Below are 72,089 nucleotides of genomic sequence, written 5' to 3'. Positions count from 1 at the left end.
AACAGTAACAGACTACCTGAAATTAAGAAGTGTTGGGGAGGTTACTTTTAAAAAGTAATCTTACAGTTACTTGAACAAAAATGTAACTAGTTAGTGACAGTGTTATGGCAGGTGTTTCATGACAATATAATGTACCCAGGGCCAGTTTGAGGCATAGGCTAAACAAGCATTTGTCTAGATTATCCCCTCTCTCGCATGTCTATATTATCCCCTCTTACATGTCTAGATTATCCCCTATCTCACATGTCTAGATTATCTCCTCGCATGTCTAGATTATCCCCTCTCTCGCATGTCTAGATTATCTCCTCTCTCACATGTTAGATTATCCCCTCACATGTCTAGATTATACCCTCTCTCGCATGTCTAGATTATCCCCTCTCTTGCATATCTAGATTATCTCCTCTCTCATGTCTAGATTATCCTGTTTTGCAAATCTAGATTATCCCCTCTCTTACATGTCTAGATTATCCCCTCTCCTGCATGTCTAGATTATTCCCTGTCTCGCATGTCTAGATTATCTCCTCGCATGTCTAGATTATTCCCTATCTCACATGTCTAGATTATCCCCTCTCTCGCGTGTCTAGATTATCCCCTCTCACATGTCACTGTTTTAAAGGAAAGGGCACATTTACACAGATCTCAAATATAACCTGATTTTCTTTCATTCAAAATTGAAAGGGTTAATTTCCTACTGGTGTATGGTACCATAATAGAAAGTAATACAATCATAAAAGTATAATCAATTGATATATGGTTAATGTATTTGGGCTTCTAGGGTTCATAAAAGCATGAGTTAATTCCAGCCCCTAAATGTATCTGGTTACAGTCAGTGTGTGTTTTTGTGTTATTTCCAGTACTTGCAGTTCACAGGCAGATTCTCTGTCATCATGCCAAACAATATACTTGAAAAACAACAACTTCCACTAAGGTACCTTTATAATGCTAATGTATTCTCAGTGCCAGGAACTACTCAGCACCGGGTATGACAGAAGCACACGCAATCTCAAATGGGAATTAGAATGCATTTGTATCAGTGCTTCAGTTTTCTTCTTCCTTCATATCGCATGTTAAAGCATATATTCTTATAGAAAAGAATTAAAGCAATTATTATAATTACTATAGACATTTTGCAGTTTCCCCATGCTTTTCCCATGGTTATAATATGCATTTATCATGGTTTGCTATGTTTTTTTTTTTAAATATATATACTGTACCTGTATGGTGTTTATCTATGTTTTACCATGCTTTCACTGTGCTTTATTACACTTAGCTGTGTTTTCACTGTGCTTTATTACACTTTGCTAAGCTTTCACTGTGCTTTATTACACTTTGCTGTGCTTTATTACACTACGCTGTGCTTTCACTGTGCTTTATTACACTTTGCTAAGCTTTCACTGTGCTTTATTACACTCTGCTGTGCTTTCACTGTGCTTTATTACACTATGCTGTGCTTTCACTGTGCTTTATTACACTTTGCTGTGCTTTCATTGTGCTTTATTACACTTTGCTGTGCTTTCATTGTGCTTTATTACACTTTGATGTGCTTTCACTGTGCTTTATTACACTATGCTGTACTTTATTACACTTTGCTGTGCTTTCACTATGCTTTATTACACTTTGCTAAGTTGTCACTGTGCTTTATTACACATTGCTAAGCTGTCACTGTGATGACCTTTAATAAGGGGCTCATACGGAGTGCTGCACTATGACACTGGTCATGTAGACTGTGAAATACATGTTTTCCTGTCCCCTATCTTTTTAATCACAATCATTCAGAATGACTGGATTGCAGACACTCAAACTCTTTTTGTTAAGCCTGTGTTCAGGGTTCTCACCTCAGTGCTGCTGTTCAGTTCTACTTGACTGCCATAGACTGACCATAGATATAATATATATATATATATATATATATATATATATATATATATATATATATATATAATATATATATATTAGTATTGTACCTAAACACCTAATGCATGTAAGGTGCAGCTACAGTATTAACTCTTTATAGGGTAGAATAGATCTTTTGTTATTCATGTCTTAATATCTTTTAAGATGTAATAACCACAGCTTTCTCAACAGCCCTGGGTTGTTCTGCGGTTCTTCGTTCTGTTTTCCACACATCATTATTTATACTCCAGTGAAAACAGTTTCTTCTCTGTCGGAACACTACAGTGTAAACACTATAGTCATTCTAGCCGTTTGTCCAACAAACATTAACCGTAACACAAAAAGAAACGTAGCTTAGGTAAACAGAGCCTAGGCAAGAGGAAGCTCTACAAACACAGACTTCCTCCTCTCTTGAAACCTCCTTGCTCTTGGTTTTCTCCAATATCTGTTCTTATATCACTGCAAGCACAAGAACATTTAAAAAATACCTTGTTACACTGAAAACCTTTTAAACATGGAGCAAATATTTTTTTAACATTGGCTTATAAGGTAAAGCACTACTCTGGGAGGATTCTCAATATAAAGCCTGCTAAAACATGATGTAAAAGGAGATCTGAATCCAAACTGCCTCACAGCGAGAGCCAAAGCAGGTAGACTTCATTGTATATTGTCACAGTGGGGTTGCAATCTTGTGTTGTTACATTGGACCCTATCATACAGTTTTAAAAAGATTGTGTTTATAGTGGAAATAATTGAATGTCTGGATACTTCCAGGCAGACTAAACATTCTCTCTGCTGTCCTGAATGAGGTGATCTCCTCATTCATCTGGTACTGTGAGGATAGATGTCTGGATATTTCCAGGCAGACTAAGCATTCTCTCTGCTCTCCTGAATGAGGTGATCTCATTCACCTGGCACTGCGAGGATAGACGGCATAGAAATAATGGAGGTGGTGCCCCCTTGTGATGGACTGAAGGCTTGTTCTGTTTATTCATGTTAAATAAAATACATGAATACATAGTCTAACAGTAACCAATGTAGAATAAATACTAAAATAAATGTTGTAAAAGTCAATGGAAATTGCTCAATGTTGTCAGTACACTGAAATTATATGTGTGTGCTACTGCTACCCATCTTCACTTTTCTCCACACAATTAAAAGGTTCGTTGCCCCTTTAAAAACTGACCCGACACAAAATTGAGGTTTAAGCGCTGATGCGCTGTGTTTAATTTACAAAATAAACAAAACTGAAAACAGAAACCTAGCTCTCTCCGAGCACTAACTACACACTTCAGGATTCTAACTAATTAACTGGACAAGTAAGCTGCTTACCAGTTTGCAAAACAGTTTCACACAGTACCTTTTTAATAGGACTGAACACACTCTCAGCTGGGCTTCTTCCCACAGCAGAGCCCTGAGTAGACTGGATGCTGTTCTTATATACACTGCAGCTGGCTGCAATTTGCAATAATTGCCAGCTGACAGTAATTTACAAACAATTATCAATAATACAATATAATACAATTAATAAACACTTATGCACATTTTTATTATTTTCCACAGGGCCTTCTGCCCTGTCTCACTATATATATATGTGTTCTCATGGCTAAAATGTCCTTGATGTGTACAAACAAACAGGACTGTCAATAAGGTCTCCTTTTCTGATAAAACAGAGAAAGCTGAACTAAAGAACAGTGTGGTAGAATAATTATTTTACAGAAAGAACTAAAACTTTGGTCACAAGGGAAGTGAAATGTCTGTCATTTAGTTTGAAAGGAGAAACTACAGTATCTGTAGATTTTATATCTTTTCATTCTGAATTAGAAACGATTCTCTTTTAAACTACAGTACAGTTTTGTATAAGATTGCACTCTCCAGACCAGTATTTATTGTTAAAATGTACCCTTGGAATATATCTCTATATATATATATATATATGATATCTATATATAGATATATATATATATATATATGTGGTGGGGTTACGACTCTCAAAATTTCAATACCTACTGTTTGACGGAAATGATGTCAAACTGCCTATACTTAGGAGTTCAATACTAATGACCATGTTTTGATACAGATACCCTGGATGTCTTTTCCTTCAGAAAATCCATGGTCCATTATAACCAGTATAATAAGCATATTATTATTATTATTATAATAATAATATTATAATCATAATAATAGTTATCGCAAAATGAATTTCAATAAGCGTTTATTTTTTTCATTTCTTTTTTAAAAAAGTAAAGTTAATTTCTTATTTTCACCACCACTCCAGCAAGTACGTATATTTTATGTCGGAGACAATAGAGCCTCTGAGAGTCTCCTCTTTCTCTCATAACGTGTATATTTTAACATTTTAGCACTATTATTATTTATTATTATTATTATTATTATTAATAATAATAATAATAATAACAACCTCTTGCAGGTGCTCTATGCTATTTTTCTCTGGTGAAGCCCATTTATAACACTGTATAACCCCTCTATATATACCCCACTACTCGTAGTTTCTGAATCCTAGCAATACATTTATAGCAGGAGGTGAACTAGTTCCAATGTTGTAGCAAAGTGAAAATAACAGACAAACTAGTCTTCTCAGCCTGAGAGGTGGGGAACGTTTTAAAATATTTACATATTACTATCTTTGTTTTTCTTGTGAAGGAGAAGCAGCATATAGACATATCTGCTAGAAAGTGTCCTGAGGGCATTTGCCATTTACTCTCACCTTTCACTTTCAGGGCTCGGCAACTCCACGAAATCAACCCACCCTGACCCTGAACCAACCCAAAACCAAAACCAAACTCAACCTCAACCTCAACCCTAAGCAAACCCAGCCCTAAAACCTAACCCTAACCATTAAGAATCACCCGATGCCGTCTCGACGCTGTCCAGTAAGTATTCCTCCGTGCTGCGAAGGGGAACTCGGGAGAATTTTAAGTTCTTATGAGATCATTCCAAGCAGCACACACAACCTGTCGAATGTTTGCTGACTGGCTACTAAGCGACCTATCAGCTGAGGTGTTACTGCCCATGGACAGCAACCAACGTACACAGCGGAGCTCCAGGAAGTGATTCTGGAGTGTTGACTGAAACGAAACAATCTCGCGAATATCTTAATAGACGCAGAAAGCAGAGCTGTATACATGCAGGCAAAGTGCAGCAATGAACTTGGGGTAAGTACACGCATCGCTCATTTCCATTAGATCCAGGCTTCGTTTCTCTGTCCCGTCGTCTTCGATTTTGACAAGACGAGAATAACACCATTTGAGATTAGTAAATGGACAATGCAGTATCCATGCGCGTTTCTCCTGTCTAGTATAATGCATGTGACGGAAGTTTGTGTTTCCTTCCCAGTGAAAGTATACATTGGGTTAATTGTTGAAGTGTTATGTTTTAAACTAAAGTTTAAATCGAACTTTTATTCTATAATAATGTTCGTTAAGTCTGGCATGACGCTTTGTTTACATTGTGTTAACATTTGTATTTGTATTTGTGTTCATATCTCGACCCTTCACAACCAGTCGCCTTGTTTACCAGCAGCAGTGTTGTACACTATTATTAATTGTATTAATAAGCCGAACCTTAAATCCAGTCGTGATACCACATTTTTAAATCGAAAGAGGATAATGATGATGATTATACTAGTAATAACAATCATCTGTCAGTAAGTAGATTAGACCTACAGATCAAACCAGGTGCAAAATGTTGTTTGTCTTTTATCTAGTATCTGAAAGACGGATTATAATTTACTGATAGCTGTTGCTTTGCAGTATCTATTTTGTTTGTATTCTAAAGTTGCATTTTCATAGTTAAAATAATATGAATTTTTATATTTAAAGTTTTTCATTCATGGATAAATTGGAAAGCTGGAAATACACCAGCTTTAATGTTACACTTCTTTAATATCTGTATATAGAAATTAGAAAAACTATATATATATATATATATATATATATATATATATATATATATATATATATATATATATATATGTGTGTGTGTGTGTGTGTGTGTGTGTGTGTGTATATGTATATGTGTGTGTGTGTGTGTGTATATATATATATATATATATATATATATATATATATATAGAGAGAGAGAGAGAGAGAGAGAGAGAGAGAGAGAGAGAGAGAGAGAGAGAGCAAGCGAGAGAGGTCGCGCTCTTCGAAAATTTTAAACATAAAGAGATTTGGAATGAAGCGATTGGATATAAATGGATTGGGAGGTAAAGGTGTATGATGAACGATACACACAGTGGTCACATTGTGTAATGTAAACAACCAGCCAAAAACCATATTATGAACTAATTGTTAATGGAAGGTGTGTCAGCAAGAAATTATTTATTAATTAATTAATTTATCTTTTTTTTTTTTTTTTCACAGGGATGGTTTAAAGTTTGAACTTCAGAATGGAAAACCTACGCTTGTGTTGGCACATTATGGTATGTATCCAATATAAAAATCCTTCTCTAAACCCATTGCTTATAATCTTGAAATCTGTATAGGAACAGAGCTATACCTTAGTTTTACAAAGAAAAATATGTAAAACTAACCAAACCCTAGCTCGAAGACTGGTAAGGTACGCTTGCATTTTAATGCGTCTCTTAGGTAAATAAGCTCCACAAACACAGATAAGAAGGGGCGTTGCTTTTAAAATAGGAGGAGCTGGCTTCAGTCAGGCACAGAACCGCCATTCATACAGGCTGCTGCTAACAACACTGCAAGAGCTCCTCAATTCTGACCTGAACACTCCCTGCCTGTCAGTCAGCCAGGCTGCCCCTCACAACATTGCAAGAGCTCCTCAATCCTGACCTGAACACTCCCTTCCTGTCAGTCAGCCAGGCTGCCCATCACAACATTGCAAGAGCTCCTCAATCCTGACCTGAACACTCTCTGCCTGTCAGTCAGCCAGGCTGCCCCTCGCAACATTGCAAGAGCTCCTCAGTCCTGACCTGAACACTCCCTGCCTGTCAGTCAGCCAGGCTGCCCCTCGCAACATTGCAAGAGCTCCTCAGTCCTGACCTGAACACTCCCTGCCTGTCAGTCAGCCAGGCTGCCCCTCACAACATTGTAAGAGCTCCTCAATCCTGACCTGAACACTCCCTGCCTGTCAGTCAGCCAGGCTGCCCCTCGCAACACTGCAAGAGCTCCTCAATCCTGACCTGAACACTCCCTGCCTGTCAGTCAGTCAGGCTGCCCCTCACAACATTGTAAGAGCTCCTCAATCCTGACCTGAACACTCCCTGCCTGTCAGTCAGCCAGGCAACACTATGTTAAAGAAATCTCAGTCAGTGTTGCACTTGCTTGGTCATTTCACCTGGAGAATGCAATTGTCCCCACCCCTTCACTGGCTACATTAACCTGCTAGCTATTTCCACTATTGACTGACGTGCTGTCAGCCAGTAACCCTTTGATCCAAAAGACAGGGATGAAATGACCTTTGGAAGTGCAAGTGGAATAGATTTCCTGAGAGGAGGGTCTGGAAACTGAGAACTTCCATTAACCCAGTGTATCCTGAAACTTACAAAGCATTCTTTATTGGTTAAAAAAGAGAACAACTGCAGGTTCCAACAGGATGGTTGCATTTATTGGTTGCAGTTCAATATATTTGTTTTTGTTTTATTTCAGGGCTGGACCCAAAGGACACAAAGAAGGTATTTTTCAGTGTTAGTCCACATGATTTTTACTGTCTGCTGTTTTGTACCAGTAATACTTAAGTTGATTAATTACATGTGTATTAAATTTATCTAAACCTTAGTGCCACCATTTCATTTAAATTAGGACTAAACCTGTAATTTACTTACACTTATGAGACTGGTACACATTTTGTTAGAGGGATTGCTTTTGTCAAAGTCCACTTCTTTGAGTCATTTAACATCAGTATTTAGACTCCCCCATCGCTTAGATCAATTAGATATAAACTATTCAATGGTAACTATTTTTTTTGACAGGTGCCGTTCAAAAGCAAAATCCAGAAACAGCCACTGAAGTCCAAGCAAATGGATCTGGAAGCACCAGTAATTCAAAAACCACAATTCAACCAGGAGAGAATAGTTACACAGCACTCAAACCTGAAGAAAAATGCATCTGAAGTATCCAGGAGCGAACCAGAGAAAGGTATTCCAAAGCAAAAGACTGGAGGCACCCTGAAAGAGAACACCAACAAAGATCTCCTTGTTCAGGTCAGGTCACAGACTGGCCCAACCAAGACGCGCAGCGATTCTGATAAGAGAAACGGTGTTAAAAGGACAGACGTCTCCAGGCAGGAGAAGCCCAAACCACAGAAGCCCAAACCACAGAAGACAGTCTCTGCTGATCTTCTGCGGGAAAGCCTGGTTTGTTTAACCCAGGAGCAGCTTCAGCAGATCCTAGCTACTGTGGGCCAAGCAGCCAGGGAAAATGAGAAACAAGTTGAACCAGTATGCAGACAAGCAGGTAAAGCAGCAAAAGCAATAGCGATTGAATTTGCCATCAGTTAATCAGTTGGGTGCCCAGTGTGAAATGAGACAACACCATAAGAGACAGGGTCAACTGTACATTTTAACTTATTAGAAACCATTTTCTATTTAAAAGAAAATAACACAATACATAGTTAATGTCGTTTTCCATGTCTGTAGATTTTCTGTACTGGAATATTCTGAAATACGGCTTTCTTATGGGCTGAGAGCGGTTTCATGATTTAGAATGTATTTTTCAGGAGTTTTAAAATATATTTTCTTTTTGTTAAACATGAGCAGCCTTATCCCTGACCCTGTAAAAGTCCATACCAGGCTGTGTATTGTTCATTAACCTTAGCATCAATACAGCAGTGTGTTCACTGTTCTATTCTCATTCTTTTCTAATTGACACAGAAAGTGCTGAAACAAATAATGCTGCTGATGCTGAGACTACAGAGGAGAGTGTAACAGGCCTGCTTCAGAATATTGGCAGCCGACCCACCAGCGAGCAGAGAAACACACTGGAAGCTGACAAAGCTGAGAGGTGGGCTTGAGAGAATGCACTTCTAATGCAGATTGAGAAAGTTTGAGGTGATGTGTATGAAATGAGTGCTAACCCAGCCTTTATAGAGTCCCAGTTCCTTCTGTGTACAGTGTGATTGGAGGAACATCTTTATCTATTTTTAATACTAGAAAATAAAGTGATTAGTGTAGTCTGATCTGATGATTAGTGTGGATCTGTCTGATCTGATTGTGTACCCTCTGGTTCTGCTTTGCTCAGGAGTATCTCTTCTGGGCTCTTTAGTACTCTGGGGGAAAGAGAACGAGGGAGAGAGACGCTGCAAGAGAAGAAGGCTCAGTGGAAGAAGGGGCTTGGTAATTATGAATTAGCTTCTGTGTATTTATGTCTTTCACTCCCCTTTTTACTTTTTAAAATTAAAATATCCTTATTTATGTGCAAACTGTACAGCACAGTCAAGACCCTTTTAAAGTTCCATTTCACAGGCCAAGCTATGGCTATGTCCATTAGTGTGCTTGTAACAAACATATTTGCCACCACAGCATGCACAATTAGAGCTATGATTACCATGAAAAAGTTCAGCACAGGTAAGAAATACGCCTATATGTCACCTTAGATCTACATAGGTTCTGATACCCAGGTTTCATCACAATAGGATGTGTGTTTCTTGATGCCTGTGTGACCTACACACATGTTAGGTGCCTCAACTATATTCCGTAAAATTAAAATAATTTTCAAAGGAAATGGGTAAAAAATACCAGCTCCCGCTTCTTTTTATTTATCTGCAGAATAATCTAGTATTCATTCAAATAAATCAGTAAATCTTGAATACGTTATTTTCATGGAACTGGTGTGGAATGCTTCTTGATGGTATGGAATTGGTTACCTAGCTGAATGACTGGAATCATTTAAGACCAGAATTGACACATTTTTGACATCAAGCAGGTAATAGCAACCGGACGAGCGCTGATGGTTTGTAAGTGTTGACAGTGTGTTCTCGCTCTTGTGATTGTTGTGTTGCAGATGAACAGATGGCCATGAAGAAGCTGCAGAAAGGCTCCCCTGAGGGAGTGATGAAGGAGTATAACCCCTGGGGCAGACCTGGGGCTGGAGCTCCATGTAACACACTGACTCCGGTATGCAGAGACATTACCTGGACTTCACCAAACACAAGCATAGGGGCCTTGAGGAGACAAATGAGTGGGATCAATAGCCAGTGGCTGGATGTTTTCATTATTTTCTGGGGAATGTTTTAGTATTACAGTATGCCATTGTTTCATGGCCCTTCCATCCAGCAACTTATAAAGAGTCGCAAGTTTTCATATGAAAACAAGACACAAACTCAATAAATGTTCACGATAAATATGGGGGAGAGAAAATGGGTTTTAAATCATACCGCACTCATTTAGGAAAAAAATAATTGGGCTGTTAATGCTCTGAATGAGAAACTTTGATTACTTCTCTGAAATTAAGTAATCAGCTCTGGTCAGAATCAGAGATGATTAAACGTAGGTACCCTTCTAAAAGATGATTGTACAGTTTTCCTGTACTCGTCTCATGCTTATGCAGTGAATTTACTGTAGTTTACCATGGTTTGCCATGTGTTTTTTTTATTTTTATATGCTTTACCATATCTTTTGGCTTTACAGTGCTTTACACATACTTTACCATGTTTCACTATGAGAAACTTCTTTATAAGGGTAGAAAATAGCAAAGTTATAATCCCAATTCAAGAATCCAAGCAATGACAAGCAATGTCTTAATCTGGTCTGTATCCCCTCTGATTGCCACTAGTGATCTAGGTCCAGCCCCTCTTTCCCTGTTGCACTGCCGGAAGGCTTGCAGAACTCTGTGAATGCTTTTCCTGCTGCAGGTTCCCTTTGGAGGCAGCTCTGTTGAAGAGACGAGAGTGATAAAGACAGCCTCGGCCCTGGAGGACCCAGAGAAACAGGCTGCCACCCTAAGTGACCCCCCTGGCAAGACCAGCTTCAGCTCTCCAGATCTGCCTGCTGCCATCCGCACGGCCTTCGTCTTGGGGGTACTGTGCCGCTTTCAGAGCAAGAGCAATGTTTAGAAATACTGAAAGAAAATTGTCTTCAATGTTGAAATGAGTTTGAATTGACATACTTGTATCGCTGGGTGATGTGGACTCTACCTCCAATTGAAACAGTGTGAAGGGTCTCTTAATGGTCCCCCTAACGGGAATGTGCCTGTGCTGGTTTTGCACATGTAAGACATTACCCTAACAAAGTGAACCATGGAAATTAGGAAAATTGGTACCTGAAACATGGTACACTTTGCTACATGAACCAAAGTGGTAAATCTGATTTTCGTAGTATTTAATGTTGTACCTGTTTTAATATACAGGACTGTTATGTGTATTCTAGATTATTCTCAGCTGAAATTTCTGCTGCACGCTCCTAGTGGTCGTTTCTAAAACATGGCTAAAAAGGACATTTTTGCTGGAAGAGTTAAGCAGAAACAAACAATAGAGAACACTATTATGAACTTAAAGTCATGGACAAACACTTCAACCAGAGTTCTTTCTGAATATCTTCAAGTGTGCAAGACATTGGGAAAGACTTCTAGTTGAAACGTTTATCAAATAATTGTTTACGTTTCGTTTAGTATTTCTACTTGTACTACCATTGACCGTTCCCTTTATAGTTATGGAAGAGCTCAAATATTCAGAAAATGCAGATGGTATTAAAGATCCCTTTTGATGACTTTGCTAATGCTCGCCAACCCACCCGTAAACAAAAAAAAAAAAAATAATAATTTGCAACCATGCTTCTTTGTGGTGTACAATACAAACATGGGGTTTACCATGTTGATACACGTGTGTAGTATTATATTGTAAGGGATTGAATTCACTGCTTCGGCAGGAAGCAGCCCCGGCGGACCATGCCTTCAGTGCAAGGAAACGAGAACAGCAAGCACTGTGGCTGGCAGAGCTGGACAGACAGAGGGAGGGGGACAGGCTGCGCAAGAGGCAGGCTAGACTGCAGCAGACCCAGGTAAGAGGCAGGCTAGACTGCAGAAGACCCAGGTAAGAGGCAGGCTAGACTGCAGCAGACCCAGGTGTGAAATACGTCATCATACCAGCATTGTTAAAGATATTTGGGGTAAACTTTTCTTTAAATATGCTGATTTGGGGGTTCAATGGGCACCCCTTAATAAAAGCCCAGGGAGTAGACTGTGGGCTATACGGGTGCCCCCTGTAAAGGTCCCAGAGGTTGGGGTTTGACGAGCACCCCTTATAGCAGATTTTGTCCAGTAATGGCTGAGTTTTAAATGAGGCAGTTTACTCTAAGGAGGGAGGTATGTGATGGGGGCGGGGCAGTGTTAGGACAGTAGTTATGCACATGTAAATAGTGTATACTTTGGTATTTGTTTATTTGTGTAAAAACTGATTTTATTTTGTTTTCATTCACTCCCATATCCTACAGCACAGAATCCTAAATGTGTTTAGTTATTCTACCAAATTCATCTAATAACAGGGATAACTATTTTCCCATGTAAATGTAATTTGAGAGACTACTTATAAATGTGCATAGTGTTTGTTAGTTTTTATTATAAAATGTGTAAGTTACCTGGACCTCAAATGACCTGGTAGGTGCTGGGGATTTAGGCAACTGGGCCCTTTGCTAAATCGTCTCTGAAATGCTTGTTAAATATTTTGTGGTGCCACTGTGCACAGAAGTAGAACTGAAACCCTTAATACAGTGTATGCACCATTTGGCCCAGGATTGTAATTTCAGAGGCTATTTATGGCTAAATAAAAGAATGTTTCACATGGATTACAGCACAGAGTAATGGACCTAAATGAAGGTATGCAGTACAGAAAGCTTTGCATCTCCACAGGGATGATGCAGATTTCACTGTTTTCCAGGATCACGAAGATCACGAGCGGTGGGCTATGCACTTTGATTCTTTACAAAAAAAGCCTCTGGTCAGCACAGAGAGACCCGAACTAGAACCCGAGCCGCTGTCCCTTCACCCTGAGCGGCTGGAGTCCATCCCTCCCTCCGTCACTGCCTGTGTTTCCAGGGCCGACAGTCTGGGGAGAGCCAGTGTGGACAGCAGTGTTGGGGGCACACAGAAAGCCAGGTGAGTCCAGCTGAAACCAGAAGGAAGAGAGAACACATTATTGTTATTTATTATTATTTTTTATTTCTTAGCAGACGCCCTTATCGAGGGCAACTTACAGTCATTACAAAATATCACAATACAAAGTTTCACTTTACAAAATGTCACATTATAGACTATCACATTACAATGTTTGAAAGTTATCATACAAGTATTAAAGAACAATTGAACGAGAATCAGTTACTGCTTTTAGTCAGGCATACTAAGAACGCTTTGGTACCGTTTGATTAAAGTTTTTTATGTTCAGTTTTTCAGCTGTCTACCCACCTTTCATGATGTCACCACAACCCACCTGCTCAGGCAGTATGTGCTTACAATGTGTCTGCTAGCTGTCAAGCTTACCTAAATGTTTAAATTCATACTAAAAAATATTTAGCACGAAAAAATGAACATATTACGCTAAGTAAATATAATTATAAAGCATCTGAGCATATATAAATCATAAGCTTATCACATTTAATTCGTAAGTTTAGCGTTTTAAGTATACATCTTGACTTAACACCTTTACAAAAAATAGACTTCAGCCTATTTCCTCAAAAACCTGCTTCTAGCGAGCGATATTGCAAGACCAAACAACACCCTGACCTTTTGAATGATAAAAAAATAACACTGCTTAGATGGCCATTACGGGGTGTAAGTTGATTTTTCCGAGAAAATGGTTAGTTAGAAAAAGTCCCCAGCTCTTGCTTAATTTATAAAAATTCAAGGTGGAACAAACTCTCTTTTTGAAATGGGCCCTGTCTTAGCTGGCACTTGTCACAATTACAGTCTGGGTGTCTTGGAGATGCTCGTTCATTCCTGGAATTTATTACTCTCAAACCAAATCTTTTGGAATCCCCTGCAGGACAGTTATGGAAAGTCCCGTACTTGTCCATGTCAGTCTGCTCACATAAATCTGGGCACACCATGGGCCATTTTAATGTCTCTAACATAATATGGACTTGCCTTCATGTCTGCCACTTTCCCCTCCTCTGCTGTGTTCACAGTCAGCGGTTATTTGCAACAACAGATTAGACAAGGAGCCTACCTGAACACCAGTGTTTATTTTATGTATTCTCCACAGCTTGCCAGGCTCAAGGGTTTTGATCAACTCCGTGACAATATGGGTTGTCTAGATCAGTGATTTTCAGCCTTTTTTAAATTAGGGACTGGCGTAGTATCTTCCTAAAACCTGCTGGATTCATTTGTAAAGAGAGGACCACTGTACCATACAGGCTGTTTATTTGTTTGCTTTTTTTAAAAGTATTTTTATCCTAGTACATTTGTCAGTTAGACAATATGGTATGCTGCTTTTAAAAAAATAAATAAAGAAATACTCAGTGTTAATGTAAGTGCTGTGGTGAAGTCCCTCATGTCAAAATGGCCCGGGGCTCTATCACCACTTTTGCGTGAGTGCGTCAAGAAAGTCTTGCACTCACTGTTTTATACTGTAGTGCGGTTTGTGCGCTTCTAATAATAACAGATAAACATAGAAACAAATCAAAGATTTAAACAAAACTCTTCAAAATAAACAAACGCCAAAACACCCATGCTATAGCTATCTCTGTGTTTTTTTTCCTTTCTCTCGATTGCTCTCTTTCTCCACTCCACACTGACTCTCTCCTACACGTGCTCCAACAACACACATTTATTTGTTCCCTTTCATACCATGTGGCCAGGGGCTTGATTGATTCCATCAATCGTCTAGTCACCACCTGGCCACATTCCACACTTTCGATTCACTATCAATCAAACAATAAATCCTTCAATCCAACAATCGAATAATTGACAATTGGCTGTGCAAATGGAGCCATCTTGTTTGCAGGCTGTCCCTTCACCAAGATGGACACCATCCACACACACACACACACATCCTCTGCTCTACCACAGTGCATATAAGTTGTTTCTTATTAGTTTGTTATTTCCAGATTAATTTTTTTTTTTCAGAAAATATTAAAACACATTATAATATACATACCGTGGAATTTTCTTGAAATAAATAAACAAGTTTTCATCTCAGTTTAAAACATTTACAGATGGACTACCTCACCTAAGTGAACACTGGGTAGTCAAAGATTACCACTAACCTGTTCAGATTAAGGAATTAAAAAAAAAAAAAAAAAAAAAAAACATCATATTGTTTAACAAATTAATGTAGTACATGTTTGGATGTAATGGTGAAATCAGGTCAGTGCTGTGTCGAGCAATGGTTAGACTCTTCGACTCTTCAGCTTTCTCCGCAGTATGACGGCTCTCTTGGATCCAGTACAGATTGAGGAGCGAGAAAGGAAGAGACAGAAGCAGTTGGATCATCAGGTATTTTATAAATGATATCATGCAAGGAAATGATCATGCAAGGTCTGAAATAAATATCGCCCATTCTACCATACAAAATACAATTTCTCTCTTTTTTCTTAATAGAGAGAGGATACCGGGTTTATTGTACTCCAAATAGATTTTATTTTTCACTGTAAAAGGGTACATTTGTTTTCCAGCTGATTCAAAACTAAAGAATATTCCAACATAAAAAATCCATGTCAGTCCCAGCACTAATCTCTGACAGAAGGAAGCACCTGTTTTAAACCCTGTGCTTTTCTCTCCCCGTGCCGCCGTGCTGCAGCGCTCCATCGAGGCTCAGGTGGAGGAGCGGAGGAGGCAGAGGCAGCTAGAGGAGCAGCAGAGGCGTCAGGAGGAGCAGGAGGAGGAGAGGAGGCTGCAGAGAGAGAGGGAGAGCATCGAGAGACAGTGCCAGGACGAGGCCAAGAAACAGAGTTTATCCCCTCTCTCCTGGTCCCTGTATCTCCTCTTCCTCCTCAGCTCCTCCAACCCTTGTTACCGTGCCTCTGTGCCCTGGCCACACCAGCGAGGCTGCTTTTATACATACATAATTTAAACGAGGCTGACTGCAATACCGTTAAACGCTGCATAATTATTCATTAGTAAGGCCACTGTTTAATGAACTGTTTAGTCCGAAATGCTGCAAACTGTCAAAACTCTAAAAACCTGGATGTAAAAACTGTGAATTAGAACACTGTGCATGCAAATAAATAACAGTGTGAATTTTGACTGTACCTTGTATAGCTGGTATTTGCAGCCATGGTGAGAGGACATGTCTGTTTAATTAAAGCATCCCTGTTTTCAACATGTTTCTACTGACGTCTTTGCCCTGCTGTAGGAGCTGCAGACTCGGCAGACGAATGAGTTGTACCTGAGCATGCAGCGTGCCCAGGAGGAGGCGATGAAAGAGAAGCAGGAGCAGCGCATGAAGGACCTGCTGCGCAAGGGACACGACATCTCAAACCTGCAGAGGAACATGGAAGGTAGGGGGCAAAACATCTCGCACCTGCAGAAGAACATGAAGGGAAAACATCTCCTACCTACAGAAACACAGAGGGGCAAAACATCTCCTACCTACAGAAACACAGAGGGGCAAAACATCTCCTACCTATAGAAACACAGGGAGCATAGGGGACGTTTGAAATGGTTGTTAGTTTGCTGCTTGTCAAGCAAAATTCTAGTTTAACACTTGGGAAGCTTAATAGGTTTAGCCCTAGTGAATATTAACATCCTAATTCTAGTATTTAAAAATATATATATAGATATAATTACAGGCATTATGGTTATTTGTCCGAAAAGTATTGTGCACTCTAGCAGATGAGCATTATATCTGTTATAATTATATATCGTTTTTTCATTGCACGCCAAGGAAAGAAACCTTGAATCAAGAAATATTATGTTTCATGGTGTAAGCTTTTAAAACCCTTGCAACTGTGTGTCCGGTACAGCAGATTCAAAAACAGGAGGAATAGCTGTACCAACAGATGATAAAAAGCTGCTGCTGCAGCTCTTTACTACCACTAGGTGTCACACTCGGTCAGGAACTGCTGAAGCAGGGAGAGACCAGGAACTAATTGCCCATGTGAATCCGTGCTTTCCCAGTGAACAACAGCCACAGCAACCAGAGCATCGCCCCCAGCAGCCTGGCAGGCTGCCTGTGCGACAGCGGTGAGGCAGAGAGGCCTGCTAAGATGAGCCAGGACCTCCATTCCCCGAGAAAGGATACTGGCGTGCAGACAGGTACAGGAGTTAACACTAACCAATACTTTAAGAGCAGCACACTGAACCAGGACCAGAGGACACAGATGGAAATGAGGTGGAGATCAGCTTAGAACAGTGGCTAGGAGACATATCTTTGCAGAGTGGAGTTTTTATATATAAAGTGCTTTCAGGATTCACTACCCTCAGTGATCCCGAGAAGCACTGTTGAAATGGCATGTGTGTTTTAATTTCCATGCAAAGGCAGCAGCTGTGTGCTGGCTTGCTGAGCTGTGAGGGGGTTCTGTCTATGCTACACCCTTCACAAGCCTCAGCTGAAACAAGAACAGAAACCTGCAAATTTAATGAGAAACCGAACCCCCTATTGCAACTTTCAGGTGAATTTTTAGCAGCACTAGCTGCTTTTATGAGTTTCATTTTCAAGTACAAAAATATAAAAACGCTTTAATCAGTTAATACTGTACATTTTTAACGAAGTAAAACTAGTTGCACATTAATTTAATATATTTAGTGTTACTATGTAGTCACTTTGTTACACCTGTTTCTGTTGTAGAGTCCTGGATAAGCACAGCTGCACAAACAGGCAAGTTGTACAGTACAGTCCAATTCTTATATCTGATTCCAATAACTGTTGTAAAAAATATGTATGTGTATATAGTATATCTGAACAGACTGTTGCAGTTAAAACTGTCTAGAAAATATGTATGCATTCAAGCAGACTGATGACAGCTGAACTATGAATTACAGTCCCACATAATTACATGCTCCCTATTATTTACATAACATTTCCGATCTGAAGCCCCCTAATGTCGCTTCTTTTTTCTTGTAGAAGTTGGCATGATGAATCCGGTTCAGGAACATGCTGCAGCCGGTCTAGGCAGAGGGCTAACCACTCAGACACCAGACATCCCAGTGGAATACAAGCACCCACCGAACACCAAGAAAACCAAGAGAGATTCGAGACCCCCTGACAGGAGAAACGGGAAAGAGAATGTGTACAGACAGGACAATCCCTACGAACCCTTCTCCAGAACAGAGAGGAGGCCGGGAAAGCAGCTGGAGAGGAATGGGAAGAAGCCGGAGTGGAACACCAACAAGCCTGGGAAGCAGTTTGTGCCGGCGTCGGCGCGCTACCCCTCGGAGCTGCAGAGGGAGCGCGAGGAGAACAGGCAGAGGAGGCAGCAGGAGCTGCTTCAGCTGGCAGAGAGGAACCAGCCGCCCCAGGAGAGCTCCCCCAGCCCAGCCCCGCAGCCCTCACACAGGCAGGGTCAGCCTACAGGCACAAAGGTACTGGTAACCTGCTGACTGAAAACATGCTCTAACATCACCTTCAGCTCTGATGCTTACTGTACACAATAATATAGGAGGTTAGGGAGTTCGATTTTATTGATTTTATTTATTTGAGTTTGTATAATAGCTTTATTAATGCATTACATCAACATGTGCATTGAATTATTACAGAAGTAATGACATTTCAGACTTCTGAGCATCCCCCAATTCCTGATCAATTCATAGTTTGTTTTTTAGTTTTTCACTGTACTGTATATGTATGTGTTCTTTCAGCACCACAAACTCAAGCGTAGGGCAAACACGCTGTCTTATAATCCCTTGTTGGTCTCTGCTTTAAATTACTAAGCCAACGTTTAAAAAAATATACAGAAAATGATATGATCTAATATTTAAAGTTACAGACTTAGCTTTACTGGTAGCTGTGTTTTTAAACACCTAACAGTCATAAATGAACAATGTCACTTTGTAAGAGGAACGTACTCATAGAGAAAGAAGTTGCCATGCTTGAGAAGCATTGTACAAGTCCTGACTAATTGCAGGTTTAATAATTGCAGATTACGTTTTTTGGCTTAAAGTTTGAACACATGTTTGGATCAAGCAAGCTAACAAAGGCTTTTTCGATCTTACTATGTAGGTTGTTCAATCTGAGCTATCAAAAGCTAGTTTACTGGTTTATTTTGGCTCATTTTATGAAAGCCTTTGAAAATACTGATTTCAACCAAGAGAAATCCACAGCTTCTATTCAGTAGATACATTTGGAAATTTAATCTGTGTGACCCAAACTAGCCCAAGCAAACTGCCAGCTGGCCAAACAGAAACAGTCATCTCATGAGCTTTGATAATGTGACAGGGTAGCCGAGTGGCGACGTCAGGCCAGAGACATACAGACAGGATACTGCAGTTGTAAAGGCGCTGTGGTGCCGTTTTATTTTTAAATAACAAAAATATAAAATATTCAAACAAAAACACTTGCTCACAGAGCAAAATAAAGGTTTTAAATAAAACAAACCTCTAACCCTAAATGCACAGGTCAGGCTGGGCAGATTGCTTTCACTGATCCTAGGGTTATTTTAATCTCTGTTCTTTCTCCTCTCGTTCACTCCTCCAAACACCCACCCAGAGTGCAGAGAGCTGCAGGCTTATATACAGGTCACCATCTCCCAATAGCAACAAATGAAACAATTCATTCATAGGGAGATGGCCACCTTCTGCACAAGGTTTTTAATGTGGATGAGGCTTCCCATCGACGCTGTAAAACAATAACAAAGGACAGCTATGTCGTCGTATTTAAATACATAAATTATAATAAAACAGATACAAAATAACACACACTAAACACAGGGACGGAGGAGTATCCCATTCTATAAAATAAATAAATACATTTTTAAATCATGACACAAAACAAACAGGGGGGCGTTTTACAGCAGGGTTTTGCCCCGCCCCCTTTTCATGTGCAGGGCTTCTAGCCCTGTCACAGAACCATAAACTAAGGAACACAGCATCTCTGCAGAATGAAAGTGAGGAAGTAAGCATGAAGGAGATCTGCCAGGATAGAACTGCTCTGTACAGACCTTGTCAGGATGCTGTTTAATGCTTCAAGTGCTTTTAAGTGCAAAATCGCAACATTACTGCAATCCAAGTGAAATTAACAGTTCTCAGTAGGGTCAGTCCCACACAAAAGCGTAATCAAGTCTCAATGGACATGCACACTAATTGCTTGATATTTTATTGCTGAAACTTAAACATGTGTTGACAGATAGACTGGACAGGATAAGGTTGTTTAGCTTTACTCCCATTTACTGATTGACTGCTGATGCAATTGGGATCATTTAGAAACTGCTGCCTGAACCCTTTTTTGGTTATGAGCTTGATTGGAAGTGTACAATATGTAGAATGAACATTTCAAACTGTGGAAATGTTTGGTTGCAATTTGCTTTATATCCTTTTGTCAGTTCAGACGGCAATGCAATCTTGACGCTGGTACTGATAATAACTGTCTCTCAGAACCAGTGGCTCACTGTCATTGAGCCTGCAGTACCGTGGACCAGCACAGGCTTGTGATCAATTACAACAAGGTTATCAGATTCAAACATGTTCACAATTCTGTGTGGCTCACTACTGTGCTAAAGGATGAAACTGAACTCTGCAGAGATCAGCTGCTGAATTCATTCAGCTTGGTGTTTGTTTGCTTTGTCGTTACTTGAACAGTTGGAGTTTGTTGTGCATTGCTTCTGAAACAGGGAGCTCTGTTTTAGCATTGTTCTTTGTGAATGTGTTACAGTCAGTGGGTGTCAGGGGAAAACACCCAGTTTAGTGCCTCATGGAAGCCCTGTGCCACAGTATATGAAGAAGTTGAATACTGTGCTGTATTGGTCCAAGCTTTCTGTTACATTAGTTGACAGTAAAAGGGTTAGAAACATATCATGTTAGTTATACATTCTAGAATCACACTTTGAAATACAAATTGCAGGTGATGCTACCTCCATACAGGTTAGTGTATCCTAATCCTCAGCATGCAGAACAGCAACGTTGCACCAAATCACCACTCTTGCAGATTTTAAAGGCTAGAAGTGACAGTCCTGAGGGGACTGTAGTCTAATTGGTTGCCATCTATTTTATACATGTCAAGTCTATTACTCCTGGCAGGGGAACACTTCAGAAATGTGCTGCTTTCAAAATACATCTGAACTCAAAATGCACATTCAACGAGTTCTTCATGGACTGAGAACAGGACTGAATCAGGAGGCGAATTTCTTAATGATTTGATTTTAGTACTGTTATTGAAACAGCCTTCCCTGTTGGAGGTTTAACACTTTAGATTTAGCACGGAGCATTCTGTAAGTCTAATTGCACTGTGTTTCTCCCTTATGCAGAAACAGCATACCCAAAGAAATCCTGCACAGAAAGAACACAGGTAATCCAAACCCTTCATATTCGTTTGAGTTGGCGTGCATGCTGTGTGAATGGACAGGCTGAACCAAACACACTTGCTTTAGGTTTCCTATATAGGGGCTGCTGAAGTGGATGCTAGGGTTTACTGTCCCTGGAGAAGAATGCAGTTTGCGTAATGCACTTAGACCTGCTCGTACCCAGGAGAGCCCATCTCAATACCCAGGGGCCGGTTTTTCAAAACTTTGGTCATCGGATTTCTACCTTTTGACCTTTGAATTGGGTTTTTCAAAACATCAAAATGCGATCAGGATTACTGTGATCCGGATTTCGTTTTGGTAATCCCATCGCAATTTTAATCACGATTGAATGTTGCAATTGTTTTTTTCAGAATTTAAAAATAGGAGATCAGGATTACTTTGATCCAAAATACCAGCATCATTGTGCTCCTACTTTGGAGGTAGACTTAGCTTTTAAATGATCATAGAACAGCGATATTTTGTTTTAATTGTCATAGCAAACACATTATATGCCCAAATAGAGTGTTGGAATATAATATTTACATATTTGTTTAAGTTTTATATCCATGCAAGCAAAAAGGAAAAAATGTATTTAGTGGTATAACTTTAACAGAAAACAGCGTCCGCATATGCCTTCACTTACTCCTCCTTAAAGCTCGTCTGAGAGATGCTGGACTCCCAGCTGAAGAGGAAGATGTCTAAAAATACATATCCTTTTTTCAAGTTTTATTTTTATTTAGTTATTTAATTTCTGCTAAGTAGGCATAAATAAAATAACCATAATTTGCAGGCGTTATGTGCACTAACATTAAAATTGATTTAGATTTTGTTAAAAACAAATAAATAAATAATGACATATAAAATAAATAAAGTTGTGTGTTAATCATTGTTACCACAATCTTATTTATTTTGTTGAATGAGGTATATCATAAATAAGGCCTCCAAAAAAAAAAATGTAATGTAATCCAGCAGTGACATTTCTGAAAAAAATGATCCAGATAAAAGTAATCTCAGTCACAAAATCTAGATTACAAAATCCAGATCACTTTGATCCAGATTAAAAGTTTTGAAAACCCAGGTGATTTTCTGTATTCTAGGACTCTGCACTAGAGGCAGATACAGTGGCTCTCAAAAGTATTCACCCCCTTGGACTTTTCCACATTTTATTGTGTTACAACATGGAATCAAAATGAATTGGGAGTTTTTGCCACTGATCAACACAAAAAAAGTCCATAATGTCAAAGTGAAAAATAAAATCTACAAAGTGTTCTAAATTAATTACAAATATAAAACAGAAAATAATTGATTGCATAAGTATTCACTCCCTTGAGTCAATATTTGGTAGAGGCACCTTTGGCAGCAATTAAAGCCATGAGTCTTTTTGGATAAGTCTCTACCAGCTTTGCACATCTGGCCACTGCAATTTTTGCCCATTCTTCTTTGCAAAATTGCTCAAACTCCGTCAAGTTGGATGGGGACCTTTGGTGAACAGCAATTTTCAACTCTTTCCACATATTCTCAATTGGATTGAGGTCCGGGCGTTGACTGGGCCACACCAGGACATTTTGACCTTTTTGTTTTTAAACCACTCCAGTGTGGCTTTGGCTGTATGTTTGGGGTCATTGTCCTGCTGGAAGATGAATCTTCTTCCAAGTCCTAGGTCTCTTGCAGACTTTAGCAGCTTTTCCTCCAGGATTTCTCTATACTTTTTTGCATCCATTTTGCCCTGTATCTTCACGAGCTTTCCAGGCCCTGACGCAGAGAAGCATCCCCATAGCATGATTTTGCCACCACCATGCTTCACGGTAGGGATGGTGTTCTCAGGGTGATGTGCGGTTTTAGGCTTGCGCCAAACATAGCGCTTAGCATTGAGGCCAAAAAGTTCTATTTTGGTCTCCTCAGACCATAAAATCTTCTTCCACTTGTTCTCAGAGCCTCTCACATGCCTTCCGGCAAACTCTAGCCAAGATTTGATGTGAGTTTTTTTCAACAATGGCTTTCTTTTTGCCACTCTCCCATAAAGGCCAGTTTTGTGAAGCACCCGGGCTATTGTTGCCGTATGCACAGTGTCTCCCAGCTCAGCCGCGGAAGACTGTAACTCCTTTAGAGTTGCCATAGGCCTCTTGGTGGCCTCTCTGACTAGTGCCTTTCTCACCCGGATACTCAGTTTTTGAGGATGGCCTGTTCTAGACAGATTCACAGTTGTGCCGTATTCTCTCCATTTCTTAATAATGGACTTTACTGTGCCCGGGGGATATTCAGTGCCTTGGAAATGTTCTTATATCTTATCCCTGATTGGTGCTTTTGAAGAAACTTATTCCGGATTTGCTTTGAATGTTCCTTCGTCTTCATGATGTAGTTTTTGTTAGGAAATGTACTAACCAACTGTGGGACCTCCCAGAGACAGGTGTATTTAACCTGAAATCATGTGAAACACCTTAATTGCACACAGGTGGACTCCATTCAACTAATTGTGACTTCTAAAGACAACTGGTTGTACCAGAGCTTATTTAGGTGTGTCATAGCAAAGGGGGTGAATACTTATGCAATCAATTATTTTCTGTTTTATATTTGTAATTAATTTTTTGATCAACATGTTGATCAGTGGCAAAAACTCCTGATTCAATCCATTTTGATTCCATGTTGTAACACAATGAAATGTGGAAAAGTCCAAGGGAGGGTGAATACTTTTGAGAGCCACTGTATGGGTTTACTATAATATATAATATATATATATTATATATATAATATATATATATATAATGTATGTGTATGTATGTATGTATGTGTATGTGTATATATATATATATATATATATATATATATATATATATATATATATATATAGTGTATGTATGTATGTGTGTGTATATGTATACATCTATATATATTATATATAACTATATTTTAATTGGACATAAATACACTTTCAAAGGGAAGAGTTTTAATGATCTAAACTGGGGCCATTCTGTGTAAATGGCTAGTTTGTTGAACTGATGGGTCTATCCTAATACATGGAAGTTTGACCATTAAAGACTGATATATTGATGTCTTGTACAATATAACAGCCAGTACAGTTTCTTGGGAGGGGCCAGTGGCTGTATTTAAACATGTAAGAACCTGTGTCGAGCTGGGCCTGCCATCTTCCTGGTTTGTACACTCAGGTCTCCGTCTCCCCCGGTCCCAGCGCTGAAACACCGACTGCACCCCCTGCAGCACAACCCCAGTAAACCCCCCGCTCAGACCCAGCCCTTCGGAACCCCCAAGGAGCTGCAGCAGGATGCATCCAGCTCGGAGAGGCCGCCCTCCGCACACTTCATCCCCTACGTGCGCACAGACGAGGTTTACAGACTCGATCCGGACGCCCCAGTGTCCACACCGTCCACACACGACCCCCAGTACAGACGGCACAACGGTGAGCCAGAGAGGGCCTATAGCAGAGACCTCAACATGACTTTCAGCTCTGGGTGACTGGGCTTGAATTTGGGTCACTCTGCCCTTTGGGAAACTACGTTAGCTGCAAATGCAAGATCAGTCATTGCGTGTCACATTCTCACTGCCCAATAAAATGAGATCTTTTACAGGGATCGATTTTCCTAGCTCTATTTTCCCAAATGAAACAGTACTGTGGATCAGGATCATTTTAGTTTGTTTTTTTTTTTTCTACGTTTACCTTCTTATCTCATCCCGTTTCAGTTTCTGACCATGCAAGACCAATTCACAGTTCTGGTCAGATGAGGGACCCTTTACTGAACCCTGAGCTGGTAAAGAACAAAGACAGACAGCAAGCCATTCTTAAAGGATTGTCCGCGCTACGCCAGGTGAGTCAAACAAAGTCATCTTGGAGCTCAACGCGCACGAGTAGAAATAATTGAAATTTAAGTTTCTTTTTAAGTCCTTTGGCTCTACCTGCTCAATAATTCTTTACTATAGACATGCATCATGAGGGCTGGACTGGTCACTGAAGTCTAGTTTCTGTATATTTGCCAACAAACCTTTGGGCTTCTAATTAACTAACACCAAAATAAGTGGGTTTTCAAAAAATCTACTTTCAAATACAGATTTAAAGGTGGAAACACAACTGTACTTTTGAGGGGGTGGTGCAGTTCCATGGCACAGAGTGGGGGCGGGTCCTTTCCATGTAGTACAGTATAACCCAAGCAGCTGAAATCCATGTATAACCCCCCACTGGGGATGCAATGGCGGTGCCTGGGCTCTGGATGCCATAATTGTTATTTAGCACAATATTGAGTTTGTGGTACTATGCATAAGCATATTAAAATACTGTAGATTACGAGAAATCAATTATTTTTATATCATAGCAACCCTAGTACATACTGTACACCAGTCACACTTTTCAGTATGTAGAACTGCTTATCTCAAGGACCATTTTTCTTGAATGTTTCATAATAAAGACTACATAATGCCTTGTCCTGTATTTAATAATGCACATGTTTGATCATTCCAGGGACTGCTTCAAAAGCAGAGGGAGTTGGAGGTGGGGTTAAGCCCCCTTCTGATGAACCAGGATGGAAGCCTGTCTCCTCCTTTTCAACCAATATGACGGACGACGTGTCACGTCCTTTGAACTGCATGGGAGCCTCTTCACTAATGTTTCATCAGCACTTATCCTGTACAGCGACTGCGAAATAACTACTCTCGCTCTTTGCACATTTTACAGGCGCGCCCAACAGTGTATGTCACTTAACTGAAGTACTGAAACCTCAATCTGTTGAAAATATGAAATTCTACTTGAGTTGAATGTAGATGTATGTCATTGTGTTTTCATGTGAAGATCATATTGTAAACTAGTTGTACTGTAAATTAGAGATGCCATAACACTATTTATTAAAAGCATATATTTTGCCTAACCTTTGAGATGTTAGTATTATTAAACTTGCACAAAGATTTTGAGTCTAATATAATTTGTTTTTGTTGTGTAACATACAGAAATGAAGTGTGCAGAAATCCAGTAATGTAATTTTCAGATCAGGAGAATGATGGTCATGCACATGAACAGTAATAATAAAAATCAGTGTTTTTAAAATATGCTGTTTCTCTCATGTACAGTGCTTCTGTTATTTTAAAATGTGTCACTGTAGAATTGGGACTCCGCGATACAAGTTACTTTTGTTATTAGCACAGTTGAAATAGAAAAGAACATGGTGCCCTGCCCTCTCCAGTTTAATTTCAAATGGCTTTCTGTTGCTTTTTCTCCCAAACCAGGAATTAGGATCTGTTGCCATGGAAATGGATGGACATTGAAGGGTCATTGGTCTCACCCCATAATTAAAATTGATGCAGTCTTCAATGTGATACAGAGACAACAGGTGATCAAGTCGTTGTTAGTGCTCTATGCAGTAAAGGATTAAACAATTTTAAACACCTTTCACATATTGTACTTTATAGAGCTCGTATTTGTCTTAGTGTCAAAACAGGACCCTCTTGGATGTTAACAAAACATGTTTCCCAGGGGTTGTTTAATTAGCAGTGTTTGTAAGGGTTGTTTTATTAGCAGTGTTTCCAATGTGTTTCCTAGGGCTTATTTTAAACATTGCTAATAAAACATGTTTCCTAGGGCTTGTTTTATTAGCAGTGTTTCCAATGTGTTTCCTAGGGCTTATTTTAAACATTGCTATTAAAACATGTTTCCTAGGGCTTGTTTTATTAGCAGTGTTTACAATGCGTTTCCTAGGGTTTGATTTATTAGCAGTGTTTAAAACGTCTTTCCTTGATCTTGTTTTATTAGCAATGTTTAAAACGTGTTTCCTAGGGCTTATTTTAAACATTGCTATTAAAACGTGTTTCCTAGGGCTTGTTTTATTAGCAATGTTTACAACATGTTTCCTAGGGCTTGTTTTATTAGCAATGTTTAAAATTGCAGCTTGGATTAGACCTGCCGTTAAGAAAAAGTCACGGTTGTAGGTTTTAAGCAGAATTGCTATATAAATTAGGATCTATCAGGGGCTTAGTGTTGGACAATGCAACGTGAATCAGAGAACAATTCTGATAAATCTCATTTCTCAAAATCCTATCAAATGTGATCTTTTGAAACTTCGCAACTGCAAGAATTTGACATTTATTATCAATTTTGTTAAAATCCAAGACAATGAAGAAAGAATTCATGTTTTGTTTTATCCGAAAATGTGTTTGTGAAAAGGCCTGTGAACTTCGACTGAACAGCTCGCTGTGCTGAACCCTACTGATTGAACAGGGAGCTCTACTGAACCTTGTTGATTCACTCCTTCAGTTATGTGTATTGAATAATGAAATGAATCAGTTTTCAGTGGGCAGGGAGATCATTACAAGGGTGAGGACTGTGGAACCCATTACCATCGGAGAAACTGGGTTCAATAATAATAATAAAACGCCATGTGTCATAGCACATCCAGCCATTGAAATGTGCACTAAAGACCCATTGTCAATACCGTCTGTTCCAGGTATCTCCATTTTCCCATAAGCATTTAGAAACCAACCACGTTTCTAAAATTAGCAATCTATTCTCTTCAGCTGGCAGAGAATGTTTTACATTTCTAGTTTCCAGTTAAATACCAGTGTATTAGTGCCCCAGTGCTTCCTTGACTCGAGGTATTAGAAAAAGTCTGACAAACACGTGTAGTCGTAGAAAGAAAGCACAAAATACCTTGTTTAAGTTTGTCAAGTTACTGCATCTTATCATAGTGTGAAATAAATGTAGAATAAAAAACAAGGTTGATATCGAACACACTAAACCACTTATTTGAAGCAAAAAAGTAGTATCTGCTGGACCATCAAAACATAGGTTTGGCTGAAATCAATGGGACTGCACTGCAGTGCTTGTTTGGAATGGCTGGTAAGAGTAGGAACACGCTAGACAGTCAGCACAATACCTGCAACAATACACGCAATGGTCCCGATACAAACAAGGGCAAAGGGTTTAGAACAGGCACAATATGCATCTATATAAACTATAAAAACACAGCTACTACTCAAAAACAATGTGGTCAGCCTGCAATAGTTATGTATTCCGATTCAAATCAACACACAGGTTTGACTGTATTCTTCAAAATCAGTAAAATTAATAGATGAGAGCAATAAAATCAGGGGTTGGATTAAATCAAAATTATGACCGTGTGTGGCAATGTTCCCCTGCCCCTGCCTGTATTTTGTGTTGTATGTTACGTGTTGTGTGTTACTGTTGGGGTATAGCCATTGGTACACGGGATATAAATGGGTCTGTGGAACACGAGTTGTTTAAAATGTATATTTCTATTTAGGCACAAGGATTGCACAGCACTTCATGTGCAGGTAAAATGTAATAATATGCGAGCACGGGGAATTGCACTTTATTAGTTCACGTGCAGTTGTACCGAGACTCCAATTCAATGATTGATTAGCAGTCGAGTCTCGGTACAGCTGCATAAAAGCAGCATGTTTTCACTCATTGGGGGTTGTGTGTTCAGTGAATGGAGAACAGGATTGAAGACGGAGGTAATAATAACAGTTAATAGTTCAAATATAAACTCACCACGTTTTGTCTGTGTAGTCCGTTTTGTTTGTTTGTTTTGGCTACGAGTGCCGCGTCCTGTGTCTTGTTTGTCCTTCAACCTTTTATTTTCTGTGTTTATTAAATATTGAGCGAGAACAATCGCTCAGCTGCACCAAACCCCACCTCTCTATTGTTCATTTCCAGGATCTGGTCTGACGTCACTGCCTGCAGCCATCTTTGTGACACCGTGCCATAGCGATTAGAATATAAAAGTATAGCTGGCAGTACCACAAAGAGACCCATTGACTGCGTTCAAACAATACATTAAAACTTTTAAAAGAATAACACTTAGGAGCTGTAGTCTAAATCACGGTAACGGGCAAGACTGCCACTGCATGGCAACCTGCATGCAGCCGGTGCCACTGTGCCTACACTTTCACGAGTGCTAAATAAAAAAAAATAAGCTGCATTAAAATAACTTGATATTGCTGTAAAACATGTATGCTTTATTTAACATATTCAATAAAAACCTGTAAATCACCAAAAAAAAAAAAAAAAAAAAAACCCAAACACAACTAAGGTAGATTCTTCTTAATAGCATTAGTTTGTTGACCAGTATATTTTAGGCATTTCAGGCATGTCCATCAATTAAGAAAAAAAAAAAGCCAAGGGATTAATGTTCCAACACACTACATGTTTAGATAAATATTTTCAAATCTTTCATTAAAAAAAAAAAAAACCTCTTCCTTTAAAAAATGTATACACCAATACAGACAACGGGCAATGCAGCCGTGGACATTCTAGTCACTGAAAGGAGTTTCAGAAGCCTTCCTGGTGACACAGCGTTGATATAAAATGTGTGAACGCAACTCACGAGATTCTCCAGAGCCAGCCAAATGTAATGATTCAATGAAACCGGCAATGGGCCAGAACACAGTCCAAAGGACATAGGAATACCCTGCATACCCTTGGATACATACTGGCCCAGCAAGTGATGTATGCTTCATGGACTGTAGGGTCATCTGAATGAAATCAGAACCTGCAGTTACCAGCCGGCAAAACCGTGAAGGGATTTTGTCTTCAATACAAATGAACGAGGGTCCCTTGAATGGAGCAGCCCTCAATGTCCTGTCACTGGTGACCAGTTCACTTAGCTTTCATTGTACTGCACAGTCGAGTTCCTTCAGCTGAGGATGTCGATTTTTCTGAATGAGACGATACCACATTAATTGTCACATGGATTCACAGTTTTTATCGTGCACAGGGACTCGAACCATTAAAATAAAAAACAAATCTCACTGCATTTGTGTTGTATTTTTGTAAAATAAAATGTCCTGCATTTTGATACAAATGGATGTCACAGAAAAGTCTGCCATTTTCAACGACCTAATAAAAAGATTTATTTTTTATTACTTAAAAATCAGCAGCAAACAATGCCACCTGGAAAGAGGATTATATATGTCAGCTGTAGTAAATTTCCCTTCCCTATACATTTTCAACATCAGGAAAAAAAAAAAAAAAAATTCACAAATGAATTTGGGTAACAAAGTTCTTGACCAATACAAATATAGTGGCTTCTGTCTAGCGTTTCTATACATAGCAACCAACATAGTTCCCACAGTGTAGAGAAACCGAACTACCCAGTGCCAAGAATTTACATATATGTATATACACATACAGTATACATAGGTTTAAAGAAATGTTGGTTTATTTAAAGCGCTTCATGTACGACTTTGAAGATTTACTAGGTACATTTTAATGGTCAGTAAGGTTTGAACATGGTGCCGAAATCATCGCTGTAGAAGTTCTCCCTTTCGTTCCCCCAGTAACAGCCTCCGCCGTGCCTGTGAGGGGCACCATTCCCTTGGTACCCATCATAATGCCCCCGTCCGCGGTATAAAGAATGCCCTCCACCCCCCCTGCGGTTCCCTCGCCTGCGGCTGGCAGAGTTTCCGCCTCCTCTGTGGTGAAAGTTTCCCCGGCCGTGGCCCTGGTTAGGAGCCCCTGAGCCTGCAGAGGCCCCTGAGCCTCTGTTAGAAGAGGTACCCCTCCCCCGGCTGGTACCAGTCCTGGATGTAGCACTGCCTGTCCCTCTGCCGCGACTGGGAGTCGTTGCTGTCTGAGTGCTGGCACCCCTGCCAGATGAATTCCCACTACCCTGACTTGCAGTTCCAGTCCCCCTGCCAGCTGAACGCTCACTAACCTGAGTAGTACTCCCTGATGTAGCACTGCTGCAGCTACCTCTGTTAACAGGAATCCTGCTCCTGCCTAGATTACTGGGGCAGTCAGGGGCTTTGTGACTACCACTGCCCTGATTAGTCACAGATGCTGGACTACTACCACCCCCTCTATTAGGAGCAGGATTACATGTGACCTGAATGTTAGGGGTGCTGAAAGCAGGTTTACTGCTGGCTTGGTTAGAAGAGTGAGTAGGCAGGCTGGTGGGGTTCCTGGGTGCAGGGGCAGCGCTGGCTTGGCTACCAGTACTGCCCAGGGCTGGTTCAGCTCTCTGCTGGTCACCTGGAGTGTTGGAGGCAGTGAGGAGGGTCTCAGATCCCGTGCCGAGAAAACTCTGGTAAGTGTTCACATTGAACATGCTGTACGCCATTGTGGTGGGAGAAGCGACTGGCGACAGTGGCTTGGGGTCCTTGGCAGTGGAAGATGTAAAGACGGAGATGGCGGATCGGAGTGCCTCCAGGTCCAGTCCTGAAGCCCTGTGCAGCAAGGGAGCAGCTTGGCTCTCAGCAGGCATGGCTGAGATAGACACTTCTGGATCCAGGCTTTCTGCTTTAATGGTTCCACCGCCGAGCTCGATTTTTGAAGTTTCTTCTTCAGAGTCTATCGACATATCCTCCTCCTCCTTCAGCTCTCCCACTGCTAACATCCCTGCATCTGCTACAAAGAAAAGAACACAGGCAGATTGATTTATATTTTGTTGCATTGCAGCAACAAGTATTCTGGACATTAAATTAGAACAAGTGTAAAAGGTGTTCCTTGAATTGTTTCGATTTCATCATCTTACTAGGAGTTTTTCTTTCAATATTTAATAACTGATGCTGTTCTAATACTACATTACAGTTGGAAAAAAGCAGCCATACAATTTAAGTCCCTTTGGTTAATCCACATAATAAATTTCCACTTGAGCCATTTACACGCAGAAGTGAAATAGTTTTTTTTTTTTTTTTTTAAAAGTGCTTGTACATCAAGACTGTAACACTTGTTTTGATATCTGAGAATTGAATGTATTTTAATAAAAACATGCAATAAAGACAAACTTGCTAAGCATTGCAACTACTTTATAGACACCAGTCAAATGCATGTGTCTTGCCTGTTCAGACATTATGTAAATAGTGTAAACACAACCTGTAAACTCATTGGCTTCATGCAATTCCAACTCCGCAGGGCTGCAGAAGTTCAGACCCACAACGTGATGTGAACAGTTTGGTTAGGTGCCGAAGATTATACCCCCCCCATCCCCACCCAGCATAAAGTTTTCAACGTGCCCTGGCATCCAACAGATTGTCACTAATTTTTTGTAAACAAATTCTTCTGTTATTTTGTTTCTGTGTGCTGCTGCAAAATGTCTCTGCCCTTTAAAAATTCAAAACCCTGTACTGCAAAGTATGGTGGCCCAGTAAGTTAAGAAATCAAGTGTGATCAAATGGTTTTTATTGAGGCAATCACAAAACAATACAGAATATTACATGAACAAATCCCTTTTTTTAAATCCCCCCCCCCTCGATCGATATCTATCTCCCCTACACCCCCCCCACAGACCCCGGATATCTAAAATTAGACCGGATTTAACAGCTTGATGATGCCAGCCATACCTTTTCCAGGCTTGGATCATCTGTTCCCTGGCACCATGGATTTGAGCGGTGGAGAGCTCCAAGTAAATAATATCAAGGAACGTTAGGATCCATTGGCGCCAGGGAAGGAAGTGCAGCGGTTGCCAACGCAAAGCAACCATCTTTTTCGCTGTAGTAAGGCCAGCCAACCAGATGTGTTATCGTTTAGCAACAGAACCAGAGGCGAGCAACGGATTACTTTATCAAAATTTAGGTGGAGAAAGTAGAGGATACCCACTCCCAAAAAAGAAGCTGTAACAGGGCATTCCCAGACAATACACAGAAAGGTGCCAAGGGCTCCCTGGGGAAAAGCAGGCAGTCAGGGGTAGGGGCAAGCTTCATGTGAAAGCATCTACAAGGGGTTAAGTATGTTCTATGAAGAAAAATGAAAGTGATCATCTGATGGTTAGGGTTCTTAGAACTAAGCCTCAATTAAATTATTCCAGAGAGCGTCCCAGTTAACCTTGATATCTAAGGAAGCTAGGTCTCTATTCCAAATTGTACTAGCTGCTACGAGTTTGTATGAAGCTGTTAAAAGATAGACATACAATGAAGAAACCAGCCCCTTTTTTGCCCCCTGCATTTAGCAGATCATGGAGTGGATGCACTGGTAAATTAAGTCAGTTTATCATGTTAACACCATCACAGGCCCAGGACATTCCAATGCGATTGTGTTTATACAATCCTTAAAGGGTTAAGTGAACTACCTCCCAGCACACACACGCATGTGCTACAGCACCCAATCCCACCGTGTGTGGGGGTGTATTCTACATGTCAGTACTAATGCTAAGTAAGATGTAATGAAATAATGCACCTTCCCTAAATTAGTATAAATATTTAACCCTTTGCGGTCCAATGTTGGACCTGGTCCGATATTACAATTTTCCCTTTCCAGTCCAAAGTCGGACCCTGTCCGACATCATCGAAAAGACGTAAAGCACAGGTCTCTAGCTTTTGGAGATGTTAGTAATAAAAGGAGTGATCAGGAAAGGATTGAGTATGCACGTCTATAAAGAGGTATATGAAATACAGCGAACACAGGGTGGGGCTTGGCTGGAGATGCAGTACTGATGTCATTTTGCATTGCAATGCCCTTTAAACCTGTTTTGCTCAGGGGAGGGGGGGGGATTTTAAACTTTGAAAATAAATTGGACCTGACACATGCTGAATAAAAACGGACTCCAAACGGTTAAAGAAGACCACCACCACTACTAAAACACGAGGAGGTACATTTTACATTTTTCCAACAAGCAAACAAAAGACACTTGTTTTAAAACAGTGCAACCAGCAAGAACGCCCACACAGGCTTTCTTTCACCCCCCCAACTGCCAATCAGTTTCTGAGACAAAAGGGACAGTTGGCATTGAACTGTGTGTAATATTAACAGCATTAACTCTAGAACCTGGGGTCTACAGCACTGCTAGTATTCCAAACTCACCTGGACACTAGTTTACTTCACTTAAACTAAATGTTCCCTTTTTTATTTTATGGTAATAAGCACATTCAGGTCTACTGCAATGGATACCAATTGGTCAGCGAACCGGGTGCTAATCATGCCATGGCCCTTTGAAGAACGACAAAGCAAACTCCAAATGTCTCCCTAGTATTTGAACTCTTTCTCAATAAGGAGTATTCCCATGCAGGGCTCACCTGGCTGCACTTCTTGAGTGCTTGTCCCTGGTACACACTTGTCTTCTGTGCTGGAGCTGTTGAAGCCAATAAGGCTCTGAAAATTCTGCATGAAATCCTCTATAGTGGCGACTACAACCCCATTGTTACAGTGCTTGGGAAACATCTCAAAACGTTTCTCTGGAAACAGAACACAACAATAATAATTCATACGATGTTAAGCAGGCTTTGACAGATTAAAGACCATGATCAGTTCTTTAAGCATTTCAAGTTCCAATTCAGTCTTTATAGCTAAATATAATAATTGGAAAATAAATCAGCAATGCTTTAATAAAGTAGTACAAAAAAAATGCATTTCTTTACCATTTTAATTCCAACATCTCTATTCCAATAGCAGCTTTTAAAAATGTCCAAATAACAAAAACTGTGACAGGTAACTCATGTTTTAGCTATTTCAGAATAAAGGGATTGCACACAGTTTGCTATATGAGGTATTCGAAGTGGCTGCAAGAATGAAATAGAGCCCTAGCGTCAGGGTCAAAATGCATGTCTGAATGGGTAGCACGTTTCTTTAGTACAGTAGCCTCGGCATATGTGAACACCTCCGAAGAAAATACGTCGGTTGGAAACACCCCTGTGGGGAAATGGAATCTTCTTCATTGTAAATGCTCAGCCTAACGGAACAGGAACTTTGCTTAACATAACACTTTTTTGGTACCAACTGTGATTTGTTGCTAAACGATTCAAAACGGATAACTCATTATAAAACTTACTTAAATGGTTTATTCAATCTTTTAAAAAATGCATTGAAACGTGTCTTCAAATTAATATCTCATTCATAATTACTGTTCAAGCCACTGCTACTTTTACCTTATGTACGGCTGCTGTGTTCATTTACGTTGTCAGTTAGTTTATTAACGTACACCTGCCTATTGCTTTTCTCATACTTATTCTGTTAATTTCATATGTTGATGCACGTGCGATCATGACAAGTAAATACATTTTTATTGATTCATATGGTGATTGGCCATTGCAAATAGTGTGATACTCTATTAGGAGTGTGTTGCTGAAGGTACCTGTGTGACATTCTATTAGGAGCTGCTTGCTGAAGGTAACTGTGTGGCATTCTATTAGAAGCTGCTTGCTGAAGGTACCTGTGAGGAAGACCACGTGTCTGCGCTGGATGTTCTGGGCCTGCAGCTTGATGAGGCAGTCCAGCTCCGGAGCCTGGCGGCTTTGTGAGTCGCACTCATGATAGGACAGGAACTCTACCAGATGCTTCTTCTGGTAGGAGTTTAGCAGGGTCAGGAGGCTCAGCACTTTGGAGTTCATCCTGAGAAAGTGAGAGAATGCATGCAGTTCCTTTCGTTAATCCATGTTAACCACACAAGCATCTCCGTTTGGATATCAAGGTCACCCACCACTTAACCATAGACCGCTGGTTCAAAGACCCCGGTTAGACTATCTAGTTTTACTTTAGGTAAGGTAATCCAAGATTAGCACTAATCAAGGCCTGTGAAACCAGCCATTTTATACAGGTGTTCTAAAGTGCACTTAATAGTTCTACCTTTACAAGGTCAACTGATTGATAAATCTGAGCTTAAAATGATAGATGGCTGTTTTTAATGCTTGTTCACTCACCTTCCCATTTCCTTCAGCTTCTTCTGTGTTTTGCAGTGGATTTTCCACTGCCAGTTACTTTGAGTGTTCCGTTCCTCCAAAAAATTAAGGAAACACTGCAGTTTTTCTGAAAAGACAGACAAATAAAATGTTGACACATCTTAACCAGTCACTGCCTGCCACTGAAAAATCTAAAACATAAGGAATGATGATATTTCACCACACTGCCCACCTCCTACCTTCAATCCCTTGTCTCTCCCTATACCACACCCCCCCCCCACTCCTCCTCACAATGAGAAATAAGAAATAAATAATTTAGCAATGTTTCGCAGATGGTTTAAAAACAAAACAAAAAAAAAGGACTTGCAAATGACTCGAATAAGATTGTCAAATTTTCCTACATGTTTTTATGATGTTAGGTGTTAAATTGCCTGGATCGATTTGTAGTGGCTTCTGGTTGCACCCGAGTTCCTAACAGAACTTTGTCAAAAGAATTTAACTGTAAACACTTGAGACATCCACTTCACACCAGAAATGCATTCAATCAAGGCTGACAAAACTTCCCTTTTTAAAATAGTATTTTCATCCTCCACCCCCACTGTATCTGACCCCAAAGTACTCCAGTTTCCTGACCAGGTTCAACATTAATACTGTGTCTCTGTCAAACAAAGCACCTTAAAATTTCACTGTAGATTATAATTTTGTTTTTATTCTTTACTGAAACGTGGCACAGTAAGGATGATACCTTCCTGACTGAGGCTTTTTCCTTGAATTATATGTTTTCCCAGAAAGCACGCTTAACAGGGCGGTGGGGGACGGACAGACTTGCTAATTTATTTCATAAAGATTATAACTGTAAATAAAACTGAGGAGGAGTACTCTTCATTTGAATCTATTTTTATTAGTTAATAGCCAACTTCCAGTTATTGTAATTTTCTATCACCCTCCAAATCCCAATTAATCATTTCTGTCTTAATTTATAGAACTCCTGTCTATATTATCTGCTAATTGACAGGATTTTACTGCTTGGGGATTTCAATCTGCATACTGATAATGAATCTGACACAACGGCCATGGAATTAAGGCTTTTGAATGGCCTCGACTGTATTCAGCATGTTACAGGTCCTACTCATAATCATGGTCAATATTTAGATTTGGTCATCTCTCAAGGGCTAGATGTTCATATATTTAGTCCATTACAGATCTTACTGTTTCAGATAGTTTTTGCATTTTATTTGAGGCTCTTTTGCCCTTACCGAGAAAGGGTGTGCTGTTAAGAAATGCGCTCTTCTCCTCAACTGTTAAAGTTAAATCTGAAATAGTAGGTTTATCACCACTCATTTCTAATACCTCATCTATTGCCGAGTTAGCTGATAGATACAACTGCCATTTAGCAACTACTCTTGAGATTGAGGTCCCAGTTAGAACTAGAATGGTTTTTTCAAAGCGTATTGCCCCTTGGATTAACAATGCCATCTGTCAAATGAAAAGATATTTGATATCTGACATCTGAAACGACTTTTATTGAAGTACAACGAAGCTTTAAGGTCAGCAAGATACACTTATTTTGCTTATCTTATTGGAGGTGAATAAGAACTCAACAAAATCAATAGGCTAGTTAAACCCTCACTCTCACTGAAGCCTCAGTTACTAAGTGTGAAGATTTTCAAACAAAAATAGTGAATATTAGGGATCAAATTTCATGGAATAACTGATTCAAACATGCCAGCTAGACTGGTTGAATCAGCAATGGACTTGTTTTCTTTGATCAATGTATAACAGCTCATTCTGATAGTAATGCTGATGGAATCTGCTGCTTGCTCTTTGGATCCAATGCCAGATAGCTTTCTGCAGGACATGTTCAGTGACTTGTGCAATGATGCTCTAACTAGAATTGAGTTCTCAGCCAAAAGGGACATTTCCAGCTGCTATTAAAACTGCCCTATTGAAACCCCTGCTTAGAAAAAATCTAATCTAGATAGGTCTAATTACTCAGACTTGAACTATTTCAAACCTTCCTTTTTTAGCTAAGGTTCTTGAAAAGGTGGTATTTAAACAAATGAATAGTTTCCTTGACAGTAATTCTATTTTGGACAAGTTTCAGTCAGGGTTTCGTTCAAATAATGGCACAGAGACTGCTCTGGTTAGGGCTGCAAATGCTTGTGTGTAGATTCAAATGCTATATCTATTTTAGTACTTTTAGATCAGAGTTTTGCATTCGATACTGTGGATCATGCAATTTTAAATTAATAGTCTTAAAGAATGGGGGGGCCTCTCTGGAACTGTTCTGAACTGGTTTAGATCATATCTATAAAAATCGACAGAACGTACTTTGTTTTCTTGGGGAAGTCCGTGTCAGGACTGGCTAGTATTATATGTGGTGTCCCTCAGGGCTCCATTCTTGGTCCTCTGGTTATTTTCCTTATGTATGTTACCACTAAGGTGAGTATTCGTAAACATGGGGTGAATTTTCACTGTTAAGCTGATGATCTGCAACTACATCTCTGTTAAACCAGGCGATATCTATGCTACTAGTTTTATTTGAGTGTCTTGCTGATACTAAAAGTTGGATATCTAAATGTTCTGCAATTAACCAAGATAAGACAGAACTCTTATTAATAGTTTCTCAGAAACGGATACAGATTGACAAATAGATTTGGGTAACCTGACTTCAAATTTGAAATCCAAGATGATAAACTTGGGGGTTAGATTTGATTCCGAGCTGAGCTTTGAAACTAATATTAAAAAAATTAAAGTGTCTTTTCATCCGAGAAACCTTGCTAAAATTAGGTAATTTCTTTCATGGTCTGATGCAGAGAAAGTAGTTCATGCCTTTATTTCATGTATACTGGACTACTGCAATGCTGTTTTCTGGTCTTAAGTCTGTCACGTCAACAGCAGTTCTAACTAAAACAAAAACAAAGGGCACAGGGGCTTCCAGTTCGTTACAGGATAGATTAAAATTCTATTAACATTTAAAGCACTTAAATGGCCAGGCACTGAACTATAACAGATGTCAGCATATCAGCCTGTGTGTCATTGAGGTCAGCTGACCAATGCCTTGCTTTGTGTTCCGAGGGTAAAGCACAAAAGGAGAGGCTGCTTTTTGTTACAATGCTCCTACAGTTACAATCTGTCAGAGACGCACCATCAATGGCAATTTTTAAAACAAGACTTGGACACATTTTTACAATATAATCGTCTTTTAAAATTGAATGTATTTTTAATGCATTTCTGCTGCCTCTAATGGTTAAAATGAATGTTTTCTTTTAGCTTGTATTACAATGTTTACCACTTTTGTGCTAATTTAATTATTTTTTTAATTCTCTTGGCATACATGTTTATTTTCTCCATTTTAAATGAGCTGCTTTTAGAATGAAAGGTGCTATAAAGTTTATTATTATTATTTTTTGCAATACCTTTGCAAGTGAGGCTGTATGTTCAGGGCTGAGTGACTATAGCACAATGCAGTTGGGATTAGTGATGAAAGAAGCTAATGAAAAGGCATAGCAATGTTTTAAAAACACAGGATGTAAATCTGCAGATTGTGAAAAATGGTTGGGAAACTCTCCACACACTGCAGTCTGAACATGAAACATTTAACAACCTACTTCTCTTAGAAATCACTGAAGCCTTAAAAGGCATCTAAAAAGGTATTGTTTGCAGGTTCTGTTTTCTTACCAACAGTGATGACGTCAGGGTTCAGAACAGACTCATCTGATACAATGAAGCCACCAGACACAAAGAGCTCATTGTATGTATGGTTTTTAACATCATCCAAGCTGTCCACACCAGCAAAGCTGACTGACGGCAGCTTCTTTAAAGACACCAAGGCAGGAATCTGTAGGAAACACACATTTTAAAAAAGCGAATATGGGCTTTATCAAGATACAACACACAATCACGAGTTTACAAGAGAGACTTAGGAATACTTATTGGAGTCATGTTGAACCAGAAACTAACAAAAATAGGTTTTACTTCACATTCTCAGTTCTCTCAATTGCTCACAGCTGATTCTCATGTAAAACAGTATCAGACTAAACAAAAACCTTTTCAGGACACACACTGCAGGCTGTGTCAACACTGAACCCTCCCTTAATAGCCTCTTGTATTTTGGGAGTACCTCATGGATGTTAGCAGCAATGTCTTCATTCTGAATTATGATCAGCAGCTTGTCTAAAGAGCTGTTCTTTTCCAAAAAATTCTGTGGGTTACACTCTGCATTTCCTAATCGCATCAAGTATTCCTGAAAAAAAAAAAAAAAAAGACCAAAACAAACACACACAATAGTGAACAAGTTAGATTTAGTTCTGGGCAACTTTAGCAGAGAAATAGCAAACAACTTTTCCTGTGGCCTTGAACCACTGCTTGTATGGTTAAAAAACAAGCATCATCATTTGTCTTCGCACTAACCACACCATGACCAGTGTACGTTCCTTTCTAGATTTGTTTTCATTAATATATTTAAGCAGAGTTTAATACTACAACTGCATAGCATTTTGGACAATGCCAGCTTTGAGTGTGTGAGAGACCCCACACACCTTTTACAAGCATCTTACAATTAGGGCTCACAGGAAAACCCAGAATGATTCAAGCTACACATTGGAAGTACTAAATGATTCGTTGCCAAGTACAAGATAAATTTACTGGTTGCACAGACCCCAATTACTGCTAATCCTGGACAAGGTAATGTAACCCCAGATAAGGTGGTCCAAATTCAGTGCTGCTCAGTGTCTGTGAAGCCAGGACAAAGTGTTCTATTTTAATGATCTGCACAGCTGCAGGAGTACTTCTGCCCGTCTGGACTGAGATCAGTAAAAGAACACCCGCCACAGTTTGGATGCAAGATGGCGCATACCTTTATTTCAGTGCACACAGTGCTTTCTTCTTCTGCGTGGATATAAAACTTCAAAGTGTTCTTTTGCACATCCTTGATGATTTTGACCAAACTAGAGAAGACTTCTGGCTTGAGTTGATTGATGAGGTTACTGAAAGAAGCTGGAGCCTGAACAGCCGATGAAATCTGAGGGCCGTGAGCACCAGCTTCCCCCAGCGGCAGCATTCCATCTCTGTCACCTGCCACTGGCGCCGCCTCAGGCTCCAGCGCAGCGTCCAGGGAAGGCACGCTCAGCGCAGCAGGGTTTACACTCAGGATCTGTTGTTCAGGCTCTAGTTCCTCTTGTTTTAGACATTCTTTTTTGGGAGACTTCGACAGCTCCATCTGGACCTGCGCCATGTTCTTCACGGTCCTGGTTTGCAGGGACTGCTCTGGAGAACTGCTTAACTGAGAATGTCTGGCAGCAGCTCTGAGCTTTTCAGAGTCCACCAAACTTCTCATCTTCTCACACAGCTTGTCGACATAGTTCTGCACAGGGACGTGCGGCTCCCGGACTCTGATGCACTTGGAAAACCCAGATGTCAGCTTCTCAGGGATGGAAACGACCGACTTTGTGCTGTACAAGACGTTCTCCTGCCTCAGAAGCTCCTGGACTTTAGTGGTAAAGCCCCCAAACTCTTGGAAGACCGTACTTTCCACGTCTCTGGGTTCAGCAGAGGCATACTCCGCGGTGAAGCTGGCCCAGCCTGGATGGACAGCGTCCCTGTCATCTTCATGCATCTCTGCTGGCATCGGGGGAGAGACCTGGGTGAACTTCACAGGAGAAGAGTCCTGGCTGTGCAGCACACGGGGGTCATGAGGACTAATAGCCTCCTGAGCTAGGCGGTACGTCTGTGACTTCATACCTGCAACATGAGCACAACAACACGCTCACTTTGTAAGACTCTGAAACCAGCAGCACTGCAGATCTAGAACTCTTCAGGGATCAGCTCCTGCTGTTCAAGGCACCTACTCCAGGGACTACTGCGCTTCAGAACAACCATTAGTATAATTCATACTACAATAAAATGTTTCCACATCTCTTCAGCAAATCTTGAATGAAGAGTGATGAAGGCTTAATGTAACACTCACAGCTCCCTTGTATAAGTTCACCACATTAACTTGCACAGTAACACTGCAGTTTTCCCATTGTTATACTATGAACTTGCTAATCATTCACCATACAATTTTACAATTCCTCTTTGTGCTTTACCATACTTTGCCTATGTCTTTATTACACTTTGCTATGCTTTTACTATGGGAAGCTTTTATAAGTGCCATATAGGTTTGCTGTGTTTTGTGTTCTCCTGATGCCAGCAGGACGTGAAAGTATTTTGCTCACCTGTTATTGGGATGAGTTTCCAAGCCATGTCGCTGTCCCCCGGCAGCCTGGCCCCCTGCTCACTGTGGTGTGTCTGCTCGAGCTGCGTGCTGGAGCAGGGGCTGAAGCCCTCCAGACTGCTCACACTGCCAGCCATCTGCTCCTGGGTGGAATAAACAGCCATTTCAAAAACACATCTTTAACTCTAGTAAAGGATAGGACCTGGCTCTCAATCTGTATCACCTTTTCTACCACTACTATTATAGAGCAGTGAGTTTTGGATCTGCACCAAAAACTAGAAATTTTGCAATGTTTTAGCAATTGCTGCTCAGTATAAAAAATGTCCTTGAGAATCTGAAGCTTTAACACTGTTACATCTTGTACAGTCCTAGTTCATCATACAAGCAGAAATCGGATTATAATGTCAAAGAAAGGAGTCTACCTCGGAGCTGTCCTTTCCGTCGCTCCTCTCATCCCCAGAGGCAAGGCGGAGGTCGCTTGCATTGCACGTACTGGAGGGATCTACAGCCATCAGGGCCCCCTCCTTCTCTGAATCCTCATAGCTGTGCATCGTGGGGGGCTCCTGAGCGCATCCCGAGTCCAGTGGCTTGTTCAACAGGGCCGCAGCCGAGGCACCCCCAGCGCTGGTCAGGGTGTCCAGGAGCAGCTGGATGAGGCTCTGGGTGTCGGCAGCCACAGTGCTGGAGGGGTCTTGCTTCCTCATGTCAGTGTCTTGACCACCCAGACAGGTAATGAGAGAGGAGGAATCAGGAGACTGCTCGATATCAGCTGAGGATGAGGAACACAGGCCAGTTAGTACAGCTTAGTGGACATGTTTTTCAAGGCATCAACTAGTGGGCTCCCATGAGAAGTTAAAAAAAGGTCACTATAGCAAAATCACTAGCAGACCACAGTATTACCAGCAATGGCACAAAACAGAATTGGGTACTGTAACAAATGCTGCACAGTAATTATGTAATGTTACACTGTGACAAAACATGAAAATTGTGCCTGTCTTGCATGGCTATTGAAGAGCCATGAACACTGCAAAGGAGACCTTGGTCTCAGTGGACTTTATAAAATTACCAAGGAGAAAAGAACATGTGCAGGTAAGAGCAACTACATGTTCCAAAACCTGACGTTTAAAAAAAAAAAAAAAAAAAACGACTTGTGCAAAGCTAATAAATATCACACCAACATTTTGTGACCAACCCCAACCTAGCATGTTAAGCACAGCACTCCTTTGCTAAGCATTCAGAAGTACATAGCATACTACGATATCTCTTTCCTTCGGTAAGTATATCTATATATTCAATTAGTAAGACAGGCTTTCATGTCAGTAACAGTTAACAGGTTCTACCTCCTACGTGAAGACAAGAGAACTCAAGAAGACCTGGACTGTCACTGATGGAGTCAATACTCTTGTTTCTGGAGGATTTGCCACGAACACAAGCTCACCTTTCAGATCCTCTCCATTCTCCCCGGCCCATGTCCTCAAGTGCTTGTAGGCAGTTTCGACATCGTCCCCCTCCAGCTTTCTCTTCAGACTGCGGACACTCTTGAACTCCTCGCTCTCTGCCCCTTCTCCCATGTGCTTCTTCCTGCTCTGAATCAGGTGGATCAGCTCCTTGAGCTTCTCTGGGTCATCCATCGCATTGTGACCAGTGTTCTGCGACAGCGGCGCATGCTCCGAGCCATTCTCCCGGCCAAACCTCTTGCTTTCGCACTTGCCCTCGGAGCCCTCCCGGCTGCACTCTTGGACCCTGAGAGAGCTTTCCACCATCTCCCTCGCTCGGGATACAGACAGCTTAAAGGTGTTGGACTCGTATATGTAGAAGTGTAGAGCCTTATCAATATTTGTCTTTACGTATGGTGCAGCAAACAAAACCCTTTTTTCGTCCAGTTTCTGGTCATACTCGTACAAGACAAACTCTCTGATCCGTTTCCACCCTCCTTCAGACAGATTCCTCAGGTAATCCCTCGCACAGCGCTCCACTGCAATGTTTGGGCCTGTGGAAGTGTTGTTGCGGGACTTCATTAGACCGTAGTGGAGAGCTGGAATAAACGTCATCAAATGAGGCATAATCTCCTCCGTGCCTTCGGTTGACTGGGGTGCTGCTGTTGCAATGTTTTTTGCTGATTAAAGAAAAAAACAATAAAAAATTAACAAAGGTCTACATTTACACTTTAAAGGAGCGATTGGTTCGTAGCGCGTTTAATTCAGGATGTGCAAATAATTATCAATGTAATTCAAGGTGGCTGCTGCCATACCCTTGCAGCTCACCTCCTTGTGATGTGTGTTAATTTCATTCCAATAGGCCAGTGTGTGTGTTTTTTGTACCCCTTTACAATTTCTGCTATACTGAAATGGTACCAATGCCCCTCAACATGTATGTCTCCTCACAGCCATTCTGGCCACAGTGCCCTTTCCACTACAGCAACTAGGGATGCCTGGATGGAAGTGTCTGGATCCAAACAAAACATGGTTTGTGTGATTAAGTCGCATCAGCAGAAAAAAAAAAAAAAAAAAAACACATAACAAACACTACCCTTCAAGCACATGGATTTCTACCATGTGTAATAATGCCATCTCAGAAAAGAGCACAAATGTAAACAGTTGAAAGCCTTGTACAATCTGCAAAAAAATTTGCAAACCTTGATCACGTTTTCTGATCAGCAGTTTAGAAATGTTTATGATACTTAAGTGGTTTTCTTTCAAGTTTAAACAAAAATGACTTGGTGTAACTCCATTGAATACGGTTGAATTGCCGGTATCCCCTTGTTTTAATTTCCTTTTTTTTTTTTTTTTACCACAGTGAAACCAAGATGGTAGGAATCCTAAGCAAAATTACCCAACATCCTACACTTTGGCACGGACTTAAGTTTAGTGGCCTTGGTGCGAAATGTATTGACATGTTTTGGCCTTGCCCTTTTTGTCAATTTAGAGCCTTTTGTACAAGACTAAATATTTTGTAGAACTCATTTTATAAAAGCTGCCTCCACTGCACTTCCTGCACTCTTCATTGCGTTGCTAAATTTAGAGCCCTGCAAATGAACCCCCCCCCCCCCAACATTTACTTAATATATTTTGTGTCACAGCAGTTTGACTGAAACACCAACAGGAATTCTTAAAAATTAAGCTTAACTCAAAAGACATTTAGTAAATCTCTTCACTGTGAATGCTTCACATTACCATTTACTTTCCATCTCGTTGTGTAAACATTTTAAATGTTTACAAACAACTAAAACATTAACTTAAAAAAAAGGGATCTTAAGCTTTGGTTATCTTTAAGTCAGACTCCTATGTATTGAAGTAACTATTAAATCACTGATTCATATTAATCTATTAACTGTATGCAACGAAATTAGCCATGTATGTGTTACTGCAATTATATACACACACAGGCGATCCTCGATTTACGACACTTACGACTCTTTTGCATTATTACCCTGCTTTGACTTTACGACATCGATACAGCATTTACAACACGGCGAGCCCAGAGCCATGCGTCATGTGTGCATGCTCAATGTCCTAACTGCAGTACCTGTAGTGGTTGCCCTGACTTAGTCTAGCGTTTTTTTTTTTTTTTTAATGCACGTAACTATTTATTTATTTTTAATTTATTTGCCGTTAACAATATCTGATAAGAGCAATTGACTCAAAAGGAAACCTAAGCTTTGAACTCTGTCACAGGGGACTTAACTTCAGCGATCGTATCTCCTGCTAGCAGTACCAAATACATACAATGAATACGTCATTGGAAAGCCCCGAGTCTGTACTTTTAAAACAAGCCAGGTAGGTTTCTGAGTACTACGCGCGTAATCACCAAGCTGAGTGTAAAGAGTTAAATATTTACATGAGTACAATATAACTGGTCATTTTTGTAGAACTATATTTATTATCTGGCTGAAGAGTCAGGAACGGAACCCCAATTTATAACATTGTTCCTACGGGAAAATGTGGTTCGACTTTCTGGAACCAATTGTGTCATAAGTGCGAGGACTGCCTGTGTGTGTGTGTATGTAATAATATAATTTTTTTTAGCTCAAAGAGCCAGCTGCCCAACGTTTCGATATGTTGCACATATCTTTCTCAAGGGAACCTCAAATATATATAATTTTCATTAATATATATAATATATATAATTTTTGAAACGTATAAATTAAAAGTAATTCTACTCTGTGAGAAGTTTGGCTGCAATAACAATTCCAACAGTCCAGCTCCACTACTCACCAGCCTTCACATCTCGGGGTTCCTGGAACAGAAACAGCGCCTGGAGACACCTCAAATGCTCGCCTTTCAACTCTGAAACAACCAGGGAGAACGGACAAGATTATTCTGCTGTAAGAGACAGCTCTCCGCACACCTTCAACATTATTCTTCTATTCATGACAGATTATACCTACCGTTATAAACCATTTGGGAGGATGAAAGCAGAAAAAGAAATCCTTTGTCCTCCAGCGGTTTGACAAGCACCTAAAAAACAGTGAATGTTAACATTAGGAGTAAACAAGCTCCACGTCCTCATTCAGCCTTCCTTCCAGCTCAAAGCAACTACAGTCCACACACATGTAGCAAGTTCAGGTAAGATTTATACTGTTCCACATATATAGAATAAAGATTCTCTTTAAAAAGGGGCTCTGTGGGTTATCTGAATACTGGATTTACTGACTCAATATTCGAGAACCCAAATAATCACTTGACACAGCCCTGAACAGAGTTTAAAAAAAAAGACTGCTTAAGGTTTCTCAGAGTAATGCTGGACAATGACACCGACGGGCAGCTTCCCCTTGGGAGGAGAGGGTGTTCCTTACACCCATGTCCACGGGAGTAGGGTCAGATTACCAAACACGTTTCAAACGTAACCAAACTAAAAGGCAGGAAACGCCAGTGTATAACGTTATCGTTTATTGAACTGCAGAGTACAAGGTGATCATTTTTATATTTCAAACAAGTCAGTCATTGCCATTACACCATTACTCTATTAAAGTTTATTCAACTGAAAAGCAAATGTGGGTTATTTTGTTGAACAAAAGCATCCTCAGGAGCATAATGTAAGGGGAGTGACATCTCTGATGGACTAGTTCAAACCATGAGATAAAAAACAGTTACACAGCTCTGTGTCAGTGCTGTGAGCAGTGGTTAAAAACAGCATGGCAGTGAAAGTAATGGAGTTGAGTGAAGAAATCCTACAAGAGTTGTGTACGTAAGAGTGTACCAGCTGTAAAGCCACACCTCAAAGCATGCAGTTCTGTATCACCGATACAGCCAGAGGTAAAACAATGCGGCAGGGAAACTGATCATTTTAACTGGACAACAGAAATGGAACTAAACTGGAGAATTCTAGAATACAGCTGTGCACCAAAATATTAAGACAAAACACTACAGCCCAGAAACAGAAATTACATGACATCAAGTCAAGCATATCATGTCAGAAGTCAATGTCACAGTAGACACAACATTCACCATGCAGTGTTAATATAACCCTGCAGATATGAGGTGACTGATTTAAAACAGACCCGAGAGGACAGGAAGTGCAGTGGAGGCAGCTTTGTAAACCAGTTCCACAAAGATGTGCTGTTCTTACAATAGCATGAGTTTCAACTGGCAACAGCAAGGCCAAAATGGCCTTCAGTTAAATGTGTAGAGGGCACCAAGCCCACTAAACTTAAGTCTAGGCCAAAGTGTAGGGTGTTGTGTTATTCTGCTTGGGAGTCATATATAAAAGCTAATTATTAGCCACAGAAAAAAAAAAACAATACAGTTTAACTAAATAACTATTTATGAACTGTCCTGACTGGCTACTGGCCTGCTGGCATGAGGGAGACTTTTGGGCCCGACAGCTTAGCTGTTCCTCCGAACAGTAGTCATCACCGAGATGCACAGGAGAGCAATTCAGCGCTTGACAGACAGGGGTAAGCTGTGCACCGAGAGGAGGAGAGATCCCCGACCAGGAAATTAAACCTCCCCACCTGCAATCTGGACAACTGCATTGCTGCCGGGCACCCTGCCAGCCAGCAGCCTAGACTGGAGCCTGCAAGGATGTAGCTCCCTGTGCTGAAGGCAATGGCTTTTCCCACTATGCTTTGGGACCATTTTCTTCCATTTTAATAGCATATATTTCACCAGTTTAAACAGAAGCTAAACTCAGAAACATCCTTCCCGCATGTAATACAAAAATGTAGAGACGCTATGTTGTGTTTATAGATGAACTGACAAAACAAAACCTGTTTATCATAGGATGGACAAATAATGACAATAAAACACCAATACAATGTAGAACTATTTTCTACCATCTTGGTTTTGATGTGGTTAAAAAAGGAAATATGGGGATAATGGCAATTGAACCTCCACTTGTGACCAGTATTTTTTTCAGGTCGAAAAAGTCCCCTGGGTCGACACTGTCAATACCTTTTAGAATTCTGATTGCTTGAATCAGATCGCCGCGTAGTCTTTGTTCAAGACTGAATAGATTCAAATCTTTTAGCCTGTCTGCATAGAACACAATATTCTAAATGAGGTCTTACCAATGTTACCATTTAAAATTACCTCCCTTGATTTAAATTCAACACTTCACTATATATCCGATCATTCTGTTGGCCTTTTTATAGCCTCCCCACATATAGATGAAGTCATTTCTGAGTCAACATAAACTCCTAGATCTTTTTCATAGATTCCTTCTTCAAATTTCAGATGGTAATTTATAACGGTCATTTTTATTGCCTGCATGCAGTACCTTACATATGTACGTGAGCAACTGTGCATATTTGATTAGCTATTTTTACTACCTCGGTGAGCTGTAATTGGCCTAATGGGAATGTCACTCATAATGCAGACTGCACGTTATATTAAGAGAGGCGGGTTGTTTTAAAGAAGAATTCCAAGTTCTCAGTTCAGCTCCTCCTACATGGAACAAGGCAACCCCAGCTCAACGGAGGAAGCTGGTAGTCAATGAGGTACAAAAGCAGGAGGAGGGGATCAGGTGTGTAAAGGCCATTTCCCAGGCCAAGCAGGGAGAATGGATGAGATGGGAGAGTGTGGAACAATGCAAGATCAGCTGGCAAGACCTATGGACAGTGGAAAAGAGCAGGATCAGCATATGATGTTCTCCCATCACTACAGAACCTAAACCTCTGGGTGGGTAAGGATCCCTCATGTTGTGTTCATCACCTGCAACATTAAGGCACATTTTGACAGGATGCAAGGTGGGTCTTAGCCAAGGATGGTTTACTTGGCACCATGACCAGGTGCTGTGATGTTTGGCCTTAGCACTGGAAGACAAGTGTAACCTGACCAATAAGTTGCCACCAGTTTCATCAAAGCATTACACAACCTTCAACCAGACATTGTCTTGTGGTCTGGATCAGCACGACTTGTTCATCTGGTAGAGGTGACAGTACCATGGGAAAATGTTGTGGATGAGGCGTATGAGAGGAAGAAACTCAACTAGCTGCTGAAGCGGAACAGCGAGGATGAAGAGTCCGAGTTTACCCAGTGGATGTGAGTTGTCGAGGATCTGTGGCACACTCTACAACTCTGTTTCTCAGAGACGTCGGGTTCAGTGCCCAAGAGTTGCGGCACACAGTGAAGAACTTCTCTGAAGCAGCAGAAAGGAGTAGCAACTGGCTGTGGTTGAGATGGAAAGATTCCAGATGGGGATCTCAAGCACAACAGAAAGAAAGCAACGCTCATGTACAGGTAAGCTGGGCCGAGCCAAGTGGGGGATGGAGGGGGGTGATGCTGGGACTTCAGAATCACTGTTGAGCCCTCGAGGTACTGTGGGCGAGTCAACGAAACACTGAGGATGGAAGGTGCCCACTTGCAGACCCCAGAGATGTATGCTATTTAGCTCAATCCAGACGGTTGTCAGGCTGATGCGCTGGGGAGACCGCACTGGGTTGATCCCCAGAGCTAGCATCGCAGCCATTGTGTGTGCTGATGCGCTGAGGAGGCAAAATGAGCTGATCCCTGGAGCCAGCATTACACTTCAGCTATCAACACCAGACAGAACGATATCTACATTACATCAGATGGAAAACAACACAAATGGATGGAGATGCAGATGGATCACATTAGTTTACTGCAAAGCTAAGTCTTAGTTGATGCTTATCTTGGCGAGAGCCAAGTTCAAATCAGCATGAAGTTCAACATCTACTCTCATGTAACGGAAATCACCACCCAAAACGGTACAGTACAGCAATGCAATTTTAGAAACTAATGAGCAGGCTGACTTACCAGTTTCTCCTTTTCCAGCTTCTGAAGCACACTTGGCAAGCTGCTTCCAGATTTAGATTTTTCCACTAGCTCAAAAAGGCTGCAATACATCCCACCTTTCAACACTGTAATAAAAATATAGGTTAAAATGTTGAATCTACAATCCTTTCACCTTTGCGGTTTGAAGCATTTCAAACACTGCTTACCTTCCCTCTGTCTATTGTAAGTGTCCCTGTAAAACACAGCAGCCGGGATCTTCTGTTTTACTTGATCCAGGACCATCACACTTCCCACGTCAAGCTTCTCAGGCCTAAGACACAGAACAGCCATTACAGAAACACATGACAAATGCCATAAGAATTGGCAGTACATACTTTAAGGGCAGTTAACCCTTTGCGGTCCTTTTATAATTTTCCCTTTCCAGTCCAATGTTGGACCCTGTCCAACATCAAAAAGAAAAGCACAGGTTTCTATGGAAAAAAGCAGAGAAAACCTTTCAAATGGCCGAGTGAGACCGATAGAAGCCGAATGAAACAAACAAAAAAAAAAAAAAAGGCATCTCTCATAGCCCCATGCATTACAGAAAGAACATGGACATAAAGCGCATCCAGCGCTCAAAGAATATCATGGACATTTGCAGAGCTTTTTGAGATGTTACAGTAATAAAATAATGACTTGGATCGCATTACTGGAGGAATTTGGGGATAAAACAAGTGATCATGGTCCTTTTGCAATTCAATGCCTTTTGAACCTGTTTTACTCTGAAAAATATTTTAAAACAGCGTGTGTAAAATAAACAGCGCGTGTGAAAATAAATTTGACCTGTCGTGCCTGACGAGTGCTGAATAAATGGACCGATAAGGGTTAAAACACATGAATAGAAGAGGGGTGTGCCAGTTGTTTAGGTTTGTTTCTTTTCTACTTAAACAAAATGTGTTGGTAGAAACACTTAAACTGAAAATAGTCTGTTCCAGTAGTAACGTCACTGGAAATATGAAAAGTATCATGAAATAATGCATGTGTAACAATGGTATCAAGTATGGACAACAAAACAGACATTCCATCAGAAATCCCCCAGATTCTGACTCTCACTAACTTGTGGTAATAAATGTTGTAGCTTAACAAAAAGTTGAAATGGTTCTACAGAAGACCTAAATGAACTGAAGACCACTTCGACCTTCCCCTTTCTTATGCCAGTTTAGAGCCCTGCCCATGGATTCAACAATGCTATCCAAGTATTCTTATAAATTACCTCTTCAAGGGAAACAATGACTGTATGAATACCAAAGTATTAACAGTGTCATATTGGGTTCACTTGCTCTATTACACACACACACATATATACATACTTTTATAACTGGTAAATTAATGTTGAAAATCATTACTTACAGTTTAAAGGGGGGAAATAGCCACTTGGTAGATTTCAGGTCGGCATGGCAGATCAGGTTCCCCTTGTTTAGAAACTGACCGGTCCAAACTGTGAAGTGGCCTTTACCTAAAAAAATATTAAATATGATTATTACAGAAAATACATACAACTTTGCAGCTTTATAAAAATAAAGAATTAAAAACAGTAGAGAATACAAGATACCTCCACCCCCATCTGAGCTGCTGCTGCTGACTGACCTGAAACAAAATATGAGAGTCAAAAAAGGTTGCTTGTGTAACAAATGTTTGCCAGTCTTTACTCCAAATGGCAATTTGCACCAAAGCAAAATCTAACTGGTAATTTAATATAAAATTAAATTTCCCTTTCACAAAAAACAGTGCAAATTAACTGGAGCAAAGATAAATAAATAGATAAAAAGATAGATAAAAAGATAAATTGTTGTCTCTCCAAAGCCAGAAAAAAAAAAAACAAGGTCTTGTAAAAACAACCAAACAATGTTCTGGAGCCCATCATTTTTGAGCTGGTCATCAGTGAAAACAATGAGCCAGGGCTGGGGCTGTGTGCATGCAAATGATACATCTGTGCAACTCATTCATACCCCGTATGTGCCTTGTTTATGCACAATCTAATCAGATTCAAGCTAACTTCGAGGAATCAATTCCCAGTTCATCTCTATATACTATGCATGTAAATCAGGTTTGAGCTGCATACTGGTCTGATCAGTCTCACAAAAGTGCACAAAAGGTGCAGAAGCACTGAATCCACCCAACCCTGTTACGTTTGGCATGGAAATTATTTTCGAATTCAAAACATTTAGTTGTACAAAGATCAAATTATTTGTGCATGTAAAACAGTGCTGTAAAGGTTTGATGACATTTGCTTTTCCAAGTGTGGCAAATAAGACAGTATCACTTTAAAAAGTGTGTTTCAGGGGTTCTCCTCCCCACCCCCGACAAAACAGGTTTGACCGAAGTGACTGACAGAGGCAGAGTAATCCCCAGATGTCCACTAGAGCAGGAAAGTCTTTAAGTAACGTTCTCCTGTTTACAAGCAAAATCGCCACATTAAGTGGTTAGGCTTTTCTTTATAAGAGTTTGCGTGTTTAAATGTGCGTCTGAACAGTCTCATCATGTAGGGTTATTACATTGGTTTCTTCCGGTTAAGCCAGTGCAAAATGGGGCAAGGTCTTGTATGTAATTTGTAGAGTGGCTCCATGTAACTGGGTACTTACATTGGCAGAGGCAATGGCTTTGGCACTGGTGCACTGCCCTTGTCTTTGTACATGAATGACACCACAGCATAGGGACACACATGCCTGGGGCGCTTCTTAATTTCATCAAAGGAATACTCATAGAAGTAGTGCTAGAAATAAAAGCAAAGTAAAGAGGATTTGTGAGGAAAGCATGCTACTCTCCCTGTGCACGGCTGTATGTAATCCTGCAGTATATTTTAGTATAAAGCAGGACTGCTATATTTATATTCACATATCCTTGCTAATAGATCAGCTTTGACCAATGATTTGTGTTTGTTTCAGTGGTTCACATGTTTGCCATTCTTGTCAACTCAAATATAACTCAAAAATACGCACAGGCGTGGGTCAACCAACCACACCCTGTTACATCAACAAATTCCTTTTAACAAACGTACAGCATTTTTAACACATACTCACACAATATCCCTACAGAGAGAAATAAATCTAAAGCAGAAATCATCTTAAGGAACAAAACACAGCCCATTAAAATCCTAAAAGCTCTCTGTCACACTTCTGGAAAAAGAAAGTATTGGTCTTACACCTGCACTGCTCGATTACTGCAGTACACAGCAACTTGCCTCGAGGTACCTCAAGTTTATGGAGGTACCGGGGACATGTTCCATGGAAATCACTACCTGATTAAATGTGTCTAATAAAATACTCCCAATTGGAAAAAGAAGAGTCAAATCTTTGAAAAACAAAATGAGATCCCAAAGCAGACTCACAATTTGTAGTGTTCAGCCAGTCATCTGGTATCACTGCCCAAATACAGTGGCAATGTTTAGCAGGACGCTGTGCATGGATTTTGCCGACAGGCACGAATATTGATATGGAGTTAGCTCCACTGTTCATCTGAACTGGCAGCTCTGTGCAGTACGGCACCATTTGAACGGAAACCCCAGAAGCGAGTCCGGTGACACAAAGAATTGTTCACATGAAGTGACTTACTAGAAGTCAAGTTCTTAAAATCAACAGGGATGTGTGAAAAGAAATATCAAAACAATCATGATTAGGTCAAAAACGATACTCTGGGAATAGATGCACCACCTACACCAATGACATCAATTCAACAACCTGCAAAAGTAGTATAGTTAGGTTATCGTCATAACCCGGGTTCCATGAAACAGAAATGTAACCATTACCTACTGGGTATTTAACCTTAAGACTGTGATAACCTGAATAGGTAAATCAAAGCTGCATGCAGTGCCTGTGACACAGTTACGTCCGCCCCAAGAGGGCATATAAGAGTACGGACACAAAAATCGTCATCGTTTTTCCTTCAAGATTGCTGCAATAAAAACTTGAAGGTTAATTGTTACATTTCTACTTCAGGGAACCAGAGTTATAATAACCTAATGACACCTACCAAGTATGAAATGTAACCATTACCTACTGGGTAGAAATGCCAAAACTCTAGCAAGGCAATATAGCAGACCAGCCAGAATGCCACAAGGCTAAGCCAAGGCTAGCTTGCATGTTACCATTAGGAACCCCAGCAGATGTAGCTAGGGCTAAAGAACTCACTTCTATGTTTATGCTTTAAGGGTAAACCCTGAGGCCGCCCTTAAAGTCAGCCGACAGAACTGCATAGAAGTATGGGGCATAGCCCACACCACTGCACTGCGCATGTCCCGACAGATGCACCCTGGAATAAAGCCCACGAAGTTGCCATGCCCCTGGTGGAATGGGCAGTGATCTTTTCTGGAGGGGAAAAAGTTGGCTTGCTTATAGGCCACCCTGACTGTTGGTAATCCATCTTGACAGCCTCTGTTTAGAAAGAGCTTTCCCATGGGACTTAGCCCCATAAGAGACACAAAACTGTCAGACTGCCTCCAACTCCAAGGTCTGTCCACATAATATGCTTGTGCTCACACCGGACAAAGCGTATGGAGCTGCTGTTCTCAGACTGGAAAGGAGGCAGATGAAAAGCCTTGAGCCAATTTCCACTCCTCAAATAGGTCCTGTAAAAATAACAGTATAAACTGCCATGGGACAAGTCGTTGGGTCAAAACCCTTAGACAGGTACCACATATTAAAAACGATCAACTTGTACCCATACTGCGAACATGTGGATGCTGCGCTGGTATTCTGTAAGGTGTGAACTTATTAGATAACCCCAGACAGCTCAAATGTTGCCATTCAGGGGCCAAACCCAGAGCTGCAGGCTCGAAGAGTTCCGATGACTACAACGAGCAGCTCACTGTTTCGGTAAGCTCCATGGCTGGCCACTGAGGCGCTGCCAGGGTTGAAAACCATAGTCTCCTGGGCCAATTAGGGGCTACTAGTAGCACCCTGGCCTGATAATGCCTGATCTTTTCCAGGCACAGCGGCAGCATGGCGCGTGGCAGAAATGCATACAGCAGCTGCCTCAGCCACGGGTATGCCAAGGAATCTATTGCCAGTGTGTCCCCACTTCCTGTTATGGAGAACCAAAGGGGACAATGGGTTGATTCTTGGAAGGCAAAAAGGTCCACCTGTACTCTCCCAAACCGTTGCTAAATAAGGCTCACCACGACTGGTGGAAGCCTTCATTCTGTGGCACTTCTCCAAACCTTGCACACATTTTCAACGTCCCATTTACATTTGTCAGTCAGTTTAATGTAATAATTAAACATTAACTATTGTAAAATTGTCATTTTGAGCAAATAGATCTTAATACTGTTGTAGTATACCGTTTAGAATGTACAACCTTTTTTTCTTTTGTTTTTTAAATATTATATTGTCTTTAAAAAAAAAAGAAACATTACCAAGTTATTTGGCATAGTAAAGTACTACATACCACATGTTTAAATCATCTCACGAAAGGAAGTGTGATTTGCTGGTTTTATTTTTGTGAATTACGGTAATTTAAGTGATTAGTCTTTCATTTGAGCCTTTAATAACTTACATGATGTACTGTATACCGTGATTAAGGTTACCACAGTATTTTAACAGTTATCATACCTTGCACATTTTATACCGTCCCATCCCTACCACATTACATATAATCACATATTGTATAAGGGAGATCTGATTCTATGCTTAAAATTGCAATACATTAAAATGCAACAGTGCAATACACATTCTGACTCCTTCCATGTCTTCAGTGTATATACATTGCTAATTTATACAGACATTTCAGTATAACACAATAGTGAACGAAACAATAGAGAAGTGGATCAATTTCTGTTTTCATTTATTTGAGCAAAACCTTTTCACTACTTTACATAGTTCTGCTTTTTACTAGTAAAAAGTGTGCTTTCAAGAAAGGGGTTAGAATGTGTACGCTTAAACGAGTGTCCAGAACTTTCTATTTCAAGTTTTTTTTTTTTGTTGTTGTTTTTCCAAAGCCGGGTTGTTTGCACAGGTTGTACAGGTTACAGCAGTTAGCAAACTACAGCTGCGCAGACACACTGCTGACCGAACAACTAATAACGTTATTAAACTCCAGTCATGGATAAATCTTCAGCCAGTTTGCCCGAAAATCTATCTAACTTTCCCTTCACTGACATCGCTTATTCGTGATGTTGTATCACAAAGCCTGTATTTCTCTGGGAGCATGGATTTCACAATTTCCATGAAAATTACACCAGTGCTGTGTAATAATAATACCCAATTCTCCATGAAAATCTCAGGTTTCAGAAAGAATGCTATTTGATTAAACGTTCGTTTCACCGGTAAACTTGTTATATGAAGTCCAGTTGAACTAGCTTACCCTAAGTTATGAAACACATGGCACAGAGGGTTTTAAAAAAAGCTTTAATTACAGGGCACAGACAAGTGCTACATTTAACTCTTGCTAACCTGGGGCAGACTTCAGTAAACATACCCTGATTTTTTTTTTTTTTTTTTTTTTTTTTTTGCCATTACCTTTTCTTTTTTCATTATGAATTTTTTTTTTTTTTTTTTTTTTTTTTTTTTTTTTAAATTGGATATTTTTATACCATCTTATTTTTTTACAATGGAAAAAAGTGTGTCCTATTTTATTTTTGCAACAATGTGTGTGTGTGTGAATCACCCAGAAAACACTGATTTGTTTAAAATTAACATTTCATCAACATAATAGGCTCTCTATTTTTTATAGTTTAATGAGTATGAAATCGCCTTTGTGCCCATGGATTAGATTTATATTTTGCCTTTCTGCCCGTTGAATTGCCTGGTGCCCCTGAATTCACAACCAACAAAGGCAACATTGCTTTGCCCTTCATGACCTGGTATACAGTACTAGTAACCAAAAAAGACTGTCAAAGAGCGCAAGCAGCAATACTGCCATGCAACAGCACTAATATATCAAATAGTGGTATGTCACCAGATCCTCTGATACTAGATCAGGGATGGTACTGTTTAGCCTTGGTTACTTTTAAGCACCTGCCCGGTGGCTAGGCACTAGTACAGTACACTGCACATACTGTACAGTGCTTGCACAATGCCCACAGTAAGGTGCAAAATGCACGGTACGGTGCACAGTAGCGACTGCCAGCGAAATCGGAAAGGGTTAACCTAATTCGTTGTGCAAAGTATCGGCGGGACCTACAGTTACCACAGGAGTGTTACAGGGATGCCCACCTGTAACACTGTTGGTCAAGCAACAGCTTGCAAACAGAGGAAAGCCGACTGCTAGAGCCCTAACAGTCTTCACACTAATTCGGTAAGCAGAGCTTAATGTGGCAACGAGACACTGTGGGAAAAACTGCAAGCAGCTTGACCCACAGCGTGCGTCTTGGTCTAACGCAGGACGCTTAACCCAGCAGAGGCATTAGTAATTCTGTGGGAAAAAAAAAACTAAATAAAACCACCAGAAGAGAAGTTTCTCACACAATACAGTAACCAAACAGTTACCGTCATTTTAATAGCAGCTTAAGAGAGAACACTAGTAGCCGACATAATGTATTCAATCCCAAGGAAGGGGCTTCGCGCGAGACATAAGGTCACTAATGGACTCAGACAAAAACCACGGCTGAGTCCACAAAACGTGCAAGTAAAATTACTATAAAACAAGCAAATAAAAACGCAATAAAAAGTGTAATACACAAGTGATAAAATCAGATACAAGTGTGACACTTACAGTGCCTATAGAAAGTCTACACCCCCTTGAACTTTCTTCACATTTTGTTGTGTCAGAGCCTCAGCGTTTCATGCAATAAAATGATACTCCACACTGTTAAGGGGAAATTGTATATTAAATACAAAACTGCAAGATCATAAATTGGATAAGTCTCCACCCCACTGAGTTAATACTTGGTGGAATCACCTTTGGCAGCAATTACAGCTGTGAACCTGTTGTGAAAGGTCTCTACCAACTTTGCACACCTAGATTTCAATATCTGACCATTCTTCTTTACAAAACTGTTCAAGCTCTGTCAAGTTCCTTGGGGAGTGTTGGACAGCAATCTTCAAGTCATGCCACAAATTTTCGATTGGATTTAGGTCAGGGCTCTAACTGGACCACTCAAGGACATTTACCTTTTTGTTCCTTAGCCACTCCAGTGCGGCTTTGGCAATGTGCTTTGGGTCACTGTCATGCTGAAAGGTGAACTTCTGTCCCAGTTTCAGCTTTCTTGCAGAGGGCAGGAGGTTTTCCGGTCAAGAACTTCTCTATACTTTGCTCCATTCATTTTCCCTTCTATCCTGACAAGTATCCCAGTCCCTGCCGATGAGAAACATCCCCATAACATGATGCTGCCACCACCTTGCTTCACAGTAGGGATGGTGTTCTTTTGGTGATGCGCAGTGTTGGGTTTGCGCCAAACATAACGCTTTGCATTTAGGCCAAAAATTTCCATTTTAGTTTCGTCAGACCACAAAACTTTTTGCCACGTGGCTACAGAATCTCCAGAGTGTATTTTTGCACACTTCAAAATGGGATTCAAGGTGAGCTTTCTTGAGTAATGGGTTCCTTCTTGCCACAATAACATACAGGCCAGATTTGTGGAGTCCTTGGGATATTGTTGTCACATGTACACTTTGACCAGTCTTGGCCATAAAAGCCTGTATTCTTGTAAAGTTGCCATTTGCCTATTGGTAGCCTCTATGATCAGTCTCCTTCTTGGAGGGACAGCCTGATCTAGGCAGGGTCTTGATGGTGCCATACACCTTCCACTTCTTAATCGTCTTGACAGTGCTCCAAGGGATATTCAAGGCCTTTGATATTTGTTTATATCAATCCCGATCTGTGCCTTTCAACAACTTTGTCACAGAGTTCTTTTGAAAGTGCCTTGGTGCTCATGGTTGAGTCTTTGCTTTGAATTGCACTACCCTGCAGAGGGAACCTACAAGAATTGCTGAATTTATCCTGAAATCATGCGAATCACTACAATTTAACAGCGGTGGAGGCCATTTAACTTGGTGTGTGATTTTGAAGGCGATTGTTTACACCCAAGCTAATTTAGGATTGCTATTACAAGAGGGGTGGGCACTTATCCAACCAAGATATTTCACTTTATTTAATTAATTTTCTACAAATTTCTAGAAATTTGTTTTACTTGGAAGTTGTGGGGTAGGATGTGTAAAATAAAAAATATATATATTTTCATTCCAGGCTACAAGGCAGCAAAAGGTGAACATTTTTAAAGGTGACGTAGACTTTCTATAGGCACTGTATCTGTTTGTAGATCTCTCTGCTGCTTCAGGTCGGTGAAAGGAAAAACAATGACTATGTCAGCAGTCTGCATGACAGGTACTGCGTGAAGCTTTGAGATATTTATTCAGGGTATCAGTCTTAAAGGTTAAATACCCATTAAGTAATGGTTACATTTCATACTTGATAGGGGTCTTTGCATAAGCACTACAGTATAAGGCTATATTTGCATATGGAAGCAGGTCAGAGGAGTGCAAACAAGACCTTGGTTCATGCCTGTGGCTTCCACCAGATGGAAAACGTTTCACCCATCAGGGTTCATTTCACACACACAATGCATTTAGCTCGTCATATTGTTACGAAGTGTCCATGCGGTTTCAGACAGCACGTAGACATTTTTATTGTAGTTCTCTTATATGAACCGATTATGGATTGATCCCCAAGGATATAGCCAATCAGTTGTCAGAACAGTGAAAAGGTCCTCCTGAGCTACATTCCCAGCATGTGGAAAAACTTCTTGTACTGTATAGCTGATAATGGATATTAGTGCAATATAACCATCAGTAATGTCCTGGTACTTTTTGAATGAATGTTCATGGAAAGTTTAATGAAAATCAGGTCTAACAGCTCCCAAGATACAGGCTTAATGACTTTTACAAAAGTAGGTCACCATGTGCCAATGAGATTTCCCTACGCTTTGTTTCCCCTTCATGACACTGTGTACCTCCACTAGAAATCCCTTCAATAGCAGCTTTGTGAAATCTCTACCTGTGTGAGCTCAAACGCTCTGTAGGACAGCAACGTGGTGACCCGTGAAGAGTTTTTGGAAACATGACTATCAAACTTTGGGGTTGGATCCAGGATATTTTTCGACATGTTTTCATATATGCTCTTAATTCTTCCCTGAAAAAGAAAGAAATGGAATAGAAGATATAAAAACATATCAAAAGCAACCTAGTAAATATAGAAGTTTTACATCAATCCATAATTAAATAGGAAAATGCTGCAGGCAAGACCAGTTAGTGCTCTGGAAAATCTGAAACATTAAATTATTACCTTCATAACTTTAAATATAATTATTTCTCCAGTTGCTCCGACAGCAAAGGGATTAATCTGTAGCAGATCAGCATGCTTGGACAGGTACACACCTATTGGGGGGGGGGGGAAAGAAAAATTTAACCAATCTGACAATTTATGCTGAATATTGTTATTGCAAGTTTGATGCACATATGTGCTTCACTGTGAGACCTGCCTTTTTGTCATTTGATAACTATAGCCAGAATATTAACAAGAATAGACATTCTCATTTAGTTGTACTTGTGTCACAGCAAACACTTCATTTGGTTAAAAATGCTGCAGCACCTTTGGACTAGCACAAGACAAACAAAAATCAGCAGAATACTCCCATTCTACAGTCTCTATATTGGCGTCCTGTTGAGAACAGATCTGGATTTAATGTTTTGATTGCTTAAAAGAGGTCCATTACAAGCTCTGCGGATTGTGGTTTCTCTCTCCAAAATCTTTAAAGCCAGGATTAAGACATGCTCATTCAATAGGGCCTTTCACTTTGCAGCCTATAGGTCACTATAGAAGACGTGCTAACTGTTCACAGTGGCTCTTTATACCACAGGATAACTTATGACATCTCTCAAAGCTTGCACAATGCCACTCTGCTAGCACTTCATTCTTGTAGCTATGGCTCCCGACTACAGCGTTAACTCTGCATTGGATTTCATTTTAAATTCTTCTGCACAACTAGATTAATCCTGTCGGAGGGGTTTGTCCTCTCAGATGAAAATACTGTGATAGAGAATGCCTTGCACGTCGGTCTTGCATTTAGAGGGTTGAAGCATCAGTGTGGCATCTCTGACAGAACACCAATTACTGTCTTGACCAGAATACAAAATATGTATCTACACCCTTTTTGCAAGAACAGAAGTCACAAAGAATGGAGCCTATACAAAAAAGGTATTAAAACAGTTTCAGCACAGATTAACATACCCAATGAAGGCTTGCCAAGTGTTGTGACTCTGGAATGTCCAATGTCTAATCCTTTTTCACAAATCCCATTGAGCTGCAACATACAGAAATAAGTGTATTAGAAAAAGATCCCCCCCACACCACAAGTGCAAAATCTACTTGTAATTAGTATGCTCAGAGCAAGCCACCAGAAGAAGCATTTCATAAGAACAGCAGGGTTAACTCCACAGCTGTTCTTCAAACCACAAGTGAAGCCCAGGGATGAATGGCAGGTGTGTTCAGGTTGCTCTCTCCCTTGCTTGCACAGCTGGAAGGGGCAGTTCCTATGGAGCTTGTTAGCACTGTGCCACATGAACGGTCTCTTCACCAGCAGCAAAACAAGTTTAGTTTTTTTTATCTGAAGCTGCAAACAGCAATGCAGTGTATGTATATTCAGAATGCAGCTAACTCTCCAAAGCTCTTCAAAAATAAAAAACAATCTATGTACTGTACAACATCTCATATCCAACTGCCTGTGTACTGGTGTATAGGCAGATATGTGAAACATCTACATAAAAAGCATTTACACTTCCATAAATAAGTTAGTGAAAAAAACTGCTTTAAAAACATAGGAATGTTTTGCTTTAAAAGTAAGCAAATGTAAACAAGATTAATTAGGCTACAAATATGTTGCTATACGGTTTGCTAGAAGCCATCTCTACACAAAGTTTTTTAAATACAATAAATACAAGACACAACTGTAAATGTACAGTACCCTGCAACTGACAGCTACTTGGTTCTGCTTTAATATCCCCATCACGGTACTTCTCGCTTTTCCCTGATATTGCCAACAGCCAATAAGCAGCTCTGTTTGAATACTGCTTCAGCTATCTTAAAACAAACGGCCGGTATGCACTGTGTTTATGAAGCTTGCTTTGTTTAATTCAAATGTATTTAAAAGCAACAACACTCTGCCAATATCTGTAAGCGTGCGGTCCATTATATAAACACACTGCACAAAAAAAAAAAAAAAAAACAACAAAAAAAAAAAAAAAAAAAAAAAACTCGACTGACGTATTGAAACGTCACTGCTACACGCAGCTGACTGACACAAGCACACAGCCACCTCTCAAAGGGGAACGCACCAAAAGGCTGATTGCTATAACGCTTTCTCTCTGTTTCCAATGTGGAAGTGGCTTTTGCTGCCAATGCCATTACTCTTGTAACCTACTTTGAATATTGCTTTATTTAGCAAGGCGGTTAACTGATCAGGGCAGTTATGCGACACTTGGATATGGAACGTTCCACTGTATTTACTTTCAATCAGAGTGCTACTGACACTCAATGTGGTTTGTCATCTTAAAGTTCTTCAATGAGAAAACAAAAAACAAGACACTACCACTGTGGATGGGCAGTAAAGTTCACTGAGCCAGCCAGGGAAGAGGGGGCTTCATTGCACTACTATTTTTTATTTAACTTTATTTAAACCTGGAACCTGGCTCCTTCAGTGTTTAAATCCAGGATAAATACAGCGACTACAGAAAATCTACACCCCCTTTCAAAATGTTTGTTGCCTTACAGCCTGGAATAAAATGCATTAAAATAGTTTTTTTTTTCATTTATCTACACATCCTACCCCAAAACGTCCAAGTGAAATAAATATTTAGAAATTTGTAGAAAATTAAACTAAAAATAAAAACTGAAATAGATTGGTTGGACAAGTGTCCACCCCCCCCTTGAAAAAGCAATCCTAAATTAAAAGCTGGTGTAACCAATAAACAAAAATAAAACTGAAATAGATTGGTTTGACAAGTGTCCAACCCCCCCCCTTGAAAAGCAATCCTAAATTAAAAGCTTTTGTAACCAATCGCTAAGGTTAAGATAAAATTCTATAAGTGCGTTCATCAGGACCTGTAGCGATTCAATTCCCTCTGCTCCCATCAAGAAATCCGGGACAAAGTTGTTGAAAGGCACAGATCAGGGGATGGGTATAAAAAAAAAAAAATATCAAAAGGCCTTGAATATCCCTTGGTGCACGGTCAAGATGATTAAGATGTGGAAGGTGTATGGCACCACCAAGACCCTGCTGGGATCAAGCCATCCCTCCAAATTGGATGACTGACCAAGAAGGAAACTGATCACAGAGGCTACCAAGAGGCCAATGGCAACTTTGCAAGAGCTACAGGCTTTTATGGCCAAGACTGGTCAAAGTGTGTATGTGACAACAACATCCCAAGCACTCCACAAATCTGGCCTGTATTTTACTCAAAGCCCACCTTGAATCCTGTTTGAGGTATGAAAAAAACTCAGATTCTGTAGCCATGTGGCAAAAAAGTTTTGTGGTCCGACGAAACAAAAATGGAACATTTTGGCATAAATGCAAAATGGCGCAAACCCAACACAGTGCAACACCCAAGAACACCATCCCTATTGTGAAGAATGGTGGTGGCAGCATCATGTTATGGGGACGTTTCTCATCAGCAGGGACTGGAGCACTTTTCAGGATAGAAGGGAAAATGAATGGAGCAAAGTACAGAGAAGTCCTTGAGGAAAACCTGCTGCCCTCTGCAAGAAAGCGGAAACTGGGATGAAAGTTTACCTTTCAGCATGGCAATGATCCAAAGCACACAGCCAATACTACACTGGAGTGGCTAAGAAACAAAAAGGTAAATGTCCGAGTGGCCCAGTCAGAGCCCCGACCTAAATCCAATCAAAAAACTGTGGCATGACTTGAAGATTGCTGTCCATCAGCGCTCCCCAAGGAACTTGACAGAGCTTGAACAGTTTTGTAAAGAAGAATGGTCAAATATTGCCAAATCTAGGTGTGCAAAGTTGGTACAGACCTATGTCAATAGACTCACAGCTGTAATTGCTGCCAAAAGGTGCTTCCACCAAGTATTAACTCAGCGGGCTGGAGACTATGATCTTGAAGTTTTGTATTTAATATACAATTTTTCTTAATAAAACCTTTTTTTTCCCCTTAACAGTGTGGAGTATAGTGTTTGTAGGTAAGTGTAAAAAAAAACCTCATTTAAATGCATGAAACTGAGGCATTGACAACAAAATGTGAAAAAAGATCAAGGGGTGTAGACTTTCTACAGGCAATGTAGTTCTGATTGACTGCACCTTTAAGAAAGGTGTATCAATAAAATCGGAAACAAGCCTGTCAAGTCAACTACAAGTGTATCCTGGATAGTCTTCCTTTACAGTTGGGTTGGTGTAAACTTAGCACTGCAGGATTTGCTTACCTTAAAAACGAAATTTCAAAGTATCAATTTTTCCGATCGCATTCCATGATGTGGAACAAACAAACTTTAAAAACGGAAGTCAAGTCAGCTATCTGGGAGACATATTTTTTAATTTATTGTGAAAACAAAGAGCCCACCTTTGTAGGATCAGCCAGCAAAAAAGCATAGGACTCCACAAGCTCCTTCTCTGTCCTCCCATCCTGTTTCAACTCTCGTCTCTTTTCAATAAACTGTAGAAGAAAAACAAAGACGCACAGCCAATCAGCATACAGTTGAATCAGAAGGGCAAAAAAAATCAAATGTAAATCTTTTCAAAATGTGTGCCGACCTCTTTCTCCAATAGCTCGCTGTGGATCAGACTGGCCTTCTTATAAGAAAAGGTGCTTCCTGAAGACGAGTCGAGGTAGGAGGAGCTCATAATCTTCAGAATCTCTTTAAACTCCCGAGAGTCCAGAGACATGAACTGAAACAGCGCTGCAAAACAAATATGGATTTCAGACACAAGCATTTGGAGGACAAGGTCTTAATTACACTGGAATCCCCTTTTCAGACCACTGTAGGGGCTGACCAGTGGTCTGAATTGGGAGATATTCTTAACAGAGCTTGAAGATCATTAGATCTGAATTGAAAGGAACCGACAAAGTTGATCTTGTCTCTATATGGAGCTGGAGACCAGGAAAGAACTTATTTTTTCCTAGCATAAAAGGAATTGTCTGTGATCTGTCTATGTTCAGAAACACCACTGAAGACTTCAGTACTGTACAGGCTCGGCCATGAAATGTAGATGGGCTTTTATTATTGAAATGTAGACATTGCAAAAATAAAAAAGGTGAAAATGTAGACTTCATGCCCTTATTAGGACACCGTCTTAAGTCCAGGGGACCACAAGAACGTGTTCACAATCGATCGGTCCCAGAACTGCATGTATACCAATTACCATTACATTACTTTACTAAAATCTGTCGCTACTGAAAAATCAGTGCAGTTCTATGGACTGGCACCTCCATTACAGTATACCCTTGCAGAGGAATTCTGCATGCCCAGCAGATGAGGGTCAGTATCTTAAGCCCCTCTGACACTGGCACTCTTACACGGGTCCAGGTCAAGACCCGGGTCCAGGCTAACCCAGGTTACAATCCCACACAGTGTGAAACCATGTACCTACATGGGACCGGGTTAATCCCAGTGACACACCTCAGGACGTGGGTTGACACATGTTGACCCAGGCTGAGCGAGACAAAATGCTTGACGGCCGTTCATGAACCGAAGCAATAACAAACAGCCATGTCTGCATGATGGTTTCACTTCCGCAATGAACGTTACTGTTTAGCCATTTTTTGTTGATTGAGACACACCATGAGCCAGACTGTAGCAGGGATGAATCAACATTTGGTCAAACAGTTAGATCCAGAGAAGCTTGGATGGAAGCGTCAGTAACAAGCTGCTTCTGGGGTACTGATACGCGCATTGTGCACATGCGTCTGTCACCCAGGTCAACCCTGATTTATCAAAAGCAGTGTGAAATCGCGTACCCAACCTGCATAACACAGAGTCCTGTCCGGGTAGGTTCTTTCCCTGGTAGATCATGCCAGTGTTAAAGGGGTTTTAGTAAATTCTGTCCAGCTTCAATGTTCATTTCATCTTCCCAGCATCAAACCACAGACATGGACACTGTCCAATTCGTTTAATTATTATTATTATTATTATTTTTTTTAATTATATATGCTTCTGGCAGACATATCTAAAGCCTCACTACATTAATTATGTAGTTTTAAACAACAATTCTTCTCCAACAACAAAAAAACAAAATGTTTTAATGCAGACACTCTTAGGAGAAGGCCAAAACAAATTAAAGCTTTAGCTTACATAAAACCATCTGAGACAGGCAAAGATATAAAAGGTTTCTAGTGCAAAGAAACTCCAGCGGGTAAGAAATGCATTTGTAGCAACAACCACTTGCACAACGCCATTATGGACGAGTTTTCTAATGAAAATCATTGTGCCAGCAGCATGCATACATACTAGGTTTGCTTTGTGGCAATCGCACACAAAGAAAAAAAAAAAACTGTGTAAAAACATTTACATCAACAAGTTCTGTAAAGCAACTTGATGCTCGATTCTGTTTATTAAAATGCACAAATGTTAACTAAAACAATAAATAAACACTGAGAAAGTGGTCTTACTTTTTTAAACAAATAGCTTCTTATAAATGACAGCATATGTGTCTTTAAATCTATAAAAACAGTGAAGCAGTATCAAAAAATAATGGCACCTGGGGTATGATAATGGCCTGTTTGACTAGAGGGCGAGAATTAATTGACATTGTATGCAGTCTACTCATTCCAACTGTACCAGTAGAAAAAAGAAATGTAAGCAATTAAAAAAAAAAAAAAAAAAAAACACACACACGTGTTGGTCGATTCAGGTTGCTTATCTTTTGTTTCCCGGTAGAGTACTTCTAAGCTGCGTTTAACCAGATAATTAAACAATGAATCGTTTGTGTTGGATAACATGGAAAAAAGTTTGAATGCAATATAAGATACACAGGTTTTTCTCCGTGCAGTTTGCACATGAAAGTGTGATCTGCAATGTTTTGCTTTGAGCGATCTTGTTTCTGGAATTAAACTGCATACATCAGTTGAATAAAAGAAACTACTATATAAAGAAAATGACTATGCATTTCTTTGCATCTAGTTCACATCAAGAAACAACTACTCACTACTTTCAAAAAAAGTACTTTAGTTTGTGTCTCGGGTCTAAAGCAGCACTGATGAGAGCTGGAGGAATAGCAGTTTCAACTTCATGAGGGTGCCGATGCTCTTCAATGCCTTTTCCTGTTGTTCTTCTGGCCCCACCTCCTCCGCACTCGAGCCAGCACCAGTAATAGAAGCACACAGCGCATGTACAGGATGCTTTATTTTCATATGCTTTAACATTGCTCCTGTACTTCCACTGTAATTAAGCTCTGCAGAGCAGTCTACAGTTACTTTTTGGTCTCTCCTTTTTATCACAATATACCCAGACAGGGCTTCACTTATTTCGAACTCCCGAAGATGATATTGCTAACCATGCGAGCAAAAGCATGCTAGACTCTGGGAGGTGAATATCCAGTAACAAAACATGCTGGACACTGGGAGGGAAATCTGTAGTAACAAAGCACACTGGATACTGGGAGGGAAATATCCAGTAACAAAACATGCTGGACACTGGGAGGGAAATCTCTAGTAACAAAGCATGCTGGACACTGGGAGGGAAATATCCAGTAACAAAGCACGCTGGACACTGGGAGGTAAACATCCAGTAACAAAAGCACGCTGGACACTAGGAGGGAAATATCCACTAACAAAGCATGCTGGACACTGGGAGGGGAATATCCAGTAATAAAGGCTGGAAATCGACAAGAATGAAATTCTCTGACTAGCCATTGTTTGCAGACACCCTCGTTCTTAACATTTGACTTGCACATTTGTCAAAGTTTAAAACGACTGTGAACAATTTAAAACGTTTGACACTTCGCTAACGTTTGAACGTTTAAACGCTAAACGCTAAACGCCCTTACTTGACACTTTTTACTGGAACATCTGTGGGCTACAGGAGTGGTGTGTGGTTTTCCTGTATGCTTTATGCAGACAGTAAGAGTTGGGTTGACAAAGTTTATACACTGCGAGCCCACTAGGAGGACAAAACGAAACACTTCAGCAAACAAAATGCAGCACCTATTAAACTCTACAAACTGCTTTTCTTCAGACAACATTGAACTATTTACAAGTTATAAAACCGATCAATATTAGCAATAAACCCATGCAACACAGAACTTCTTGAATGATTATACTGCAAACATCAACATCTACATAAACGTATCGATACATTTCATTAAATACTTTTTCAGTTTTAGGATGTCAAATTTCCAGGATGGTCTGGCATTTACTTGTATTTAATTTATTTAGAAAATATGGTATCCATAATTCACCATACTGAATCATGAATTGCATCCATCTTGATTCCATGAAGTCAGACTTATCAAGTGAAGTCATATTTGTCAGATTTATTTTTTGTGCATGTAGATTTTGACTGAGCTTGACTCAGTGGTTCTTAATCCAGTCCAAGTTTTTACTCCAAGCATGTTCTAATGTAGCTAATTGAAGCTGCCAAGAGGCAATTAACCTGGTTGGAATAAAGACCAGGACTGGAATACATCTCGAGGGCCAGAGCGGAGTACCACTGTTAGCTCCAAGGGGCGCACCAAAGATCTTTTGGGGCAAAATTCAAAATTACCCTGCCGGTTTTCAAAATCCCCAGTACTACAGATAAAATCCAAAGAGCATGCTCCGATTTATTATTGCGTTGCTACTCAAAATAGCAATATGGCTTTTATACAGTACAGAATTTATTTTGAAAATAGCTTTAAAGCAAATTTACACAAACATTATGAAAGGAATGCAAGTCTTGAGGTCTTGCAAGCACCCTTGTTACTGAACTGTGTGTGAATGCAAGATGTATTGCTTGTGGGGTCAAATGTAGGGCATTGTGTTCTTTATGAACCTGTAGTAATTCATATTTCAATGAAATAAAAGGCATGGTGGTGTATTTAAAGTGTGTATGTACGGTCTCTTCTTCCATGATAACCCACGATAGAAGATATCTTTGGAATACTGCATAGTGTTTACGTTTACACATTTGTCTTCAATTAATTCTGGACATCAGAACAATTGAAAGTTATGCGCCATCAACCATATTCAGGGTTCCCTATCAGGGGCATCAATGGTCACCTTGCACCTTTTCAGCACAACCGCACAAGTCTGATAAAAGTCCAGGGAAAACCTAAACATGTTTATCTGACTATGCATTCAAACATTACTTGAATACACATTCAAAATATATACTGCCTTTTAATTGGGTCTGCTATTTTATAAAACGAATCTCGAACATTAAGAAGGTAAGAAATTGTGAAATTATGTTATCCAAAGGGGTGGAGCTTTGTAGTGTGTCATATGTGGTCCCCTACAGTGCGTTAACTGTATTGCTCTTTTGAACAGAATCACTCGAAAAAGAATCTACTTTAAAAATTGCATTAAAAAAAAGAGACCATGTTACTTTTCTTGAGATAAAAATGCCTACATTCTGAAGTGAACATCTCACCAACCAGTAAACCTGGCTTAGATTAATTTCAGATACAAACGATTGGTGTGTTTCTTCACCAGCTGAAATGTACCTCAAACTTCTGGAGGAGGGGAAATACAAATAAAAACCCTAACCACAGCTTTGGCACTTGGGCACAATGTATTTGAATTTCTGGAATTCTTACATTAGCCACTACAAGTCCTTGACCAATAACAATGCAGGTTTTGTCAACCATGAACAATGGAGTAGCCATTCCATGAGAATTCCTCTTACCCTACCTTCTTTCCATTAGGATGGCATGGACCAACCACAACTTGAAAGGGGGGCCAAGTTCAGCTTTACAACTGTGTGGCAACAACTCTAGCTACCAATTACTGGTCCACAAAAAAATCTGGGTTATGAAAAAACCCAACACAAGCATTAATTTTAACCAGAAACCACCAAGAAAACCAAAGGGACAATGGATGATGGGTGTGGTCAATAACCTTCCAAAAAGCAGACCAAAACCGAGACTACTTGGGAAACCTCTATTTCATAATTCCAGTAATAAAAGCTACTGGATCAACAGGTTTTTCTCTGGGGAATATATGGAAAATGCGACAGTCCAGAGACGGCCCACATTCAACTCTTCTCAAGACAACGCGACCGTTAAGACACCCTCTTCACGTGTTGACTGAGTGTTGCTTTTCACCGGTTTACCTGCATTGTTTTGAACGGGACCGATGCTGCTGCTGCTGCCGTATACGGTTTTAAAATAAATTAACCTCTGCAGTGAATCAACCAAAAAAAAAACAACAAAAAAACAAACGTTCTATCATCAGCCGGTTCAAATTAAAATGCATGCAGCATTCCAATTATGAGATAGATTCGGACAGAACACAGCTTCTTTTTAGCAAAAGCGAATGATGAACAACCTTTCTTTTCCTTGTTCTTCCGGGGAATGTGAAAACTTCTCCTTGGCTGTTCTAGCGCTGCCTTTTCAAACGCCGCGGAGCCATTATCACTCGTCTTCAGGTCCGACATGCTGCTTCTGCGCCGCTCTGCATCTTCTTGCCCTGCTAGCAGCACGGGTCCTCCTTCACATACAGCCTGTTCGCCATCTTGTTTGGATGCGAGAGCCGAGCCTGCCATTAAATGCCTCGGAACATCACTATTCTCAATAGATACGCTGCCTCCGCGGCTCCCCCCGTCTCCTTTAGCCTCCTGTCCTACATTCTGGTTGCTGCTAGCCATTTTCACTGGAGAAGAACAGTCTTTAATCGCTCTGTGCTTCAGGGTCAGTGTTCGTCAGCCTCAGCTAGCCGCCGCCATACCTCTTCTCTGACGCAGTTCTACTGAACTCTGTGGCGCCTCGGCTCTACTGTTATGAGCACTCTGCGCGCGCCACCTGCAGGTCGGCAGCGCACGTTTCTGTACAGTATGTGTTACAGTCCTCTGCTTGCTTTAACCAGCTGCTGTATCCCACACCATCTATCTCACCACGCCGTCACTGAACTCAGAGTAATCAGACCTGGTAAGCATTGAGCATCTTCTGTCCTTGTGGTGAACTGTCTCTGAGGAGCCTGGCAGTTCTAAGCAGTGACATTCTGAGCAGCTATCAGCAGCAACACTTCATGGTAATGCACACGAAGAAATGTTTTAATTGTATCAAATACAAATGAATGTCAAGTAGGATAAGTAGTTTTCTGGATACATACATAATGTTGAAGTGTGACGTTTGGTGCATTGACAGGCAGTGTGGATGTATGGACAGTGTGGATGTATTGACTGTGGATGTATGGACAGGCAGTGTGGATGCATGGACAGACAGTGTGGATGCATGGACAGGCAGTGTGGGTGTATGGACAGGCAGTGTGGGTGTATGGACAGGCAGTGTGGATATATGGACAGGCAGTGTGGATGCATGGACAGACAGTGTGGATGTATGGACAGTGTGGATGTATTGACTGGATGTAAGGACAGGCAATGTGGATGTAAGGACAGGCAATGTGGATATATGGACAGGCAGTGTGGATGCATGGACAGACAGTGTGGATGTATGGACAGTGTGGATGTATTGTGTGGATGTAAGGACAGGCAATGTGGATGTACGGACAGGCAGTGTGGATGCATGGACAGACAGTGTGGATATATGGACAGGCAGTGTGGATGCATGGACAGACAGTGTGGATGTATGGACAGTGTGGATGTATTGACTGGATGTAAGGACAGGCAATGTGGATGTATGGACAGGCAATGTGGATGCATGGACAGACAGTGTGGATATATGGACAGGCAGTGTGGATGCATGGACAGACAGTGTGGATATATGGACAGGCAGTGTGGATGCATGGACAGACAGACTGCCTACA

At 40.4% G+C, this 72,089-nt stretch overlaps 2 protein-coding genes across 3 annotated transcripts; one reads left to right on the top strand and one right to left on the bottom strand.

Annotated features, from left to right (window-relative positions):
* The first annotated feature begins 4,929 nt into the window (after positions 1-4,929).
* On the top strand, positions 4,930-26,533 carry ccdc66 (coiled-coil domain containing 66). Its single transcript, XM_041225539.1, has 21 exons — positions 4,930-5,069; positions 6,279-6,337; positions 7,524-7,549; positions 7,847-8,330; positions 8,747-8,876; positions 9,114-9,208; positions 9,876-9,988; positions 10,726-10,890; positions 11,738-11,869; positions 12,745-12,962; positions 15,212-15,296; positions 15,601-15,825; positions 16,156-16,300; positions 16,920-17,133; positions 17,280-17,413; positions 17,590-17,619; positions 17,866-18,323; positions 21,200-21,240; positions 24,400-24,650; positions 24,932-25,056; positions 25,704-26,533. The coding sequence occupies exons 1-21, from the start codon at positions 5,059-5,061 to the stop codon at positions 25,797-25,799; spliced, it is 3,237 nt and encodes a 1,078-aa protein (XP_041081473.1). The 5' UTR covers positions 4,930-5,058; the 3' UTR covers positions 25,800-26,533.
* Positions 26,534-29,932: 3,399 nt separating this feature from the next.
* tasorb (transcription activation suppressor b) lies at positions 29,933-71,222 on the bottom strand. 2 transcript variants are annotated; one of them, XM_041224350.1, is made up of 23 exons: positions 70,653-71,222; positions 64,946-65,091; positions 64,755-64,847; positions 61,412-61,484; positions 60,467-60,558; positions 60,179-60,313; positions 52,834-52,964; positions 51,804-51,838; positions 51,602-51,707; positions 50,419-50,522; positions 50,234-50,337; positions 46,405-46,474; positions 46,232-46,303; positions 43,456-44,133; positions 42,440-42,786; positions 42,019-42,160; positions 40,659-41,542; positions 39,924-40,046; positions 39,482-39,641; positions 35,822-35,927; positions 35,335-35,513; positions 34,202-34,360; positions 29,933-31,598 (listed from the first exon to the last, which is right to left on the bottom strand). In XM_041224350.1, the coding sequence occupies exons 1-23, from the start codon at positions 70,969-70,971 to the stop codon at positions 30,466-30,468; spliced, it is 5,391 nt and encodes a 1,796-aa protein (XP_041080284.1). In that variant the 5' UTR covers positions 70,972-71,222; the 3' UTR covers positions 29,933-30,465. The 2 variants fall into 2 exon arrangements, with proteins under 2 accessions (XP_041080284.1, XP_041080285.1); XM_041224351.1 differs by having other exon boundaries at positions 29,933-31,595.
* Positions 71,223-72,089: the final 867 nt, after the last annotated feature.

Source organism: Polyodon spathula, chromosome 23 (assembly GCF_017654505.1).
Source record: "Polyodon spathula isolate WHYD16114869_AA chromosome 23, ASM1765450v1, whole genome shotgun sequence".
In the NCBI taxonomy this organism is placed as follows: Eukaryota; Metazoa; Chordata; class Actinopteri; order Acipenseriformes; family Polyodontidae; genus Polyodon; species Polyodon spathula.
Note: the sequence above shows the minus strand (reverse complement) of the source record. Positions and strands in the feature narration are given on the sequence as shown.

Coding starts and splice junctions, on each gene's coding strand:
- tasorb (XM_041224350.1), bottom strand. CDS start 70,971: ATGGCTAGCAGCAACCAGAATGTAGGACAGGAGGCTAAAGGAGACGGG. Junction 46,475..50,233: donor AGCTGGAAAAGGAGAAACTG/GTAAGTCAGCCT, acceptor ACTGTTTTTTAG/GTGCTTGTCAAACCGCTGGA. Junction 34,361..35,334: donor ACACGTGGTCTTCCTCACAG/GTACCTTCAGCA, acceptor TTCTGTTTCCAG/AGAAACGTTTTGAGATGTTT.
- ccdc66 (XM_041225539.1), top strand. Junction 8,331..8,746: donor ACCAGTATGCAGACAAGCAG/GTAAAGCAGCAA, acceptor TAATTGACACAG/AAAGTGCTGAAACAAATAAT. Junction 12,963..15,211: donor GGGGGCACACAGAAAGCCAG/GTGAGTCCAGCT, acceptor TCGACTCTTCAG/CTTTCTCCGCAGTATGACGG.